Source organism: Pinus tabuliformis, chromosome 7, assembly GCF_031772625.1.
Source record: "Pinus tabuliformis cultivar Carrire ecotype Pingquan chromosome 7, CPIR1, whole genome shotgun sequence".
NCBI classification, from domain to species: domain Eukaryota; kingdom Viridiplantae; phylum Streptophyta; class Pinopsida; order Pinales; family Pinaceae; genus Pinus; species Pinus tabuliformis.
In genome coordinates, this window is record NC_142293.1 from 218,959,155 (window position 1) to 219,031,243 (window position 72,089).

Genomic DNA, 72,089 nt, shown 5'->3' on the forward strand with positions numbered 1-72,089 from the left:
AGTGTACTATCCATTGGATGATTTTTCCTATATAGGAAACTCATCCATGCAGAAGGAATTATCTCCTTTAGGATTGTGCAGTTATTTCAGAGGTCAGAGTAGTGTGTGAGGGATTATTTCACACAGGTGACAGCTTGAGGACCCAGGAGAAATTGCATAAGGAAATAGGAGGCTTGGAGGACTTAAGGAAGGCATATGTGTTGTCTATTTTGTCTATGAGCAGCAGTGAGGGATTGTACTGAGAGCTAGATAGATTATGAGCTAAAGCTTTGTGTAATCCTGAGATATTTCCACTTGTATGATAATACAGATAATGGGGTTTTTAGCTGAGGCTTTCCCCAGAGTATTCTTCTATGTTTCATGTGTACGATTTCTTCTTCTCTGTTATATGTGTTCTATTTTATCTTGCTCAAAATCGATTAAGCTTCCACAAGTTTGATTGAAGAAGTAGATTAAGTATTTTTCTTTAGTACATTGCATAATCAGTTTAATCTACAGTAAAATTTCTACAGGTCCCTTGTGAGTTGTTCTACAATCTCTGATGTGTCCAGTAATGGTGGGAAGCAGGGTCGAGGGTGATCCACATTGAAAAATTGGTGTAAGCCAAGGAATGAGGGAATGATGTGCTCCAAAGCATTGTTTCTCACAGCCTTGGTAATGGTGTAAAGACCATATCAGAGTGGTCTGAGCTTCTGATGGGCTCTTGTAAGGCATTCTTTCTACAGATGCAACTAGACTTTATCGCCCACTTGAAACTTGTGTGTCACCCGATGTTGATCATGTCGCTACTTGTACTTGTCATTTTCCATAATGGAGCAACGATATATCGGCCCATTGGGTAGAGGTGCTCCGAAAGTTAGATCGAACGAATTCTCGACCTGGCAATGCAACGATACCCCTGTGGGTGAGGAGAAGATGTTCATGTATTCTTTCATGACCATATCCACATGCTTCTCCCGCGTGGAGGAACCCTTCTCGTGGGCCATGGATGTGGCTACAATCTTCCCCTTACTATGAGAGCAAACCAAAAAGAAAATGAATTTCATAGCCTTGGAGATGATCTTGCTGCATTTCTTAGAAAAGATCAAAGAGGTGGCAGTAGGTGGGGCTACCTTCGGTATCATGTATAATGAATTACCCAAGGAAATAATAGTATCTTGAGGTCTAGACTCATATATAACATGTCGCTTCCATAAGTATGGTTGGCCTAATAATACATCACAAACATCAAGAGGTGCAACATCACACAATACCTCATCTGTCAAGGGCTTGATGCTTTAGGGAAGGCGGCACTGCTGGTGGACTCAGAGATCTCGTCCTTGGTCAAGCCACCCGATGTTTTACGGTTGCGGGTGTGGTATGGTCAGTAGGCCCAGTCACTTCACGACCTCTGCTGAAATGAGGTTCTTTTGGCTTCCACTGTCAACAATGAATTGCAGCGGAAAACCCTTCACCCACATTTGTGAGTGGAAAAGATGCCCCCGCTCCTCTGGATCTTCAAGCTCATTCTTCTAGATCCTGGCGGTGGCAACAGTGGCGTTGGGATACACATCAATGATCTGCTTCCCTTTGTCATTCCTCTTGTCAGGTTCTGACTCGGTCGAAACATGCATCTCATTCTGAAGCCTTCAACTCGACCACCAACAACTTCTTGGCTCAACACTCACTTTTGTTATGAATGGGGCACTTATGGAACTCACACCACTTTCCTGTGTCCTTCTTTGACTTTGTGGTGTTGTTCTTTTCTTGCGGCTTCGACGGGTTGTCTTGGGTCACACCGTCTTGGCTTTGTCCTTGGTTCTGTGTTCTGGGGAATCCTTTCCCTTGCTTAGGATTCATGGATCCAAAGTCTCGCTTCTTCTGTTTAAACTTATTCTCGATCTTGACAGTGTATTGGTTTGTCATGCCGAGCGAGGAGATGTCCAGGAACTATGTCCCGTCCTAGATGTACCTATGTAGGCAGTCATTATATTTGAGTACCAAATGCCACTCAAAATCCTTGATACCCAACTTTGTGTGAAAGGTATGAAAAATATTGGTAAACTCTGACACGTCTTGGTCCCTTCCCTGCTGCAACATGGTCCACTTTATGTATTTATCCTCATAGCTTCAGATAGGGTAGTACTACTCCTTAATGGCATCCCGGAATGAATTCCAAGTGGATGCGGTTGAAAACAATGAGGTCATACTTTCATCCTTCTGGTCGCAGTAGGTTTCCCACCAGTCCTTGACGTGGGGTGTGGCTTTGAGAAGAGCGAAAGTAATCTCTTCCCGGGTGGAAAATTCATGAATAGAAAATGACCCCTCTAGCAGATTTAACCATTTATCTATGACATTTGCATCTATCTAACCCTCGAATATGGGGATTTCAAAGTTAACTTGTACCTTAAAGGGTGTGGCATTTCCATAGTAGCTGTTGGAAGTAGATGTGTCACCCCTGGGTAGCCGTTGAAGGATCTGGGCAAAGTTTTCCATCATCGTGTTCCTTTGTCGCTCAAGGATTCTTCTAGCAAGATTTTGATAGGACCTCCTACCCCCTCGTCTTTCTTTTCATCCACCATGGGAGGTCGTCGAGGTTTGCGACGTTGATCTTGCAAAGGTTCAACCAGATCGATCCCTAACTCATTATATCCCAACCTCGTTGGGGACATGCAAATAAAAACAGAGAAAGAGAAGATCGCTCTGATACCACTAATCCAGATTTAAACAGGAACGCAAAAAATTACAGATATAACCATAAATACAGATATGTAGAAGAAATAATCCTTCATTTCATTAATGTAAAATACTGAAATATGCTTACAAACAAAAATGGAAATAAACTAGCTCAGGAAATGGTATCTTATCTCTGATAAGAGATGTGGTGGCTACATGCCTCTGAATTGTGTTACAATGAGGGTCAAAGGCCTATTTATTGTTGAGAAATAATGGAAAACCCTAAACATCCAAAAACCTAACCCTAGGAGATGAAGCGCCAAACTATGGGTCCCGTTTGGGTAAGTTGGTACATCAACTTCTCGGGGTCGTAACTTTGGCATACGATCTTCGTTTGACATGCACAATACCTCGTTAGAAATATCTATTCGAGGATTACAACTTTTTAATAACCAACATTGGTTCAAAACCCATTTTGACCTCTATTTTCCAAAAAAACATCATTTAGGGCCTCAAAACAGCTCCGGAAGTTCAAGACCCGAAAAACTGCAAAAAATAGTAAATTGTGCTACAATTAAGGAAACCGAAAGAGATAGTTGTGGAGGCCAAGTGGGATAGGCAAGTGGCCTCCAAGATCCACCTAGATCATGCCCATAGTGGAACCAACTTATGAGCAGGATGGTTGTGCAGTTTGTTGATTTAGTCATGGCTTAGGAGCAGACTGGGCCTAATGAAGGGAAGGAAGAAGCTACTGCAGTAGACGAAGATCCAAGTATTGGGCATGCAATGAACATGTTCCATTGTGTTCTCACAACCCAAAAGATTACTATTGATAAGCAGCCTGCGAGTGATGGTCTGGCCCAGAAGCAAAACAACCGATACAACCTAATAAGCTAAGGGACGACCATTGTAATTGAGTTTCCGAAGCAAAAATTAAAAGAAAATATGTTAAGTAAAATCAATCCACTGGCTAACTTAGCGCATAAAAATCAGAGCAAGTGTAGGAAAGTATTCTCAACGAAAAGTGTTTCTGATAGCAATAAGGACAGAACCATCCCTCTGGAAACTACAAACCAAGTTCCATCCTCGTGAACCTTGGTCAGTCTTCCCGTTGTGGATTATAACATTGTGTATGATATGAAGAAGGTTCGTGCAAACATCTCCATGTTCGAACTCACAAAGATCACGAGCCAACAAGACATCCTTATATGGGCACTTGGGAAAATCTCTATAGGTAATGCTACCTCTTCGAACAAGGGATCTGGTAAGTCTCCTAATACTCTCACATCTATACTTAATGCACTCACGATGGATGAAAATACATTATGCCCATCGTTCTTGTTAACGTTCAAAATTTTGAACTTCAACATACACAATTTCTTGGTTGATTCGGGTGCATCAATGAATGTCATGCCATTATCTGTTGTCAAGAAAATCAATGCTAAATGGCAAAAGACAGATGCATAGATTATTCAGTTGGACAAAACTCATGTCCAGGAAATTAGTGAACTTAGATATGTCATCATATGTTTATCATCTGACGGATGAGTACACCTATGTATTAACATAGTGATTGTGGACATTCTAGAAGCATACAGAGTGTTACTAAGTAGAGACTGGTTTAGCAAGATTCAAGGATACTTTTCCACAGACTGTTCACACCTATGGATTTCATATAGGGGCAGGAATAATCAGACCTAGGTAGAATAAGAGAGATACATGAAGCACACAGTTACTCCTTTGAACAGACACAACGAGCTAATGGCTTTCGCAGAACTATTATTTGGAAACTACTTTCTGGAAACACAGTTGGGGTGTTATCTTGTAGGGCCATCCCCAGTCCCACCAGACACACAATTGGATCTCCTTCCTTTTCCAACTAGCGATAATGAACTTTGTATGGTTAGTAGTAGTAGTACTACGACTAGTGAAGTTAGTAGTCCTGATACATATGATATGTGGACTATGTATTTCAATGGATCCAAAATGCAGGAGGGCTCTGGAGTTGGTTTCGTTTTAATAGACTTGACCTCTAGCCACTTGGGATTCGAGTGCACCAATAACACTACAAAGTACGAAGCACTCATCTTGGGCTTACAGAGGGCCATCGACCTCAATGTTTCCATTTTGAAGATGGTAGGTGAATCATAAATCATGGTGCATTAGGTATGTAACACCATACATTGTGTGTCATCTCATCTTAAATGTTATCAACAAGAGGTATGGCAACTCATCTCACATTTTCAAGATTTTAATATTATTTCCATTCCAAGAATGTGTAATGCAGTTGTGGATTCCTTGGCAAGCGTTCTTGCTAGGATTTCACCATTAAGGGACAGATTTTCTATTGAAATTTTGTATAAACCTTTCGTCCCAGATAATATCACTAATTTACACATTTTTTATGATGACCAACATATACTTTATTTTATGACGAACATTGATGTGTTCAAAGACACAACGATTGATGAGGACGAGCACGAAACAGAACTGTAGGATGTAGCCAATGCAAGTAAAGGGAACCTTGTCCCCAAGGGTGTGGTATCATTGGAGAAGTTGTATGATCTGCAAAACCCCTTCTAATGACCCGTTAATGCCAAGACCCACAGTTTCACTCTATCATATGAACAAATTAACTTGGGAACTGAGAAGGATTCGAACTATGTCAATCTCAGTACTTGTTTCACACCAAAAGAGCAGCAAGCCTTCATCCTCTTATTCAAGCAGTGCCGTGATGTCTTCGTGTGGAATTATGATGAAATTAAAACATATGACTCACGAATCATCCAAAATGTAATATCCATCAAGGAAGGGGCCAATCCGTTTTAATAGAAACTGAGCAAATTCCATCCAATGCTTGAGCCACTCATACAGAAGGAGTTGAGAAAATTGTTGGAGGCTCAGAGCATATACAAGGTGCGACATTCGACATGGGCATCAAACTTGGTTCCTCTAGGGAAGAAGTCCAGGGAGATCTATCTGTGTGTATATTTTTGGAATCTCAATTGCACCTCAGACAAGGATAACTACCCTGTGTCATCCATGGAGAAAATACTGCAAACAATATCGGGGTCCAAAATGTTTTCTTTGCTTGATGGATATTTAGGATATAATAAGGTTTTGGTGACAAGTCCCGACACACTAAAAACTACATTTAGAACGAAGTGGGGCACGTTTGTGTTTCGACGAATATCATTTGGGTTAATCAATGTTGGTGTAAAATTCCAATGTCTAATGGGCATCACCTTCCGTGGACTCATTGGCTAGAGAGTAGTGGTCTATCTCAATGATGAAACAATATTCTCCAAATAGAGGTTAGATCACCTGCACCATTTGAAGAAGATTTTTGAACAATGCCGCAAATACGGGATATCCTTGAATCCTAAGAAGAGTATCTTTGCATTTTCCAAGGGTAATCTCTTGGGACATATCATTGCTAAAGTGGGATCAAGGTAGACCTAGACAGGGTCATGACTATCACGCAGATTCCCTTCCCAGTGAATAAGAAAGCCATGTAGTCTTTCTTGGGGAAGATCAACTTCCTCCATAAGTTCATCTCCGACTATGCCCAGATTGTTAAACCAATATAGGATATGGTGAAGATGGATCCAATTTAAAAATGGGATAAAAGTGAAAAGGGTGTGTTTACCCGTATCAAACAAGCTATAGAAAGAGCAATCGTGTTTAACAACCTAGAATTTGGTAATTATTTCTTGCTCTATACTTTTGCTTTTGATACCTTTCTTGCTGTCATACTTACTCAGAAGGATGAGTTGAACAATGAAAAACCTATCTCCTTAATGATCGCAAGTCTACAAGGACTAGATCTTAATCACCCCATCGTGGAAAAACAGGCTTATAGAGTGTACAAGGCAGTAAATAACTTCAAACCCTCTCTGTTAAAGAACCATTGTGTTATCTTTGTTCCACACCGAGCAGACAGGTTATTGCTTGTTCAACAAGAGGTAGGTGAAAGGAGGGTTAACTCGATGACTGGGTTACAAGAATATGATCTAGACATCAAACTAATTCACACAATCAAGGGTCATGGTCTTTGCCAATTAGTGTTGGAAGCAGTAAATGTGAAAGAGGAAGAGGAAGAGCTCGTAGGATGGGAGTAAGATATTGAAATGTATAAAGTTGAGCGAGCCTCCCCCACTGTAGACATAAACTCTTGGTACACGAATGTGCGCCAATAACTCGAGAATGGCATAGTGCCCTCTCACTTTTCCACGTGGTAGAAGAGGGTACTCCAACTTAAAGCATTATCCTATCAGTTGGTGCATGGCGTATTGTTTAGAAAGCACCACAATGGAGTATTGCTCAGGTATTTGGAGGCGCAAGATTCATAAAATGTATTGCGTGATCTCCATGGCGGACAATCCAGAGGACAATTCATAGGAAATACTATAGCACATAATGTTATGTATACCCACTTTTACTGGCCTACATTATTCAAAGATGCTCATGCCTATACTCGCAAGTGCCCGGTCTATCAGAGGTGTGCCAGCAAAAATCAGAAGTTAGATGCCCCGCTGCAGCCTGTTGCAGTGGAAGAACCTTTTCAACAGTGGGGCTTGGATATCATTGGGGAAATTTTCCTGCATTCGTCAAAGCAACACCACTATGTTCTAACCGATATAGACTATTTCACGTGGTGGACAGAGGAAGTTCTGCTAAAGTAGGTGAACGATTAGGAAGTCATCAAATTTCTGCAGAAGAACATTATTTCCAAGTTTGGCGTTCCTATATCACTTGTTTTTTACAATGCAACATAAGTTTCATCGTTAAGGTTTTATGATTTTTCATTGGAAAATGATATTATATTGAAGTATTCAACTAATTATTATCCACGGGGGAATGGTTTTAGTGAATCTACGAACAAGAACCCTATCTGCACTATCAAAAATACCATACTCTCTTAACAGTGAAATTGGCACTTTATTTTAGTGAATTCCTTATGGGTTGACCGAGTCACACCCAAACCTTCTCTGAACACCTCCCCTTACTTCCTGGTGTACAGAAAAGAAGCCATCCTCCCACCAAACATCTACTTTCCTGCTCTCCAACTGTCACAAGAGTCCCAAGGCAAGCCTTGTCTTTTAGTTTAGTGTAGGATGGACACTTTACATAAGCTACAGGAAGAAAGTTTGAAAGCAAAAGGAAATTTTTTACTTCACCAGAGTCGTATCAAGAGGTGGTTTGATAGGAATTCTGTAGGGAAAAACAACTTTAGTGTGGGTGACTTAGTCTTAAAGTGGGATAAATCCCACGAGGACAAAGGAAAACACACTAAATTTTAGTCCCTGTGGATTGGACCATACACAGTACATGAGAAGCTTGGCCAACACACATATCGTCTTCAATCACTTGATGAGAATATTGACTCTCTCCTTATTAATGGCCAAGACTTAAAACAATATTTTCAATGAAGATCTGGGGTTGTGCCCCGCACTATGTACATAGTCTTTTGTTGTTTTCCATTTGTTTCTTTGCTTGAATTTTGTGTTGGTTTTTTCATGTGAATAAGTGTTGTGCTTGATTGCGTTGTGGCTTCTAAGTGTGTGTGTGGCTGAAGTCTAAAGAGTCTTGTGACACTGCAGCATTTGGCTAGCCTTTTGTTCGTCTTCCTTGTGTTGGTTACATATTTTGGCTGATGAAGTTCCGACGGAAAATATGATCCATCTGTTAGGAGAGTTTTGGTCCAAACATGAACCCATGGCTAGTCCAGAAACCTCATGCCTATACTCGGTTTTTCTGTTGGTGTTCTCAAGCTTATCCAATTAGTAGAAATGGAGAAGGGGAAAAATCTAAATGAGAAAACCTAAATCAGAGGTCTTTATATGCTTCTCTGAAGGAACAACCTCTTCTGCTCTCAATAAGTCGGGATCCCTCTTCTGCCCCAAAATAAATAAGTTTCGATGCACATTTCTCTTTAAATAAATAAATAAAGGCGAAAAAAGAGAAAGGCTGCATGCACAAAGAGGTGAAGCAAGAAAATCCGTCGAGGTATTGTCCAAGCTCGCTGGTAGCAAAGAAATATTTGTGTTCCTGCGTGACTCCGTCAAGGTATTGTCCAGGCCTACTAGTAGTGGAGCAACACCAGAGATGAAAAACTATACTCCGAAAATATTAAGCTCACAAGCTAAACAACCCTCATAAAATTCAACCAAGGCCCTACACATAAGAAACTAACCAAGACAGAGAAGTTGGAGTTCAACCAGTGTGTCACCAAGTGTTGTAGTTTCTACAACACCCTCCAAAATTTTGGCTTGCACTCAAATTTCAGAGCCTTCCTTGGTCTTTTCCTTGATTGTTACAAAGACTCAAGCTCATTCCATGAGATTTATTGAAGTTCTTTGGCCCCTTTTGTTTGTTGAATTAATTTTCGTCTTTTGGCATGTTTGAATGTTGTATAATGTTTTCGAGCCTTTTCCTGGTGGTTTCGAAGGTTGTTATTTGTGTATATGAGTTATTATGACCATGTAAACATTTTTCACATCCATACACAAAGTCTTGAGTGTTGTCGCAGAAGTGTTGTCACAGTCATCCCAATGTCTATCTTAAGTGTCACACTTGTCGCATCTTGTCATGAGGAAGTCACATAGAGGGGAATTCTTTGTTTTTTTGTTCTGGTGATATATGTTGTCATGTCATTAAAGTATGTTAAGTGTGTGATCACAGTTCAAGTTCATCACGAGTCCATCTCCCTTCCCACACTTAGCCATTTTCAGAAATTCCTCCCGACCGGGCAACTTAGCCTCACCGGGCCCTAACTGAGTTGGGCACTGCTAAGTCTCAACCCTCTTAGATGTGACCCTACTACCTGGAACTGCACAGTGTGCAACCACTATCCTCCAGGGTTGTTGTTATACACAATTCCAGAGTCTAATGGCCTCCCTTGACCTCCAGAATTGTGCAGTTGTGTCTCCCAATCTACCTTGAACTGCACACTTTTCACCTTCAACCCTCAAGATTTTCCCTTGCCTGCTGGAACTACTTAATGTTCAAATATCCTAGCCTCCCTTTGCCTCCAAAACTGCACAAATGCTTCCTTTAGTGCCCTTCCCTCAGCTGGATCTCATTGCCTTCATAAACTGCACAGATCTTCCCTTCAGGCCTCTCTGCTGCCTAGTCCCCCTTTCCTCTTGAAACTACACAGTTTTTCCTCCTAGGGCCTCATCCTGTAGCAACCACTACCTACTTGAACTGTGCAATTTTGTCCCTCAGTGGGCACTGTGGATTTTTCTCCTCAATGAGGACTGTGCAGAAAAGTTCCTCAATCAAGCTTGAGTTGCACACTGCGCAATCTCAGTGATCAAGCTCTCTACCTGTCTGTTGGAACTGAGCAATGTGCAATCACTAAGCCCTTTCTCCAAGTCTGTCACTTGTCTTAGGTTCAGTTCATGGATAATAATGCATCAACCTAGAGTAGGGAGTTTTTGGATTGATTTCATCCCATCATGAGTGAATTGCAGGAACGAGTACACTATCAAGTCATGGTGAGATGATGAAGAAGGAGAAGGAGGAGGGATGCATGCCTAAACACTCTCTTGCAGCTGAACTTAAAAGTGGATCTATCAAAAGGAAGTAAAGGGACACAAGTTTACAACTACCATCCAAGACTTAAGATCATTGAAGACCCTGCATCACCAAGCAATGTAGAGGAGAAGATAAATCATATCCAACAAGACATCTAACACTCAACAACAACAATGACTTGACATTGCCACATCATCAAGCTAGTCCCTGTCTGTAGTGTCATTTTAAGTCGTTTCATGAGTTTTCATATGCCACATCACCAGTGTAGACCATGTATATTGTAATCAAATGTATTATAAAGTGGAATTCCAAAGGACACACATGAATATGAAGATTCATGTAAGTTGAAAAGTCATAGGAAGTTGAATAGTCATGGGGATAGTCAAAGAGCCACAAGGGAGAAGCATCACCCCTTGGTTATATATACCCCTTCATTGTATGGGTAACATGACTTTTCACCTTGGATCCTCTCGCAAGGCATTAGAGAGATCAACTAGTCCTTTGAGGAGTAAGGAGTGGCTCCAATGTCCCACTACTAGGGCTAGTGATGTACATTGTAAACATGTGTCTTGGAAATTTTTCTTAGTAACAGAAGCCTTTTAAGGCCAGTACGTTCTTCATGCATGGACTATGTATGTTTGTAATACTATTATGTGAACATTTGTATTTCATGTTTTCTTTCACATGTACTAAGATAGTTGAACTATTTTGGTTATTTTAGTGCTTATCTTGGTTAGAATGTGTTGTAATGGTTGTTATCTTTGTCCCATATGTTATCACTGAGCTAATAGAGTTGGGTTGTGTCAACCTTCAACCCAGCATAACTATTTCAAACTACTTTGATTTGAATTTAGCCCTTCCAATCTAAGAGGGCTCTCTCTATATACTTATCAAGTTCAATTAAATCAACTCAAAACTATAGATGACTAACTCTGATTTTTTTTATGTGGTTTTACAGATGAAGGAAAATGTGATGACTGCCACCATTGGCCATGGAGTCAAATTAAAGATAATCATGGCAAACAACGGTTTTCATTGGAAGTTGAGGCATCTCTGGCTTTAAAACTGATATCAAATAAATATTCACAATAATACATAGTAAGTGAAGGAAATTGGAGCACTTGACAGGAATTCCAAGTAATCAAAATACTATGAATACTGATAGCAAAACAGAAAAAATGGTAAGAACACATGATGACATAACATGAATCTTAGGTACAAAAACAGAGTTGTTGCAATATAGATTTAACTAGATCTAAAAATTACATAAGGTTTGCTTCTCACATTATCGATCAACCCCTTCAGAGTCAAGAAACTACCAATATATAGAGTAAGACCACCATCATATCATTAATTACAAAAATCTTCCACTTGGGGCTAGATTTGATCAAACAATTTTGAGACCTTATCCTACTTGACACCTATTGAGAAATCTTAGGGATTTTTGTTTTGCATAATTTGAATACAAGTAGGACTCTTTCAACATTAATGAACTCAACTGAATTCTGTTGATAGAGCTTATCGAACCAAACTGATTTTCTGAATGTGTTGGAGCTGATGATGTGTCTCATGCCATGTGGATGTTGACCTGGTTGACTTGTTGACCTGTCTCCTTGAAAAGTAGGAGTTGATGTGGACACCTTTCATGACCTGTAATCCATCTAGATTCTTGGTTGTTTGATGTCCAAAAACTTCAAAAATGCAGAAAAAACATAGTTTTGACAGTTTCGTAGCAAAAAAATAGAGTCTTTAGCAGTTTCGTAGCAAATTTTCAGCTTCATTATGGGGAGTTGCTACGAAATTTGAAAATTCATATTTTTTTGAATTTTTATGGTTTCTAGTGCCTCCTTATTACTCCTAATACCTTATTCAACTATACATAAGGCTGAATTTAATGGTTAAGCATAGTAAAAAAAAATTTGAAAGTTCTACCATATTCAAGGAGTAGCATCTATTTCAGCAATAATCTTGAGATTTCTCTTTTTGAGCTCAACTTTGATCATTTCAATTTGAGTTTCTAATGCTATGACTTGTCCCTGTAACTTCTTCCTATTTTCTTATAGCTAGTTGTTCCTTCTGTACATGTGTTTCAACATCTTGTGCAAAGGCAAAGTCCTCTTTATCATCTTTTTGGATTTATCTGTAGTTTCATCATAGAAATCTATCTTCTTTGACACCTCTTTTTTCCACTCCTCAAACTCAAGTTTGGAATTAATAACTTCTTGTCTAGCCTCTCTTAATTGTTCCTGCAGAACCTCTATTTCACTTTTTTCTTGTACAACCTCCTTACCTCTCTTTTTCTTTGATGGCTCTGTTTTTTCTAAAGGCACTTCTAGCATCTTTTCAGCTTGTTGCATTGACCTTGTAACATGTTTCCTAGGCCTAACGATGAAACCATGTTCTTCTTCTGAGAAGTCTATCTTCTTAGCCCTCTTGCTCTAATTTTTAGTTTCAATCTTGGTCACTTCTATGGGATGCTCAATTGGGCTTTCTTCAATCTCAATAGCCTCTAGGATATCAGTTAGCTTACCCTTCCTTTTACTTTGTTCTTTACTTTGTCTTCTGGTCATCCTCCTCTTGGTGCTTGTGGAAGCCTCTACTATAGGTGGCTCCACCTCTAGTTGTTTCTCTGCCTCTAGTTGTTGCTCTTCTCTAGGGGTTATCGATTTAGACTTTGGAGTTCTCCTAGAGGGAGTGGGAGTATCTAACTCATAGCCACTCAAGAATAAGAAGGTAATTCAATATTTATTTAACCTAATTAACTCTTCTACAACCAATAGTTTAATGAGGCCATGGTGAAAAATAGAGGTGTCACTTGCATCAGGTTTGGCTTGGACCTTGTCTGCCATTTTAACCAAACTTCTAAATAGATAAAATGGAATGTCTAGAGGCTTCTTACCTATGAAATGAAGTAGCAATCTAAAATGACACTAATATACCATGTTGAATCTACCTTCACATGTGAAGTACTTCTGGATGACCATTAAGAGCTTGGAAAAATGTTCTTTAAGGAAAGTTCTAGGAATGCCTGCAGTCATATCAATACTTTTGTGTTCCTCTTTGAGAAATTCATCACATTTTTGCAGCTTGATCTTCTGGACTTTAAACCACACTTCTCCTTTCCAAGGGATCTCTGTAGCACAGGAAATTGTTTCAGGAGACACAACAAAGTTTAGAAGACCAACTTTCGTTTTTGTTCCAATGAATTTCACAGCAAAGTCTTTAGCAATTTTTGCATGGAACCCTGTAGCTTTTGACAAAAACATAGGAATCCAATGTTGGGAAATTCTTGAACAAAGGTAGGGTCTTCCTCTAGCAATTTCATGTCCACGAGATCATAACGCACCACTGAAACTCCTTTATATTGTTTTTTGTGTGCCATAGTTGCAACACGTAGGGTTCCTCCTTGTCACCTTCTTGCCACCTGCAAATCAACCTAGAGATAGCTAGATAGTAGTGGACTCTAACCTAGAGACAACAAGACCTGTGTGAGAGACAAAAAAATGACTTATATGACAGCATGAAGCTTATGGTAGCAAAGCTCAAAATAAAAGAATGATTTAGTAGCAAGGAGTTATGCAGTGTCAATATATAGGGAAAATGGACAAAAGACTGGTAAAGTGCATCCATGACCCACCATAAGACTGACCAATCACACTTTTTAAACCAAAAGAATTGTTACTTCACCGTTAAGCATAGTTGTGTACTTCATCGCAATTCCATAGCGGGACAGGTATTCGAAGAGGCAGATTCGCTACGAAAGTGTCAGGGACTTTCGTAGCAAAACCCTCGGTTTACATAACTGGAGTTGCTACGGATTTTTGTAAAATTGACAAAATTCCAATTATTAACAAATAAGATTGACACAATGTATAGAAGTTTGGAAATGAACCTTTATGATTGACCCCTTTTGAACTTATATGAACCCCACATCATGACATGATGACCAAAAACCCTATGATCATGAACTTTATTTTGAGAAAATTGAAAACCCTATTTAATTTGACCAACAAACTTCACAAACTCTTTATAGGTGTTATCATAGATAGCACCATCCTTGTGAACTATTCTACGGGATACTAGACAAATCTTTCCTTATTTGTTGGTTGTAATGAATGTCGCATCCGATATGGACTATTTCGCTGGATGTTAGACGATTCCTTTTGGTTCATGTGTGTCTCTTCCTAGGTGGTACTATTACCTCTCACTTAGAGGATCACTTTTCTCCCACATTTTACAGTAGAAGAACCTCGACACAGTGGCACTGCACACTCACCAGGCACACTCCCCTTGCTTTTCGAATACACCATTGCATCACTCGCTTGTGCTTACAGCTAGATCCAAGTTAAATCTTTAAGGATTTGGCAATCGGGCCTTTATACCGGATGGGACTCCTACACCAAACGGTGTGAGTTCTAATTGGGAATTCATACTAGGGAGATCCACTGAATGTTGGCGGGTCTAGCACCATCAACAACACTTTTTATCAGCTTTAAATTATGGTTTATATGATTCGTTACTTTTTCTAGTTCCTTTCTCAAGAAGACAATTTCTCCAACTTCACATCATTTCCTTTTTCTTTCAGTCGATTTGTTTGAATCTCCTTTACTCATTTTGTTTCTTCTAATTCAATTTTCAGGAGAATGATTGAATATTCGTCACATCCTTCAATCTTATATTTTGTAGTTGATTTTTTAACTGACTGACCTTTTTCCTTAGTCATCTAATTTCTTCCAGGGCACTAACAAGATCTCCCTCAAAATCCACTTCTCCTTCAATTTCCTCTTTAGCATTTTGATCGTTCATGGCTATGAATATAATTTCTTCTCTCTCATCATCAAACATGCACTCATCACTTTCATAATCAATATTTTCTTTGGCATACAAACTTTTCTTTTTCACATATCCTTTTCTTTTATGACAATGAAATTTGAATGTTTCTTTATTATCACTATCATTTAATTTTTCATAAGGACACTTAGATGCATAGTGACATATTCTACCACACTCAAAGAAATTGAATGAAATCTTACCTTTGAATTTTCCAGTTCCCATTTTCAACTTCCTCACAAATTAAGATTCTTCTTTATCTTATTCATGACTTGAGTCTTCATGGACCTTTTGTCCATTTTTTTCTTTTTTTGCTTTAAATGTTGCCTCCCTTAATCCTGTCTTCTCCTTCTCTATTCTCATTTCGTATGCAATGATAATTCCATGAAGATAACCCATCTTTAGATTTTGAATATATAACATTTCATCAATAGCTAAAACTTTTGGATTGAATCTTGAGGGAAGGGATCTCAGTTTTTTTTAAAAACCTTAGATTCCATCATTGTCTCACCACGACCTCTAATAGTGTTTATTGTCTCATCTATACAAAGAAAGAATGATGCAACAATTTCAAATTCATCCATTCTTAGACTTTCAAACTAACTTTTATGATTTTTGTAGCTTAACCTTCTTCACTTTGCCATCTCCTTCATAGTTGCTTTGAATCTTGTCCTAAATCTCCTTGGTTGCTTTGAATCTTGTCCCAAATGTCCTTGGAAGATTTGAAGTGCATCACTTTGACATATTTTGTGTCTGACAATCCACATAATATGACAATTTTTTCTTTGCATTATTTGAATAGATCACTTTTCCATCTAGATCAATTGGAGGAGTTGTTGGGACCTAATAACCATTTTCAACAAACAACCAAATATCAACGCCTAGAAACATAATTTAACTACTTATTCTTCCTTTCCGAAAGGCATACTTTGATCCATCAAATAGTGGAGCTTTTCTTGAGGAAGATCCCTGGTGATTGGCCATGATCCCTTATGGTCTACCTTTCAGTGGTTAGACTACTTCTTGAAGGAATCATGCTATGATACCAATTGTTGGAATTATGATTATATTGAGAGGGAGAAGGAAGGGGTGGGGGGAAGGGGAGAATCAATATATTGACCAATTTTAACTAGTCAAAACATTTCAATGCATGTACAAGATCAATCACAACAACATAGAATACATCATATACGTTTGAAACTTATTTTATTATAAATGATCTTTGTAGGTACCAACCTACTTTTACGTTGATTTACTGGAACCAAATAGGAGGAGAAATCAATCCCTTGAAATTATTTTACTAGAACCAACCAAAAGGAGACACTAATCCCCCAAAATGCATTATTAGCACCAACCAAAAGGACACCAATCCCATAAAATGCTTTACTAGCACCAACCAAGAGACATCAATCCCATGAAATGTTTTAATGGAACCAACCAGAAGGAGACGTGAATCCCCTTAAATGATTTACTGGCACCAACTAGTAGGAGACACCATTTCCCTTATTAAAAAACACCAATCTTCTCTACCTATCTCTCCCTACTGTATATTTCAGTTCTTCTTTGTCCATGATCCTTATATGTTGTTTTTTCTCTTTTCATAACACTTCTCTCTCTGTATCTATCAGTTTTGCATGTACTATCAATCTGTCTATTCAAACTTCATCCCCATACTCGAGCTAGATCACATGTCTTTCATAAACTTCATTCTCACATTTATTTTCATATTCAATGACATGAAACTTAGTTTAATTATTATTTTCTTTTTCACTCTTAAACACAAACAAAATTGTACAAAATGCCCGCAATCACAGAGTATTTTTTCAATGTAAGTATTTACACTACACCAAATCAACAAATCCTGGCAAGGTTGACTTTCCATGGAAGATATTCCATAAAACATGGATTATTATATTATTGTCACAGTTCAAAATCCAGTTTGGATGTCCAAGATATCTCTTATTTCAATGGCTCCTTGGCTCCTCGGGGGCTTAAATTTAGATCCATGAAACCTCACAATATAACCATCTTTAAGAATGTTCTAGAAAATATGGATTCAAGTCCACTTAAGTGTAACGAAGTAATGGACACTAAAATATTTCATTTACTTAGATTTATTTAAAATTAACTTCAGCTACAAAGGCTTCACTGACACCCCATATGATCAAGTTTGGGGACCATGACCTTAAATGGCTAGATCTAACTCGTGATCTAGATATACAGGTCTTGAAATACTTTGTGCACAACTACACCACCAAATTCTCAAATCCCTTTTAAACTTCATCACAGATCCTGGACTGGACCAAAACTTTGACCATCTCTTTGACTTCATGCACATTTGGATCCAGGCTTAAGCTAGTTTTTCATTCTTTCTTCAACCATGAAGGGGTAGATGCCCATATATTTTCTTCTCACGTAGAACCATGACCACACTAGAAACTTGAACAACTCTCTTAATCTGGGTCTAGGCTTAACAATGCATACTTGTTTGCTACAACCTCAGAAGGGTGGATACTTGGATAAACTACATAACCCCAAATGTAAGGGCCCACAGTGGTTCCTTCCTTCCTGAGCTACCATTTGGCACAAAAATATAGTTTATTAGCCACTTTGGGAAAATTGAAATACAAAGAAAAACTCTGCCAAACCAAACCCCTATTGTGAGTCTCGAGACTTTAGGATTTGCCACGTTGAAACTCTAAGAACCAATCAAAACCTACTATGTGGTCCTCTTTTCCATGTTATATATCAAGTCACCACACTATCACGTGTCACCTTCCATCCCTGCTACGACCATGCGTTCGGGTACCTGCCATATGTTATTTTCCATATGCCCAATTGACCACTCAAAGATGTCAAAAATGGGTGCCACACGTCATCACCTTTGCATGCCATGTTGACTTCCTCTACCACTTGGCACCAATTCCATTCTACCTATACCACCATGTCAGTTAGGGTCCACCTGCAAATATGGACGAAAATATAGGAATCCAACATTTTGTTTAATGTGTTCTTTGTTGCACCCCTGGATACCTGAATGCCTAAATTCCTTGGTGCATCATTGAATGGCCCAGGTTCTGAAACCTTAACCAAGTTGGAACCTTTCCTAAATTGTTTCACTTCAAACATATTTTTCCCCTCATTCCTTGGGAGTTAGGAAAAGTGCCATAAATACCATTTGAAGGGTCTCAAAACAAGCTATTCAATTATACATCTTTCATTCACATTTGGAATAGGGATCTGGGGAAGAAATTCCATCAAAGATATGTTACCCAAACTACAACTTTGATAACATGGCATTCATAATGCTTATTGACTATAGTATCAATGATGGCGCACATTCAACAATCTCTCGTGATGTTCGACTTTGACATCAATGAAAGCACACTCAACAATCTCATGTGTTGCTTGACTTTTACATCAATGACACTACATTTGACATCAATGACAACATATGTGCAACACCCACCAACTATTGGGATATCTATTGCTAGAGCGGAGGTTTGAGGGACCATTTAAAGTTACCGAGAGGATTGATGATGTCACCTACAAATTAGAGTTGTCTTTCCATTTGCGGGCTCATCATCTTGTCTTTCATATCAGTCAGCTAAAGGCAGGAAGGGTGAACTACGGGGATCCAAGTAAAGCAAAGCCACCACAAGCACCCACCCTAATTGTTGATCATTAAAATTTGGAGCTTGAAGAGATATTGGCTTACATGACCTCAAGAATTGGAAACAATCATAAGAGGGAGTATTTTGTATGGTGGAAGGATACCCCAAAAGAAGAGAATGGATGGATATATGCGAGCCACTGTGGAGATGGGAGAAGCAACTTAGTGAGTCTAAGAGGAAGAACCAGTTAGTGGGCCCAGGATTACTGAGGACGACAATGACTCATGATGGGGGAGGATGTAAGGCCCCTAGGTAAGCGAGTGTATCCACCTCTCAACCGGGTCCCTCAAGCGTGTGAGCATCTCACCTTTAGCCGAGATGACATGTCGAGTTGTGCATGGCAAGGAACACGCATGCCCAACTGAGATGGCCCAACTTGGTATGTCGGGTGCAATAAGATGTGCACACCCAAGACGAGTAGACCTATGACATCATATAAGCACGCTTAGATTGATATATATGGCATGCAATCGGCATGTGCCCCCTTTTAGCACATGACATGATGACAAACTCAAATCAATTGAAACGATTGCACCAAATGTGTGTGAGGATGAAATGACCAAGAGGTCAACTTGATCGAAGGGAGAGACCAACCGAAAGAGTGAGGGGTTGGCTCAAGTCATGAGATAAGTGGACATGTCGCACATGGGTTAGCTCAACATATGAAGGAGTGTGATATATGGAAAAAACCTAAGGAATAAGACCCTTGGGCACCCCTTGTCCCATATATACACAACTGAAGTGCAACACAAGTAGAGGAGAACCATAGGGTTGAACAAGAGACAAGGAACTGTAGGGCCAAGGTGAGACTTGGAGGAGGCATTTTTCCTTCCAACCATCCTAGTTGGAAGAATAAACTAGTGGATTGTTTGAACTTTCTAAATTGGGCTAATTTTTATGTGATATGGTGTATGAGTAGTCGTGACCCAAATTAAGCGTGTTTTTGTTGTATTTTGGTATATAGCTAAGTGGTTAAGGTGGAGACCCAAATTGAACCCTTTGTACGTGTAAAATATTGTTGTTTATATAAGGAATTTTGGGACAAGGTCGTAAGCCATCCCTTTCCTAAAATAGGTGTTTCTGCATGGTTCATTGTGATGAAAAAATGTTCATGTTTATGAAATGTTGTTGGTTTGCATGCTATTATAATTTATTGAAGATGATGTTGTTTAGTACAATGACACACTTGGTTTTAGCATAAGTTTGATATTCCGCTAATAACTTAATTAAAACAAAATAAGCAAGTGTTGATTTGTGAGGCATTTTCTAGGTTAAATATTGCTAAGGGGGTTAAGCCATTGGTGAGAGACATGCTGGTGCTGCACAACTAGAGATCATGGTGTGCCTAAAACTGTGAGAAGTCTAAAGGGGCATGACATTAGGAATGCAATATCTCTAGAGAATCTTGGAGAAGGATAGGGAAAATCCAAAAGAATTGTATTAACAATAATCTTATGCCCATGAGGGTAGCTCAATTGGCGATGGATGTATTATGAAGTATGTTGTAAACCAAGAGATTCAATGTTCAAATCCCCCATAGGTCAAGGTGGGGTCAAACCAGCAAAATAAAAATCTTAATAGTAAAAGCAATACATCCTATCTTATCCTGCTCATAGAAGAGAGTCTCTTTTCCATTGAGTGCACAGCGTCCAACGAATTTAATTTACTACAAGGAGGTGCTAACCCTACTTTAGAAGATCAAAAGGATCTTTCAATTCTCATTAGCACAAAGAAGAAAATCAACATTGCTAAACTATGAACCAACTCCCGCAAGTTACATAACAAAACTGGGCATTAGAAAATTCACAAAACACTATGAGATTTCAATTCTCATTAGCACAAAGAAGAAAATCAACATTGCTAAACTATGAACCAACTCCCGCAAGTTACATAACAAAACTGGGCATTAGACAATTCACAAAACACTATGAGATACAAGAATACGTCATCTTTGTGATAGCAAGAGCACTGAAGACAAAAGACACTTTCTCCTAAAATGTCCTCTATAAACCTAAATTAAAATTCCATTTTAAAATATTTATTACAATAATAACTTTCCTAACCTCTTAATTCATCGAAACATATTAAAACATTTCTCTCACTATTTAAAATATATATATATATATAGATAATTAATTAATAAATCAAATATAATTTGAATAAACATTAATAAATCAATTATAATTTCAGTAAACATTAGTCATCGTCGATAATTATAATATGTACATACCTATTAAAAAAATACCATGAAACATGTAAATCTTATATTTTTAAACATAATTTATTATTTTCACCAAATTGTCCCAATCAATATGATAGTATATTCATATAAATCATAAGCTCGTGAATTATGTATTGACAAGCCTAAAGCGGGATGCTCATTTAAACATCATCTTATCATAATTACCTCGAAAGGTAGTATATAGGAGGGTAAAGTTCATCCTATAAGAAGATGTTAAAATGCATAGCATGTAATTTGATATTATATTAAAATAAGTGAAATGTATTTTATATTTTTTAAATGAAAAAATAAAGAGATAAATGCATTTTAATTAATTAACAGTTAAAACGAATGGTACGTAATTTGATAGTATATTAAAAAAATGGAATAAATTTCATATTTTTTTAAATGTGAAATGTGTTTTTATTTTTTTAATGTATACTTATATTAAATTAGGGTTAAAAGGGTTAAATTGTTATATATATAGAGAGTAGTTATGATAAATTTTAGGATATTGAAAATAAATAAATAAATTATTAGATGGTGTTTCATTTAAATTTTAAATTTGATTTAATATATGAAATATTAAATAAATATTGAAATTAAAATAAAGGAGAAGAATAAACAATATATCATTCACATAATAAAACACACAGTTATTTAATTATTATATTTTTTAGAGTTTTTGGTGTGAAATATTTTTTGATGAAATCTTGATTTTCTGTTGTTTAAATGTGTTTTTAGTTGTATATATAGATTCAACACCCTAAAATATCCTAGAGTATCTTGATTGTGGAGAGTTTATAACTCAAATTTGTGATCCAAAGAATTCTTGCTGAATTATGAACAAATTCAACCAACAAATATGCCCAAAAAGACTCCAAAAAGTATAACGAGTCAACTACGCCTAAATATAATATTTATTTTTGGAAAATGGAATATGAAAAAAAACTTAATTGGAAAGAGATATTTACTATGGAGTTGTTATAGTCATTTTGGTCAATATAACTGTGATAATATCTTTTATTTTCTTTATTTGATATTAATATTCTATTCTCAATATTTGGTCTTCTAGAATCTTCTTGAAAATCTTAACCACTATCACACATAACAAACTAACTCCACATAGATGAATAACGTAAATCACTCACTAACATGATGGTCAACATGATAAAAAAATAAAAATGATGTTTACATAATTAACTCCACGAATTATTATTAAAACTTCAAATAAATCCATAAAGACTATAAATCCTAAATTACAAAAATAAACCCTAATTATAAAATAAACCTTATAAAACAATATCTCTATTTTTTTCATCAAATATCAAAATATATATCTCAATTATTAAATTTAAACTATTCATTTCAACTTATACATTATGCGATTAAAAATGTTAGGACTTGAAATTAACGTGAAATTAGGAACCTTATAAAATAATATCTCTATTTTTTTCATCAAATATCATGTGTTTCCTCTTAAGAGGTCACAGGTTCAAAACCAGAGGGGGTAGAGTATGTATGCCTTTGTAGACTTAGCAGTCAAATCGCTGCTGGGAGGTGTGAGGTGTGTCCCTTGTCCCACAAACAAGGGCGTCTCATACACCAATTTGGTGTCTAGCTTGGCTGTGACCTTAAAAATGGATAATGATGATGTTGTTGTTGTTGTTGTTGTTGTTTTTGGTGTCTAGCTTGACTGTGACCTTAAAAATGGATGTTGTTGTTGTTATCGTTATCATTATCATTATCATTATCATTATCATCAAAATATATATCTCAATTATTATATTTAAACTATTCATCTAAACTTATACATTATGCGATTAAAAATGTTAAGACTTGAAATTAACGTGAAATTAAGAGCTGTAAAATTTGAAAAGTAAAAATGTTAGGACTTGAAATTAACGTGAAATTAGAAGCTGTAAAATTTGAAAAGTACGGTTAAATGGGTATCTATCAAGTTCAATATGAGTTAAAATTCATAAGTTCACGATATACTGCGTGGTTGGGATGACACGTTATCAGCCTCCCCACCCGGGTTCGCCCACCCGCTACACGTTGCGACGGACACATTTATTGTATATATACTCAAAATGTAAATATGGACTCTTGGTTAAGATAAAGCTTCTTCCGAGGGATTAACCTCCCTCATTTTAATAATAAAAAAAAACAATATATACTAATTTATAATAATTTGGAAAAAATAAACCTTCCCTCATTTTAATAAAGAAAAAGAAAAACAATATATACTAATTTATAATAATTTGGAAAAAATAATAATTTTATAATATATTTCTTTTCATTTGGAAAAGTACGGTACGATAAAGTTGAAATGTATGTAAATGAAATTCCAAGATCTACATCTAAACTTTTAGATGATAGATAGGTACGTAAAATAGTGGGGCGAATTCTCAAAGTCAAAAAAGCAACAAATTAAAGATATATAAAATTATTTTTTCATTTTGGTAAGAATTTAAAAATATATATATTTTTATCATATGAATAGGATGATATACGTAAATGTGCGTAATTTTATATTTCTGATTTTTGAAGCTGGGTTAATTATTTTTGACAATATGCAGAAGGAAAAACAATATTAAATTATAAATCAGTAGCATAAACAAATTTATTGTATTTTGAGTTAGTTTAAAAGTAAAAATAGAATTTTGGAAAAAAAAAAAAATATATCGATATATAAAATTATATTTTATTTTGATAAGAATTTAAAAATATATATGATAAATATATATATTTTATCATATGATATACTTTTTTTTCAGAAAAAAAGCAAAATATATTATATTGAGGCAATATATATATCATATTCTGATGGATTTCATAAAAGAAAACCTCATTAGAGAGTCTATATGAAAAGACTATATAAGAAGACAAATAGCTGAGAGTACAATGTGCGTAATTTTATATTTCTGATTTTTGAACCTGGCTTAATTATTTTGATAATATGTAAAAGGAAAACAATATTAAATTATAAATAAATAATATAAGTAAATTTATAATTTTGTGAGTTATTTAAAAAAAAACACTGATATATAAAATTATATTTCATTTTGGTAAAAATTTATATATATATATATATATATATATATATTTTATCAAATGAAAAGGATGATATACTTAAAATGTGTGTAATTATTTCTGATATTTGAATATGGGTTAATTATTTTGACAATATGCGAAAGGAAAAATAATATTAAATTATAAATAAGTAACATAAATAAATTGATTTGTTTTTATTTTATGAGTTGTTTTTAGTGTGATTTTTTGGAAGTTTTTTTGGTGGATCTTTCGAGTTTAATTTCTCTAAAATCTTGCAGGAAATTATTGAAATCACAAGTTTGATGGGTAACCATGCACAATAGAAGTGTCCTAGGGGTTTCTAGGGCGTTGAATCTATATGTACAGTCAAAAAACTAGTTTAAATAACACAAATCAAGATTTCACGGCAAATTTTTCCCTTAGATTCCAGCACCAAAAATTCCAAAAAATCACACTAAAAACAACTCTTAAATAAATTTATAGTATTTTGAATTAGTTTAAAAAAAAATAGAATAAAAATTAAATACAAATATAATATTATCAAAATTATTAAATTATTTTGATGTAGAAAAATCAAATCATACTTTATTAGAATATAGGGTTTTATGATTTATGTTTTATACAAAGTTTCTTTCCAAGAATCACATAGTTTTTGGGTTGATACGTTTTTTTTTATGATGAACCAGATTATTAGCATAACAGATTATTAGCATATGGGGTTTTGTGATTTATGATTTATAAAGAGTTTCTTCCCAAAAAAATTACATATAGTTTTTGGGTTGATACATTTTTTTTTATGATGAACCAGAATGTAAGTGGTTAGATCGGCTTCTGTCTAAAAACTATAGGTGGTTAGATCAGCTTCTATCCAAAAACTATTATACGATTTCTCCAAAAAAAATTGTATCATAGCATACTTTTTAATATATTAATTTTTGAGTTAAGACTTCTGTGATCCATAATAATTTAAACATCTTTCAAAAAATATTTTTATTGGCTCGCTCAAAAGACATCCATGAAAATCTCTCTTCTGTAATTTTTCAGAAAAATATTGTTTACATTAATTTTTAATTACAAATAATCTAAATATAACTGTTTCTTTTCTTCACTAGATTCTGTTCATGTTTTTTTATATTTGGATTCAATTTTTAACTGAAACTTTTAAAAATAAAAACATATATCTATATTAATAAAACTCTATACATACCATTAAAAAATAATTGAATTGATCACTAAATGGTATCTCATGTGATTTTCGCCCAAAAATCTCTCACAAACTTAGATAGGGATCACAGAAACCTGAACTCTATAAACCATATCTCAATTAAAAATAATCCAGAGTATCACTAAACCACATCCCAATTGTCCATTTTGCTCTTGTTGCTGCTCAATTGTAGAAAGAAGATTAAATTTATCAACAAACCAGAGCCACATTCCAATTGACCATTTTGTTTATGGGTTACAAAGAATAAGAGGAAATTAAAACAGAAATATGGCTTTTATGTATATTGAAAGGGTGCACTTTATATACAGAAAAAGTGCAAAATGTAAAATGAGAAAAAGAAAGACCACTAGAATGAAGTAAAGGGAAACCGTGGCGACAGCGGGAGCAACGATCCAGGCGACGGAGGCAGCGGCAGAGCTCCGATACCGCCGGGAAACCCGAAATGCGCCGACGGAGAAAGCGGAAACAGAGCACCGGGCGAGAAAGGAGGTAACGAAAACTGGGACCCCGCAGACGGCAACGGCGGAGCCGACTGTTGCTGCAATGGGCGCGACGGCATCATCTGAGACGGAGCAATGGCACCGGACCACTGTGGCGGAACAGAGCTGGTGTACTGAGGATTGAATCCGGGCGGCAAGGGCTGAGCCATGGAGGGGCGAGGGCGCACGGGGCGCTGCAGAGACTCGGGCCAGACATTTCCCGGGGATCTGTAAAACGTCAGCGACGGAGCCGGAAAACGGTTGTTGCTGGGATTGGGAACATTGGCGGCAGGATTAGTAACACTAGAGGTAGGATTAGTAACTGTAGCGGTTTTAGCGGGGCTGACATATTGGTGAGGAGTGGGGAACGAAATGGTAGCCAGGGCCGCCAGATTTGGCACAAGTTTATCGAAAGAGAACACGGGCTGTAATGGCGGAGGCCTTATTTTCTGCAGGCGAGGATTCGGGCCCTTCGGGCTGGTGGGCTGAATGGGATTTGACGGAACCGCCGCCTGCTGTGGCGGCGGTGGCTGCGGCGGAGGAGCAGCAGGAGAGGCGGAGGCTGGGGAGCCCGTAAGCTTCTGCACGACGTTACGGAAATCATTCTTATCAATGGTATAAACAGGCGTATGCTGCTTCGGCGCCGCCGGAATTACGTTGCGCTTGACGACCTTGTTGATCTTGCTGGAATGGAACTTGTTGACGCCCAGATTGTGCCCGGCGCCCGTTCTGCCGCCTCTGCTATGATCGCTGCTGTTTCCCTCCGGTGACTCTGAACCTTCCATGACGCTAAGAAAAGCTAAAAAAAATCAATGCCCAGTAATTCTCTCAGTCTTCAGTCAAATTCTTGCCTCTTTCTACACCATTTGACGCCATTTGCCCTGCGTCATTTCACACAAATTGGCGCTAAATCTGCGCTACTGACCCGCAGGCTCTCTGCACTTCCGCTCCCCTCGCAGAGTCGATGAAATTATCTGGGCGAGGAGTGAGATAGATAGTGGGATGTCTTAGCGGATCGTACGTGGCATCATTCTGACCGTCCATGTAGCGGCGATCGTGACCGTCCGTCTGTTTTCGTTGACCGGATCTTTTCTTTGACCGCATTAAGTGGAAAAGGAACGTGGCCCCGGTCAAAGATTTCGATGTTTGACTGCATTATAAAAATGGTATTTCGGGCAATAAAAAATTGCATGCCTCGTGCGAGTTCCAATGGGCATTTATTGCTGTCTTTTTCTTAAATTTGTTCACGCATTTCAAAATAATAAAAACATACACAAGAAGTCAAGTATCATCCTAATGTTTCCATTCTTTGTAATTTTTTCAATAAATAAAATTAATAATTGACTAGGGTTTTTTTACCATAGCTACGCATTTTTCAAAAAGGACAAACGGTGATATTTTGGATATGTAGGACCATGGTAACTAGGAACTTCTTTTCAAACGAATTTCATGGCTCTAGCTCTGGCCAGTGCACCGTTCTTTTGAAGAACTATGTGGACACCCCTGATTGTTGGTTTGGATTATGAAATGCCTCATGAAGTCACATCTAAGATCTTTCTCGAAGAGTCATGTGGACTTAGTGTGATTTGTGGCTTGGCTTTCAGTCATGTGGACTTTGTGTGCTCTGTGGCTTGGCTTTCTATATGCAGATAAAAGTAACACATTACATATCTTTTTACCCTAACTACCTTGCAGTTAATCACCCACCAGTTATTAACTGCCCTCAATTAATCACCCACCACTGATTATTCACTCATTGTCCTATTTTTGCTTCTTAAGCTAAGCAATCTATATGCCCAACCAACTTATCTACATCATCATGAGGGTGTGTCCTAACAAAATAAAGGATGGAGAATTCATGGGATGGGGATATTGGTATATGGATTACCATTTAAGAATATAGTAAATTAATTTCATATTAAATAAGTTTTTGTGAAATCATAATATAATTTTATTTTAAATCATGGTAAATTAGTAAAGTAATTTGGACATAATCTAAAATCAAACTTCCTTGTTACTACTATAACATTAAGGGTATGTCCAATGACTCATAAGCTAGATATATTGGTAATTTATGACTTAGCAAGAGCCTAGGGTGGGGGAGCCTACTCCTTGAGCGTTATCACAAGGAGCCAAAGATGTCCCCATTTGGGATTTGAAATTGGGTGAGGGGGATAACATCCCATTTGTCCAACCACAATATTGATATGAAGCTAATACAAATCCTAAGGATCAACATAATGCTACTATAATTTAATATTTATATACGATGAAACAATGTTTTAAGGGTTTTGTCCAATCATGAATCAACCCAAATCAATCAAAATTTGGTTATAATCTAGTGTTTATAGGAATTCCCACTTTCTCTATATTACTAAATCCCAACAACTACAGAGAAGTTTGATATAATATTAGATAACTCTCTTAAGAGTACCATGCACTAAGAAACCAATGCTCGGAAGGATGCAAAGACCAATGCCTAGCTTTGAAGCATGTTTGCCAAGAAACTTATATGCTCAACTAGCAGACATGCATCACCATTTGCTTTACCCTAAGAACAATGTGGAGAATTCATTAGATGTCGATGTTAAGTAACATCTTGTAATAATAAATTTAGTGCAAACATGCATCAATGTGCATGGACCACATTAGCCTCCTCAATGGCGTGTGTTAACCCTTATGCCCCACGCATTAGTAATATTAATCAAGTTCAAGGGGTAGTGTCATAGGTAAGGCCCAAGAAGTAATGCCCCAAAACCTCTACAACATCTGGTACAAACCACATCGTGCATGTCCAGCTCTATCGATTACGTAACAAGTTTCTTGCATGGGGCTTCACCTTGCTGACCAATATCTTACCACATTAATTCATAAAGAGGGTTTTTAAATTGTGAAAAATAGAGTTAATATATATATAGGTATTGGGGAGGGTGATGTGGGGTAAGGAGCAATCATAGGTGTTAGATATAAAAAAGTATATCTATTAAAAATAGGAGTTTTTTAATAGAAAAATGTATTGGGAGGAGGTTCCAAAAAAAATTGGGAGGTTTTTATTAATATTTAGTGAAATAAGGGGTATTCTTTAGTATCCCATGAAGGCGGATGCTAAGACACATGTTGACTAAGTGGATACTTTGTGGTTTCTTACACTCATTTAGGCATTTGGTGTGAGTGTCTACAATCTAGAATATATACTCGTTGGTTTCTTGCACCTATTTAGGCATTTGGTGTGGATATCTACTATCTAGAATGTCATTGTTGCCCCATATTATTATGAAATGTCACTTGTCACTCAAAACCATCATAGTACATAATTATTCTTCAAAATCATAATGAAAAGTCAATCATTTTTATAAACAATTCTTTAACACATTTATATAATATCTTCAATGTTTTCTTTCAATAATTGTCAAATAAATAAGATTTTGCCTATAATTCTTCTCAAAACTTACATATAAAAAATTTTAATTTTTCATACTCTCTAATTGTATAAAATATTTTATTATAATTAATTAGATATTTTAATGCAATATCTTTATCTTAATTTTAAATATTTTATTACCAGTAAAATTATATATTTATGATTTTATTTTAACAATAAATCAATTAACATTTAAGTTCAATAATGACACATAATAACTTATTAAAATTATTATGCTCAACTATTTACCATTTCAACTATCAAATATGAGCATATAAATAAAACTAAATAAACCTACCAAATAATAAACAATAATATATCCATCAACAAATATATATTTACAATATGTTAATGCTAAATTACCCTTTAAAACAAACCACACATCAACATCACCTAGTTTCTTGTGCCAATGCTACTGCTCCTCTTGAATAGAACTAGTGTAGTCACACCTTATTACACCTAACACAATGATGAATATATTGGTAATTTGCTGAGGTTATAAATAAATATAACTTGTCAAGAACTTACATAGTTACATCACTTAACTTCTTTTGCATAGAGGAATCATTCGAAAGGCATACAACACATGGCTTGTAATTAAAATGAAATTTTTTGTGGGTAAGGGGTCAGATGAAAGAGACTTGAAAAGAAGACCAAATAAAGGAGATGCTATCTACCTTACAAATGTCACATAACGAGAAAAACAAAAAGAATCAAATATATTTAATATTTATTATTAAATGCTATGTACATCAGTATGTCTTCATTTTTTCTAACATTCATTTATTTTATTAAATTTTCATTCTTCTACAATGGCTATGTCATAGTAAAATTTTGCTAAGCCTTAAGAGCAAACTTAAGTGAGGTCGAATGAAATGTTTGCTTCATGTTCAAGTAAATCTTAAGAGAAGTGGGCAAAATAAATATTTTTAAGTGGATAATATATTAAAGTAAATCTTAACAGAATTAAGAGAGGTGACCAAAATAAATATTTTTAAGTGCATAATATATATTTAAATAATATTAAAATTTATGGGGGTGGTTTTTAATATATTTGGGTTTTATTTTTTATTTATTTTTTAAAAAGTATATATTATTGGAGAATTTTTAGTCTTTCCATTTTAATTTATTAAAAAAAAAATTAATATTTTTGTTATTGGTATTTTGAATTTTTTTTTTTTTAAATTATAAATAAGAAATATAAGCATATTATTTTAATTATGTTGATAGTGTTTATTTTAAAATAGGATTTCTAAAATTTTAATTTAATTATCATAATTATTAGGTGGATGGTAGGGATTGAACATCCATAGAATATTCTAAAGTAGTATACACAAATTAAAGTTTGAGATTTATCTCCAAAGTAGTTATGTTATTTTTTCCCTTTTAATTAAATTAATCAATTAAAAAAAATCTCATATGAGCAAGTGTTATATGAAGTGAGTTTTGGGTTTTTGTGCATGTGGTATTGATAAGCCATGATATTGGCCCATGGTATTGTAACAAAGGCATGGTAAAGTGGGCGTAATTCTCCATGGTTAAGAATCTTAGCAACATGAGATGTATCATGAAGTAAGTGTTTGATGTTTGTTATCTATGGATACCTATCGGCATTTACAAGCCATTTAATTTATATGGTTGCTCTAGTAATAAGCATATATTCTATTTTTAGAATTAATCTTAAGGATCTTGTCAATTATTCTTGTCATAATTCTAATAAAGAGAGGTATTCCCTATAAAGGGAAATCCTCCCATTTTAAACCTCTTCTCCTTCCAAAGACACAAATTGAGACTAATCAAGACTTACTATTTTGTTAAGAGCTAAGGATATGGAATGTATCCATAGCCATTGGGTTATGGTTTAGCAATTGGGACATGATGCCACCATGCAAAAAACCGAGGTTCAAACCTTCGTTGGTGTAGAGTCCCCGTGTGTGTGTGTGTGTGTGTGCTCCTCAAGTAGGTTTCCCTTCATTAACAAAAAGTTTAGTTGGCTAGATTTTATATTAAGCGACACGGTGAAGACATTAGGGATTTTGTATATGAGATTGAAATACAAGGACCAAAAGAAAAAGGGAGAAATAATTATTGAATGGATTAGTATTTTTCTTTGCCTCTACTGATCCCAACTCCAAGACTTCTTATGGGAAGCAATCCTATTTCATGTTGTGATCACTGCATAATTGGATTGAAGAGAAATTGTCACAAGCTCGATCAAACAATTTTAAAGTGCACTCAAACTTCAAGGGACAACCTTGATATTGTGTTTCATTGACTCATAGAACTTCAACATTATTATAGGTCTTTTATCCATACAAATATTCCAAGTGACTATTTCAAACTACTTTTTTTTTAGTGATGAATTGTTTTCTTTGTTTTCCTTCGAAAAATGAAGACCACTTATACTACTATTTGTAGAATTCATTTAATAAAATCCTATCAATCATGAACCATATAGTCAAATATACATATTTCTCTCTTTGAAAATGAAGTCACCCTTCGCTAAGAGGATTTCTTAAGCTTCTTTTGTAAATATTTATGGGGGCATGCCCAGTCAATATGTATATTGATCTAAATTGGATCATTATATTATTTTTCATCCATCTTGATGCATTTAAAGCAATGTTTTAAAACTCCGACTCTGGTTCAGAAACGGTTGATGGTCGGCTCCGACTCCGACTCCGACTTGATATCAACTTGGCTGGTTTGATTTCAATGACTCGGATGTTGTAAAAAATGCATTAAATATTTATTTTTTTATAAAAAACATAATTTTAAATATTTTCATTCATGTTTCCAAACACAATGCTTTAGAATATAGAGAGAAGACAACATATGATCAAAGTAGGCCCATGAATATATCCATTATATCAAAATGGCACTCAGTGCACTGTCCAATATATACGTGAATGATTATATAGAGATCAAAACAAAAACACATAACCAAGGAGGCTAGAAATGGCCTCTACAACAAAAGTAAACTATGATAGTGAAACATCACTAGTCACCACTAACCAGTACTACTGGCTACTAAGAGAGGAGCTAGCATCATCTGCCTCAACCTCTGAATCAGAGTCAGATAGGGAAACCCATGGCTCCTCCTCATCATCATCTCCAACTGCAACTGTAGAAGTGGTAGCACCAGTAGGCTATGCAGCAGCTGCATGCTGAGATAGACGAGATATGTGCTTCCATCATGGTTGAGCGGAGGAAGCGCTTGCAACTAGAGGACTTAGGGCTGGGCCTGAGGCTGGTACAAGTGGATTTGCATTCAACTGAACATTATGTTCGAGTGATGCCTCCACCTGTAAATCCAAATCAAGATCCTCATCAGCATCAAACTCTGTTGGATGACTCTCCACTACCCAATCTGATGTTGGATCAATATCTTCCAACACAATGGGATCTGAATCAGGTCTTTTGTTCAGAAATTGGTTGCGTCTAAGCGGGAGGTTGTATTGGACATAGACTAGATCATTCAATCGTTTTTTATCCAAACAATTTCTCTTCTTCATGTGAATCCTCTCAAAGACATACCAATTGCGCTCACACCCAGTAGCACTGCAAGTTTGACTCAAAATACGAATTGTAAACTTTTGAAATTGAGGACAATGGCTATCAAAAGCCTCCCACCATTATACTGCAAAAAACATAGTAGTGTAATGAGTTAGCTCAACAAATTATATCCAACTTTCAAATTATAAACCATTTAACAAAATAAGTATTAAGAATTTGAAAATTGAAATTTTTGTTTACCTGACTCATTTACTTCCCTTGCAATGTTTGTTGAAGGTTGTGACTTTTTGGTGTATCTCCAGTTGATCACACACCAATGGGATCATGCGATCAATGTAGTCAATCAATCCATCACTAACCTCCCCACCCAAAGCTCCTACCTCCAGATATTTCTAATGATATTGTGGGTTCAAAAAATACCCAACTGCATGTATAGGGCGATGGAGTTGATTGTTCCATCTTTCACAATGATTACCCAAATGGGCCCATAATTAGCCACTCTATCCTTGTATACCCTCTTATTTTCTCCTTTGTTTGATCCATAGCCTCATAAATGAAACCCATAGCCAATCTTTCCCCATCCACCAACCGCAACACCTTAACCAGTGGCTTAGCAATCTTCACAATCTCTACTGCCTTTTTCCAAAATATTTCTTCGTTAACTTTCCTTTTAAAATATTTTCCTTCCTATTTGAGACATCACTAGCTTTGATTCCAATCATTATTGGAAAACATCTTTTGCAAGTTTCAAAGTTGTTAAAGCACATATTGCAATGTCAAAAAATGAGTTGCAAATCTAGTAATGGCAGGCATAATGATATCTCTACCCCCTGTGTCTCCTCATCAAGCTCAAAATCCATGAATGATTATAGATAATATATATCTATATATATATATATATATATATATATATATGCTTTTGGCATGATCTACAGTGTTCTTGACCCAATCTAATTTGCCAATATCCTCAAGCATGAGGTCTATGCAATGTGCAACACATGGGGTCCAAAAGATGGTTTTGAGTTTTTCCTCTAATAGTTTACCAGCAAGAACATAGTTAGAGGCATTATCTATGATGACTTGAACAACATTAGCCACCCCCACCTCCTCAACAACCTCATCTAATAACTGAAACAACAATTGTCCATCTTTCACCCTATCAGATGAATCAACTGATTTTAGAAACATGGTTCCCTGTGGGCAAAAGATAAGAAAGATTATGATGGTATGGTTCCTTTGATCAGTCCATCCATCTGACATGATGGTACATCCTACTTTTACCCATGAGTTTTTGAAATCTTTGAAATACTCATTAATGGAGGAAATTTCTTTCTGAAAACAATACCCCCTTAACTCATGCATAGTAGGGCCTCTGAAGCCCTTTCCAGTAGAAAATATGGCATCAAACATAGGCTCATAATATGGTGAATGAGAAGCATTGAAGGGGATATCAGCATCATACCACCATCTAGATATGTAATCACAAGCAGTCTCCCTCAATTCTTTCTTCTAATGGTCATCTAAAGTGGGCTGCAAAGTTCTACTAGCTTCAAGACCATGTGCATCTGATGGAGAGGAGGGTGATGGAATGAGATTTTGGGGGTTAATCAAAATCCCTTTCCCTAAAGAAATCGATTCTGAGGCCTGTGGGTTATGGGCCCACTAAGCCTATCGGAAGTGTTTCTTAGGCCTTAAGCCTTTAACCGTGGACTTATACTTCATTGGAGCTATTACACTATCGGGTCTTTCCCCATCGGAGGCATTATACATAGGCGCTCAAGCCTTAACCCCACAACCATACAACCATCAGATTTACACAGGAATCATATAAAAACCCCACTCCTACCGGACTTCGAATCATATGCACCCGCTTTAATAACTATCGGCGGGTTCACAGCTTTATTCTATTGCAAGTTCGTAGCACCAACCCATCCTCTGATCTTCGATAGCGATTGCTCCAATCGCCGATCACCATAACCCCCAATTGCCGATTGGCCGATCGGCGATATCGCTTATCGGCTGTCGCAAGGGTCATATATTAGCACTATTCCCCGGTCCGATGCGATATCAATTATGTCGCTCCTCTGCGATTTCATCCGGGTCGTTGATCCATGTGATCAAACAGTCCCTGTGTATCAATTTTCAGCCTCCTCTTGGACTTGGGTTTGCTTGCCTTTGATGGATTTACGCCTTTCTCAGGCTTCTTCTTCCACACTCTGCCAACACACGACAATACAATACATATATAATAGTATTTCACTAATTCGCCATCGATCCTTCTCATGGTCGATGGTCGATCACATGCATACAACCAGGGTTTAAACCATTCACGCGCACATATGAAACAGAGTTGGAAAAACCATTAATGCATATATATATAAAACACAGACAGGCGCATAGTTCAACATAAACACACATATATTCTATTATATACAGAGCACGGTTACAATTCTAAGGCATTTCAGCCTTAGTACGGGTTCTCCCCTCAACTACATTGCAACACTCTGAATTCACACAACACATATAACTCTGTCTCTCCTCTCTCTACTACTTTGAACGCGCAGGTTCATATATATAAGAACATTGTTGGATCGGATCATGGAAGGATCCGATCACATCCCCACCTTGATTTGCTCCAACAAAATCCCTAAAGCTCTATAATGCATGCATATGTCTAACACATGGTAGATTACATTGATAACAATTCTTCGAGAGACTTTTATCCATCTTTTTCCACTTTAAATTTGTTTTAAAACATATTTTTCCTTGTTTTGCTCCCCTGGTCCACGTCTTCCTCTTCCGCTTCACTTTGGATTCCTCCCTTTGACTAAAGGTGCTAGATGATCCTGCATCAAACTCCCAAGGCACAAAAATTTATGACCTCCTGGTCATATGCTTCTCCTTGTCCTTAGCAATTTTACCCACTGCATTCTTCAGTGGAACTGCCTTCATGGTCTTCTGTGAGTTGCAACCAAGCCTCTGCAATAGCAAGTCCTCCTTGCTGCCACTTACCTCACTAAGCTCTCCTCTAGACTTGGTCTTTTGGTAAGCTCTATGGTTCTCTCCTCCAACCTCTTGTTGACTAACAATTCTACCCAACACTTCTTTTGCTGGAATTGTTATCTCTAAGACAACTCTACCCACAATTGCAACTGTGGAGCTGCCTCAACAACTTCTACCCAACCGTAGTTGGAAGTTGTTCTCAGCTTCTCTTGAGCACTCCTTGCTCTAGGTTTGCTGCAATCTTCTCACCTTCTTTTGTCGTTCTCTGTGCGACAATAAGACCACAAACTCTCCGACTTTAAACAACTGTACCTCCTGCTCCTTCTTCTTTCTCTATCTGGAATCCTTCTCCTTACAGGAAATGATGGCATGAGATTTTGGGGGTTAATCAAAATCCATTTCCCTAAAGAAATCGATTCTGAGGCCTGTGGGTTATTGGCCCACTAAGCCTATCGGAAGCGTTTCTTAGGCCTTAAGCCTTTAACCATGGACTTATACTTCATTGGAGCTATCACACTATCGGGTCTTTTCCCCATCGGAGGCATTATACATAGGCACTCAAGCCTTAACCCCGCAGCCACACAACCATCGGAAATACACGGGAATCATATAAAAACCTCGCTCCTGAAAACATACCAGACTTCAAATCATATGCACCCGCTTTAATAACTATTGGCGGGTCTGCAACTTTATTCTATCGCAAGTCTGCAGCGCCAACCCATCCTCCGATCTCCGATAGCGATTGCTCCGATCGCCAATCACCATAACCCCTGATCGCCGATTGGCCGATCGACAATATCACTTATCAGTCGTCGCAAGGGTCATATATCAGCACTATTCCGCGGTCCGATGCGATATCGGTTCTATCGCTCCTCTGCAATTTCATCCGGGCCGTTGATCCATGTGATCAAACGGTCCCTGTGTATCAATTTTCAGCCTCCTCTTGGAATTGGGTTTGCTTGCCTTTGATGGATTTATGCCTTTCTCAGGCTTCTTCTGCCACACTCTACCAACACACGACAGTACAATACATATATAACAATATTTCACTAAATCGCCATCGATCCTTCTCGTGGTCGATGGTCGATCACATGCATGCAACCGAGATTTAAACCATTCGCGCACACATATGAAACAAAGTTGGAAAAACCATTAATGCATATATATATAAAACACAGATAGGCGCACAATTCAACATAAACACATATATATTCTATTACATACAGATCACGGTTACAATTCTAAGTAATTTCAGCCTTAGTACGGGTTCTCCGCTCAACTACATTGCAACACTTTGAATTCACACAACACATATAACTCTGTCTCTCCTCTCCCTACTACTTCGAACACACAGGTTCATATATATAAGAACATTTTTGGATCGGATCACGGAAGGATCCCATCACATCCCACCTTGATTTTCTCCAACAAAAGCCCTGAAGCTCTATAATGCATGCATATGTCTAACACATGGTGGATTACATTGATAACAAGTCTTTGAGAGACTTTTATCCATCTTTTTCCACTTTAAATCTGCTTTAAAACAGATTTTTCCTTGTTTTGCTCCCCTGGTCCACGTCTTCCTCTTTCGCTTCACTTTGGATTCCTCCCTTTGACTAAGGGTGTTGTATGCTCCTGCATTAGAGGGTGTGACAGTGAAATAACTTTTGATATTCATATCACCCTGCTTTTTCATTTTACCCTTGCCCTTTTCTTGAATAGACTCCAAATAGGGAGGAACATAGCAGAAGGGGTTGGATGCATCAATACAATGGATAAAAGAAGAGCCCTCAAAATCAAAATGGGGGTTGGTAGCCATCATTTTTTGTATACTCCTCTTCCTCCCAATTTCAGGCTCTATTCCCTTTTGCTTAACTTTTTCTTCTTGAAACTCCTCAAAGCTATTTAACAACTCCTTCCTAATCTCCCCAATTTGTGGTGATTCACATGGAGTATTTTGGCCTCTAATCCCTGCCAAGTGTTGTTTCATCCTATGAATGCCCCCAAGACCCTCCTTAATTTTTCTATGACAACATTTGCAATGCATTTGATTGTCAACCATTTCGACGTATGCCTAAGCAACATCTTTCACTCTAAGAGCCATTTTTTACTTGGAAATGAAAGGAAAATTTATGAAAATGAAAACAAAAAAAATAGAATTGCTTCAATGTTTTTTTCTTTAAAAAAAAACACTCTTTTCAATTTCCAAATTTGCACAAAAAAATAAATAAGCAAAAATAGATTTTAGAAGTGAAAAAAAAAACCTCTAGGCACAAACTACCTCAAAGTTTCTCCAACAAACCAACTTCTCAATGCTAATTCAATGGTTGCCCAAGAAGCTCCTCACTCCTACTCCAATGCTTTCCCAAGACTCCTCACTGTTGCTCCAAAATTGAACTCCACAACTCTTCACAAACTCCTCACAAATTCTCACTCAAATGCAATGAGATATTTGTGAGGAAATGAGATGGGTTGGGTATCTTTTATACGGTATAGGAGAGGTAAATGGACCCCGAAGAACCCAAAGGTAGAATAGAATGGGGAGTGGGGTCCTGAATTCCCCCCCCAAAAAAAACGCAGCACTTTTCGGCCGCGACCACCAAGCCGACTGAGTTAGCTCGGGCTCGGCCGAGCTGGCTCGGTAACAGCCCAACCAGACAAACCGATTTGGCTACTGAGCCGACCCGACTAGGCTCTAGCTTGGTCTAGCTCGGTCATTTCAGTTTCGAACCATCCGTTTTTTAATACAGAGATTTAAAGTGGAAAAAGTGGAGGAATCAGTGCACAAGACCATTTTTATTGAAAATCCTAGTTTGGAAAATTTTAGGATCCATTTTGATGCCTTAAATGAACACTTTTGGTGGTCTCAGCCTTATGGTGGACCTAGATTCCATAATCTACACATCAATGCCTTTCTAATGGCGCAAGATTCACCTCAATTGTAGCTTGTATGAGAAAGTTATGCCCCTTGGAAGTTAACCTATCAAAATTTACCACCATAATTCAAGAGGATGTCATGTCAACCCCCATTATTAGTGAAAAAGGGGTTGGTCCTGTGATTATGATGAAGAAGAATCTAGAATATTCAATATTGTAACTCTATTTAAGGGTTGAAGAAGTCAAATCTAACTACTGGTATGCTATCAACTGTGTTATAACTAGACCACTAGGAGGAAAAGGGGTTTCATTCTTTCCAAGTGCATTTGTTCCATAAACAAGTACAATAGCCAAGATGGATAGGGAGAGAGCACACAAAAAGGATATATGCACTATATTAGCACATTAGCCACGTATCTTACTTCTTTGTACTTGTAGCCATTTTCTATTCGTAGAGAGAGATCAAAGTGACCTCATCTTCCAACTGGGTTTTCTCCTAATAGGGTTTCCCAAGTTATATCTTTTACCAATCATGGTTTGTGATTTTTTTATTTTGTTGTTATCTATTTTATGCATAATTATAATTTGCATGCATACGCAATAAATAGTAATTTACGGATCCAAAAATTTAAAGAGAAATAAACCCTCATATTGTAGAATTCGGTTTTTAGGTATAATTTTATTAGATTTGTTGTGGCAAACTATCCAATGGAATATCCACAATAATTTATGGATCATATATAAATATTCCTACAAAGAAATCCTAAATTTGTAAACACTAAAAGGGGCCTAGTGCCTCCAAAACATAGGTTATCATAATGGAATGGATTTTTAATCTGTGTGAACATCCCCTCTAAGAGCTAAAATTTCAAACTAGATAGAAAAGAGGATTACATACAACAAATATGAGACCATGAAGAATCTTTGGGTTTTCTAAAAATTAGCCAACTATTGAGAAATATCATTTGCTACCGCCCCTCCCCAACCAATGGTTAATCCCTTAATTACAACATAGTGCATAACATATAAGCCAACTATTGAGAAATATCATTTGCTACCGCCCCTCCCCAACCAATGGTTAATCCCTTAATTACAACATAGTGCATAACATATAAGACATACCTAGGAACTTTTGACATGCTTTCCTTGCTAATAATTCAAGCAAAAATCCATACAACTTCCTATTATGGCTCCATTAATTCGACAATGTCAATTTGGTGGGTCATGACATTATTAGTGGTTGGAAGCATAAACCATTCCTTATCATAAAAAACCCATCACCGTTTGCATTCATGAAGGCTTCTACAACCTTAACCTTGAAAAATTAGGTTGGTAGTGAGTATTAACACTTTTCTAAAGGTAGGGGGTAGCAAAGACACACATGACTTGTCAACTTTGCTCAATCTCATAATGTGATGCTTGGAATCAAAAGTTTTAGAATGTTAATGGATAACTTACTAGAAACCATGTACTTAAGGAACGTGACCAACCTTGTCCAAACCTAGCATCCATATTGTACAATTTCCCCACAAAGACTCCTCCATCTATGAATACACATTTGTAGGTTGTAGACTAATGAAATTCCTTATCCCACTAAGCTAAAATGTTCAATATATCTCCACAACAAGGTTCAAGGCTTATTCTAGGAGCCATCTCTAACCATTAACCTATCAACTGCAAAACCCTAGGCTAGAAGTACTTAATTAATAGTAATATCTCAAATTTTTAATGGAAAACCAAGGTCATTAAGGATGAAGTTGGTCTTATAATCCTATACTCAATCCAGATCATAACACATCATGAATAATTAAAAAATCATGAAAATAATGGTAATTCATATTCCTAGAAGATGAAGAGTCTATAATCAATTATGCTCTCCCCATCTTGAGGATTTAGAGGCTATAAAAACCCCTCTAATGTTGAATATAAAAATATCTCACATGGAAGCAACAATTCACTATATTTAGTGGAATGTAAGAGGTAAATGTAAATAAGCTAATTAATGATTCTCCTACGTGAAAGTGTTACATCTTATAATCCACATGTTTCATTTATTGTTGAAGCATAACCTTTAGGTTTTCCATGAATATGATGGGGTATTTTGAAACCCACCCATACTAGCTAAGAATGTGAATCACAATGAAATAAGAATTGAAAGTAGATTATGAGAAAAAGGAGATGTTTCTAGCAATGTTACCTCACTAATAGAAATAACTTAAGAGTAGGAGGAAGAGATCTAGAATAGTCAAATTTGGGGAAGAGAGTGAAAATCATTTTGAATCAAACATCATCATTAATAGAAACTCTTTTATACAATGAAATGACCCAAAAAGGGGTTTTTCAACGAAGATGGGAGAAAAGTATCATAAAATCTTTAAAAAGTAACTTTGGATATGCTCCGATATTTTTCTTACTTGCATAGAGATATAATATTTTTTAGTTCAAGTTAAAGAAAATCAAGATGATATTGATAAAGGTACATGGTTTGGGAAAAAACATTACTCTATATGGATCAAACTACCTTTCCTATAAATATTCTTTCTGGACCATTGAAAATGGATGGGATAGGTTCATCGCCATATAGGACAAAGTTAGACATATGGATTATTCTTCAACAACAATGCCAAACATTTGTGTGGAGTTGGATAGTCTCCTTAGTGGAACATACATTAAAGTTGGAATCATGTAATGTATGCATATCCTTAACTATATGAGCATCCCTTTGAATATGAAGTGTGCACGTACCATAGCCATTTAAAGCATGCTTACCCTAAGTGGGCATAAGAAGATAGGAAATAAATGATATGAATTTAATGCTCAGCAACTTTGGTGATGGTACATGTTCTTTAAAGGGATTTCGAGAGAAGACCCATCAACGTTCTATATAGCATATAATAAATGGCTTGCCTCTCTATGATATAGAAGATTCATTATTAAAGAATGATTTAATCACTTAAAATTTTAAATTATATTTTTGAAATTTTTATGATTCTAATTAGGGTTGGAATTTCAAAACATAGTTACCTGTTAAATATTTTGATTTTCACGTTTTTTTATCAGTTTTTACACTTCCAAGTATGATTCCAACTAGGGTTGGAATTTCAAAACATAGTCACCCATTAAATATACCGGTTTTCACGCTTTTTTGACTAGTTTTTACAATTCCAATCAAAAATCTTAACAATTTTATAAATATTTTAATTGTATTTGACAAACAAATCACCCTTTTTTTAACCAGTTTTTACACTTCCAAGTATGATTCCAACTAGGGTTGGAATTTCAAAACATAGTCACCCATTAAATATACCGGTTTTCACGCTTTTTGACTAGTTTTTACAATTCCAAGCAAAAATCTTGACAATTTTATAAATATTTTAATTGTATTTGACAAACGAATCACCCTTTTTTTTTTACCAGTTTTTACACTTCCAAGTATGATTCCAACTAGGGTTGGAATTTCAAAACATAGTCACCCATTAAATATACCGGTTTTCACGCTTTTTTGACTAGTTTTTACAATTCCAAGCAAAAATCTTAACAATTTTATAAATATTTTAATTGTATTTGACAAACAAATCACCCTTTTTTTTACCAGTTTTTACACTTCCAAGTATGATTCCAACTAGGGTTGGAATTTCAAAACATAGTCACCCATTAAATATATTGGTTTTCAGGCTTTTTTGACTAGTTTTTACAATTCCAAGCAAAAATCTTGACAATTTTATAAATATTTTAATTGTATTTGACAAACCAATCACCCTTTTTTTTACCAGTTTTTACACTTCCAAGTATGATTCCAACTAGGGTTGGAATTTCAAAACATAGTCACCCATTAAATATACCGGTTTTCACGCGTTTTTGACTAGTTTTTATAATTCCAAACAAAAATCTTTGATAATTTTATAAATATTTTAATTGTATGACAAACAAATCACCCTACGACAAGTAATTTGCTCATCAAATTCTATCCCTAATTCCAAAATCAACCTACGTATGGTATGATGATTTCAATGTATACTATGATTTCAATGTTGTGACATAATTAATTTCTTTTAAGAAGGTTTGCAAAATCATTTTGCCTTCTTAGCAGAGCCTTTGAGATAACGATGCCTTGGTTTAATATAATGTTGCCAAATTGTTGAGTTATAGTGGTTTAGTGTTCAACCATTTATTAAGGGTTTATTTTGACCATGTGCCCCACCTAAATGACATGACATTTAAAATAGAATAGTCTTTTAGAACTATTAAAAGATTTTATATGGTCAACTAAATTAATTTCTTTGAAGAATGTTTGCAACATCAAGTTGCATTGCCTTTTAAGCAAATTTACAGGTCAATGTCTTGGTTGAATGCCGTGTTTTCAAAGTGTTGAGTTATTTATTGGGCTTAACTAATTTTTAAGGTTTCATTTTTGATGATGAGTATATGTGATTTACATGTCATTTAAAATATAACAAAATTAATAAAAATATTAAAAGATTTCAGCTTGATAAATATCCCTCACTCTGACCATCTCAAGAATAGTATATAATTTTCACTAGTTTATTTTAATTTGCAAAGTTTTCTTTAAAATTATTGTGAAATCCTCAGTTTCTTGCCTCTTGTTTTAATGAGCAGTTTAATCTTTTCTATTTTAATACTGTTTCAATGAGCAGTTTAATCTTTTCTATTTTAATATTGTTTCAATGAGCAGTTTAATCTTTTCTATTTTAATACGGTTTTAAAGTAATTATTATTAAATAGAACATGTTTATTTTGTTTTATAATATATAATATATGTATGTAAATTATTTTTACTTGTAATGTAATATTTATATGCTATGAAGGAAATCCAACAATGGTTGCGTATCCATGGAACCCTAGCTTCTGAGCTCTGAGCTCTGCACCCTACTGCCAATGCGCAGTCCTGCGCCCCTGCACCATCAGACCTTCTCAGAACGTCATCATACTCAGAATAGCTTGCAGTAACGGTTCTGGAATATATAGGACATCGCGTCATGTCCTCTCGGAAGGGAGGGGCAGGATCTCAAGCCCCCCCTCCTTCAAATGAACAGCAACGGAATGGCGGCGCACCCGTGTTCTCCTCGCCTCCACCTGGTTCATTTCCAGAACAAGGCCAAAGTTCCGAACAGCCTGACATTTCAGTACAACACCCAGACACGGAAGGGGAAGAGACAAATACTCCAAGAGCGTCACAGTGAAAGGCAACATCGGCCACTTGCATACCCAAGGCAACAGAACGAATCAAAGTTGAGCTTCCCAGCCATAGAATCAATGGCGAAATCCAATACATGCAAGATCATGCACTCATTGGAAAATTTCTCGGGTTCTGGCCAACAGAAAAAGCTTTATATGGATGGATCGCCTCCAAATGGAAACCCAAAGGGCATGTATCGCTGCTACTAGGCCCTAAAGGCTTCTTCACTGCTATATTCACCTGCCTGGAGGACAAAATAAGAGTATTTGAAGGAGGCCCTTACTTCTTCAACTCCGTAGGTCTCTTCCTGCGAGATTGGAAACCGAGGTTCAATCCAGACACAGAAGATCTAAGTCACGCTCCAGTGTGGATTCGCATGTATGGTCTCCCCACGGAGTACTGGAGAGAAGAAACGCTGAAGGACATCGGCGATCGCATTGGCACCTTTATAAAAGTTGCTGAGGAAACCAAGAATAGAAGATTCACCTCATATGCCAGGCTCTGCATCCAAATGCATCTCAAGAAGACCCTTGCAGACTCGGTAAGTCTTTTTCACGATGACTATGAATGGACTCAACCTCTTGATTATGAACATATTCCATTTCGCTGTCGTAAATGTCATGAACATGGTCATCTGTTCTGAGACTGCCCTCTGACCTCCCAGCTCAAATCTTCTGTTAATGAACCCAGCAAAGACTCTGAGGGTTTCATTAAAGTGCCTTCTCGACGCAGACATACTAAAAAACAGGCTGCTACTCCCTCAAGCCCCAAAAAGCTAGCCTCCCAAAACAGATTTCAAGCCCTCGCTCCTCAAGATCCCTCAGTCTCACAGCCAAATGTATCCCCTGCCTCGCCTCTGCAGCCATCATCATCCAAGGATCTAAAAAACCCCTCGGATCCTTCCTCCTCTATAATGGCCAATGCTCCTCTTGACTCGAATGCCAAAATGCCAACCATAGAAGCTGATATACACCCCTCATCCATGGATCTTGATGCCGCACTAGCCCTCAGTTTGCATGAGGAGGCTACAGAAGACCCTCAGAACATCCCCATTATTATGGAGGAAGATCAAGAAATGGTAAGTATAGATGGTCTGGATATACTTAAACTTGAAGAGGCCTGCAAGCAAAAAGAATATAATTCAATCCCCCCATGGGAAATAGACAGACTTGCAGGAGTCCTTGCCAAAGCTCAGCACAACAAATGTCTTGGAGTACAAGCAGGCAGTCCATGGGACGGCAAGAAAATCCAAAAAGAAACCAAGAAAAGGGGACGCAAAACCGATTTGCAAAGAACCATCATTCTAGGAGAAATACTTATGGAATCTGGGAGATTTCCGAAGTTGACCACGTTTTACAAGCCCCACCCCCAAAGTTCCCCATGAAGCTTATCTCCTGGAACATGCGTGGGCTCAACAGTCCTTCGAAACACAGAATGTTGAAGAATATGATACAGTTGGAAAAACCAGCAGTGGTATTCCTTCAAGAAACAAAAAGTATTAGTACAGCGCTTGAAAAGATCCTTCGCAAAGCCTGGAGCGGAAGTAGATCAGTTTCCGTGGACGCAGTAGGGGCGTCGGGCGGGCTCTCCATTGCATGGAATCCGCAGATCCTGAAGCTACAAGACTTTCATGCAACCCACCATTTCATTCAAGCTAATTTTCATCTTATTGGAACGGACATTCATGGACTCCTCACCAATACATACTTCCCGCAAGATATGCACCACAAGCTAGATGTGCTGGAAGCATTAACAGATCTAAACTCAACCAGACAATTCCCATTGTGGATAAGTGGAGGCGACTTCAATCTTATCACTCATCTGGGAGAAAAAAAAGGCGGGCGCATGAAGCTAGAAGATGACAGCGCCGGTTTCAAAGACTTCATTCGAAGTAATCAGCTTATAGACATACAAACTTCCAATGGCACCTTCACATGGATGAACAAGCGCAGGGGAGTACACAATATTGCCTCGCGACTTGACCGCTTTCTCATCTCAGACAACGCTATCCACCTGGGTGGAGACTTTAACGCTTCCATCCTACCTCAGGGGGGATCGGACCATTGGCCAATCATGCTGCAATGGACGAGACCTGGTAAACACAGCAATCGACCATTTAAATATGAAGCCTTTTGGGCCAGTCATCCCAAATTCAAAGAGGTGGTCCAAGAGGCATGGAAATCATTCTCTCCTCCAGAAGGCGCAAAGATGTTCATATTTCAACAGAAACTCCGACATCTCAAGCAAGTATTGAAGGTGTGGAATAAAACTCAATTCGGGAACATCACGGAATCCAGGCAAAAACTGGAACAGGAAATGAGCACAATACAGCAAACAATCATCCTAGAATGCAGAACAGAGGAATTGGCAGACAAGGAGCAAGCCACATGGACAGCGTTAGAAGCTCGGAGATCTCAAGAGGAAATCCTCTGGCGCCAAAAATCCAGAATAAAATGGTTAAAAGAAGGTGAGAAAAATACAAAATTCTTTCATCGATCTACCATTCAACGGCGAATGCACAATAACATTACCTTCATCAACAATAACCAAGGGGAGAAATTAGAAACGCATGAAGATATGGAAAAAGAGCTAAGGGATTACTTTCAGGAAGCACTCAAGGAACAAACCAGAAGCAGAACAACAGCAATACAAGAGGTCACTAGGCACATCCCCAAGCTCATCACAGAAGAACACAACAAAAATTTGCTGCAACCAGTCACAAAGCAAGAGGTAGAGGAAGCAATGGCGCAGTTAAAAGATGGTAAGGCTCCTGGACCTGATGGCTTTACTGCAAATTTTTTTCATGATTTCTGGGAACTAATACACGCAGAGGTCTGGGAACTAGTGGAAGAATCTCGCTCCATGCACTGGCTCCTCCCCTCTCTCAACTCCACGTTCATTGCTCTGGTTCCCAAGGGGGAAGAAGCCAATACGCCTGACAAATTCAGGCCCATAGCCCTCTGTAATGTTATTTATAAACTCATCTCCAAGGTAGTAGCCAATCGGCTCAAACCCCTCCTGCCGCTTCTTGTCCTTCCGGAACAAACGGGTTATGTCGAAGGTCGCCAAATCATGGATGGCATCATCCTTTCTAATGAGGTGCTCCACTCCCTAAAAATCCTAAAGAAACCTGGTATGATTATGAAGCTTGATCTATCTAAAGCCTTTGACAAGCTTAGTTGGGAGTATATTCAGAAGATGCTGCTAGCCTTTGGCTTTAATGCAACATGGACTAGATGGATCATGAGCCTTATCTCATCTCCCTGTTTCTCAGTTCTTCTCAATGGCTCCCCATCTTTGCCTTTCCGCTCCTCACGAGGCATCCGGCAAGGGGACCCCCTCTCGCCTTTCATTTTCGTTCTGATGGCGGAAGGGCTCAGCCGCCTTATACACCATGCTATCTCCTCTCAAGCAATCAGAGGCATAACGCTTCATGGCCTCTCCCCCTTATCTCATCAACAGTTTGTCGACGATACCATGCTCTTTGGCCATCCTTCTTCTTCTGAAGCTAAATCCTTCAAAGCCTTGCTCGAGCTGTTCTCTGAAGCCTCAGGGACCTCCATCAATGCTTCTAAATCTCAGCTCTTCTTTTTCAATACCCCTGTCTCCATTCAAAGGAATATAGCGCGCATCCTTGGCTTCACCATTGCAGTGCTCCCGTCCAAATACTTGGGTGCTCCTCTTATGGTCTCTGCTCTCAAGCATGCATCCTGGCGCACGCTCCTGGACAAGCTGGAAGCCAGACTCTCATCCTGGACATACCGATCGCTAAACACAGCCAGTCGACTTGTAATGATCAAGTCCGTGCTCCAGGCTATGCCTCTTTACCTCTTTTCCATATTAGCTGCTCCCAAGTGGGTACTCAAAGCCATTCGAAATCTTCAGCGGAACTTTCTATGGGGATCCACAGGTCTCAACAGGAAATGGGCCCTTGTTAAATGGTCAGAAGTATGCCAACTTAAATCAAAAGGAGGATTAGGCCTGCGGGATCCAATGCAAAGTAATCATACCATGGGCGCGAAAGTTTGGTGGAACTGGCTGGTCAAACCTCTAATTCCATGGGCAAAACTCTGGCAAGCCAAGTATGCACCTGGCAGTCAATGGGAGGATCTCATCAGAATAAGTCCAAGCATCTCTGGCTCCATGATCTGGAATGCGGCTAAGCTACATAGTGCATTCATACAGGAGTACAGTTTCTGGGAAGTTCATTCCGGTAACTCAGCGCGTTTCTGGGAAGATTCGTGGCAAAAACTTCCAAAGCTTGCCACGATTTTCCACAAACCACTTTGGCAGACTTACATGCAAAGCCACAGTTTGGTTCGCATCTCCCAATTCTGGCAACAACAGGCAAACAGCGATTACCAACAATGGAAGCCAGCTTGCTCATGGCAACCGGGATGGCAAGAAGAGACCCACGCAGATATTGAGGAAGAATTAAACCATAGGAAAATCAAGCAGTCAAATAAGCAGGATAAGCTGAGATGGGGGAACACAACAAAGGGAACCTTCACCACGAAAGAGGCTTATATACTGCGATATGCTCCAAGTCAAAACAACAGAGATCCGCTATGGAATAATATATGGCAGCCCAAACTTTGGCCCAAAGTTTCAACCTTCCTATGGTTGTTGAGCAAAAAACGCATCCTTACTTGGGACAACTTGCAGAGAAGAGGATTCATTGGGCCATCAATATGTCCAAATTGCGCTCTCCAGTCGGAAACCATACTGCACCTCATGGAGACATGCCCCCTCGCAGCCCATCTCTGGAATCAAATAGAACGATGCAATCAACGAAGAGTACACCGTCAGGGAGATATCGCAAACCTGCTGAGAACCTGGCACAAATCGCCGTATAAAAGTCCGCTGTTAAACTCTTTGTGGGCTCTCATCCCAGGATTCCTCTATTGGTCCCTATGGAAGGAACGGAATAACAGAGTATTCAACAATAAAAAGCGCCCTCCTGACATCCTTTGGCTACTATTCAAACAAAGTATCCAAGAAACTTTGGCGATAAGAACATGGCAAGAAACAGACTGGCCCTCTTCTCCACAAGAGCTACAGGTCTGGAAATTATGGGATCTCCACATTGCTTGCCCACCTTCTGCCCCCTCTTCATCCCCTCCCAAGATTGGCTCCCCTGTTCATTGGACACCCCCAGTATCATCAGTCTTCAAACTTAATTTCGACGGTGCAGCAAAAGGAAATCCAGGACCAGCTGGATACGGAAGTGTCATTCGAAACGATCAAGGTATCATTCAGCACATTATCTTTGGCTCCATAGGCAATGACACCAACAATGTTGCAGAACTGGAAGGCCTATGGAAAGGCATATGTATAGCTGATCAACAAGGATACTATCCGCTGGTAGCTGAAGGCGACTCATTGATCCTCATCAACGCAGCCATTCGAATTCAGGCAGGATCACCTGCTGCCAAAGTAGCTTCCAGTTGGAGATTGCTCAGCAGACTTGAAGCACTGGAGGACAGGCTCAGGAGCCCCAATAGCATTATCTTCCAACATGTTAAGAGATCCGCCAACAAGGTAGCAGATCGCCTGGCCAACCAAGGAGTTAATCTGAATAGCTCACCCTTCTCAGGTCATCTCAATGAATCAAAGGACACTCAACTTCAACAGGATTGCCTTTCTCTGGCAAATCAGGACCTTCTACCCCCGGCTGCGGAGGCCTCGGGTGCGGCTGCGGGAGCAACGGCTGGAACAAGCGAGCCTGCACGCAATGAACCTCCCCACACGGATTCGAGCGCCTCTGATCCCTACGCCTGCCGAGTGGTGGAGGAACAACCGTCCACCTCCATGGATGAGTAAGTCCTCTGCTTGGCTGCGCTTTCAGTTCCAGAATGGCGGCTTCATGGTTTTTGCACGATACTTATCATCGTATGTAATGTCGGTCAAGTGTCTTGGGACGGGTATGAATGGTAGCTCTGAGTCTGTAATGGGAGCGGGTAGCATAGCTCAATGTCTGTTACGTGTCTTGTCTTTGGATCGTTGGGAAGTTCCGTGTCGTTTTGGCAGGGACAGAAAGCAATCTGCGTGTAACTAGTTTGTCATGTGTCCGGGTCTAGAGTCAGTGGACAGCTCCTTAGCTCCACAGTTTTCAGGTTTATGTTCAGTCATAGCGCGCTCAAATGTTCAGTGGCGGCCATCTTAGCATGGCGGATGTACTCTTTTGTAACAATTTTTGTATAATATAATAGCAGTAGTCAAATTTACAAAAAAAAAAAAATATATTTATATGCTATAAAGGATGCGTTTGAAAATATTTTGAGGTATGAGACATTTTTATTTTTGTATTTTGAAAAGAAAAATGTATTATATTATTATAAATAGATAAGACGTGATGTGCCAGTATATATATATGTATAAAATCAAAATAAATATTAATTATTAATTAAAACAAAATAAATATCCATTATTAATTAATGGTTGATAATTTGTGTGTGTTTTCACATTTTATAAATGACAATAAAGGTCGGTGTGTTTTTTCACATTTTATAAATGACAATAAAGGTAAATGTTATCGAAATATAATATGTATTTCTAATCCATAGATGCTCCATTAGAGTTGTACCCATGACATTTTAGTGATTTTTAGTTTAAAATTAGTTAATTAAAGCTAATGGAGTGGTTATATTTCTAACCCATAGAGACTCCACCAAAGTTGTACCCATGATATCTTAGTGATGTTTACCTTAAAATTGGTCAATTAAAGCTAATTGAGTTTACACATTGGGTGTGTGTGTGTCCCATTGGGTTAGCTCAATTGGTTCACATAAATAGCTTTAAGGTCAAGTTCAAACTAACGTCTCTAGTTTTAGTCAAGTTGTGTCTTGTGAAGTACCATCCGCTATTGTGAAAAGTAGTTGAGCCACCCTAAGATTAGACATTTAGGGAAGAGGGGGAAATTGATGAAGAATATTTTGTGTGTCTGTGTGTTTCCTTTTTTCCCAAGGATAACCTTGCAAAGAAACCCCTAAGCACTTCCTTGCATTTCATAATGGTACCTAGAGTAAATCCATAGGTGTTGATTACAATGCTTAAGTTGATAGGGACATTGAGTGAGGCTTTTAATAGAGGAAAAAGGACTGGGTGATTGACCCCAAGATCTCCTCCATGAAGCTCAAAGCACTCAACAACTCAAGCTACACACACATATTTTTTCCTTGAAGAAACATATTTATATTTCATATGAGGAATATATGTGTTTTAGTCCTCGAGTGACTCTCAAACAATAAGGCTCAAAGCCATTACAAGGATATACTCATTATGAGCTCAACATGTCACATGTAAGAATCGAACTGTGATGGGGAGGATAACAATATTTATCTCAACCACCTGAGCTACATTCAATTAACTCACACACCCACACCCACATATAGCATGTGTGTGTATAACAAATGTATTTATCTTTGTATGCCAAATGGGTCTAGCTCAAGTGGTAGATAGAATAAATGATTTATCTCCCAACTCAAGTCAAATCCCTCTTGTGACATGTTTACTCTTCAAATTTTGACTAAAGATCAGGGCCTTCATGTGCTAATTTCTATTAAGGTTAGCAAGGTACTAATAATCTCATTCTCACTTACATTTCTATATGTTGAAGGTTGGGAGTAGTGTGTGTGTGTGTGTGTGTGTGTGTGTGTTCATAAAATAACACATGGAAAAATATTTATTTTATAAACTCAAGCTAGTTTATATGTATGTATGTATGTATTAAATGGATCTATCTCTAGTGGTAGAGAGAAGAAGGGGTTATCCTCCCCACTCAAGTCAAATCCCACTCGTGACATGTTCCCTCTTCATGAATCAATTATCAATTGGGGCTCTTCATGAGTTAATTATTGGTTGGGATTGACAAGGTACTACAAATCTCATTCTTCCCTACAAGTTGGAGAGTGGGACTTTGGCCATATGTATACATACATACATACATGTATGTATGTTAGTTTGAAAAATAGCACATGGAAAAATATTATTTTTTATAATTTTTAAAAAGTATTTATTTTATTAAATGTAAGTTGTAGGCACAATGTACATTGATTTAACATAATTCAAACATAGAGAGTTTGATATCAAAGATTTTAAATTCCCTAAAATAATACAGATCCCACATAATACAGATCCCACCTATAATTTGTATTATTCTTACTTTTTTCTCTGCAAAACTAAAGAAATTATAGTCGTAAATTCTGAAATATTGGCATAGTAAAAATGTTGATTGAAAATAGATAAAAACCTAATTTTTTTAATGGAAATCATGTCCACTATGGGATTATTGCTTAACATCTACATTGGACTCTAGAGCCACCTCATCAAATTCCATCTTATGATGGATCTAATGGAGTGTATATTCTTCCTGACCACTACCTTGATAAACACAACTAAAACTTTTGGAGTAGAAGTCAGCTGAGCTCCTAGCTAGTCCCAAGAGAAATTGAAATTGCATGTTATGATATGTAATAAGCTTCTCAATTTGTTTGGCATGGATGGCCACTTTTTCTTTTAATTCTTAATTCCTAACAAGATGAGCTTCTAGCTAATAAATCACTTTATTGTTGATGTGTGATACAGTTATATGAAGTTCCTTAAACTAACGCTTAACCCTTCTTAGAACCCGAGGAATGTCTACAAATTTTCATGGAATGCAATGGCTATTGTCATGATGTCCATCCATAGTGAAATAGGTCAAGCTCACCACTATAGAGACATATAGAGAGCCAAAAGAGGAACACCTTATATACTAAGGATAATCATAGCCAATAACCACAACATCAAAAGTAGACGTAAATTCCCAAATTCACATGGCTCAACAAGACTACATGATAGAATGGGTGGAATAAATACCAATAAGAATTAATTTGACCAAAAACAAATCATATAATCAGACCATTGCTAGATAAATCCATCTTGTAACCCTTAATTGAACTCCCATGTCCAAGCTTGAAGGTATCAATGAAGAATAATTGGGTGGCAAAAGTTTTAACCTGTGTCATGTGAAACGTTGAGTCATGCCACTTATATATTAGTTTGAACCACATGTCATTTCTAAATGTCTAGTTGGTTGAATTCATGGGAGATAATCTATGAAGGGAACAACCCCCCCCCCCCCCCCCAATTATATTTAACAAACTTTAATTTGATAAAATCCCATGTTCACCATGGAGTCTAGCTAACTATTGAGATAACGAAGGACCTAGAAAAACTAAATGGATTCAAAACACTTTATATTCCCTTGTATTTATTAAAATCAATCTAGAGAGGCATGAAGTCTACGAACAAGTCAAAACTCACATTTGATGAAACATAATCGAAGAGTCTTCAATAACTATGAGTTTTTGAAACTCCATTGTTTTAAACAAATTTAACCCTTGATATAAAGTTAGGGCTTCCACTTTGTTTTTATAGGTTTCCCCAAATCCCTAAGTGTAGTTCAATTCACATTTTCCATCAAGATTATAAAAACTTTCCCCTATACCTACTAGCCTAGGATTATCTTTTGAAGCTCCATCAAATATATGGATGCATGTATGTATCACTTCTACTAATCTTGTCATTTTTTAAATTTATCATTTTCCATTCTAATTTTCCAAGATGGTTCTATTTGAGATATGCTAAATATGGGATTGGATTGAATGGTTTCCCCGATTATAAGGTATCTCAACCACAATTTATCTTCTACTTCTAAAACTACAACAAAACTTCCTTTAACTCCTTTAGAAACAATAGTTTTTGAGAGAATGCATTGGACCTAATTTGAAACTTCCGAGGGGAAGACTCTCTCTTGATTGAAAATGCCCTTATTTGTTACAAACCATAATTCTAACATAGGAACTTGGGAAAGACCATCTAGGCATGCTCAATTATAGCTTTATTTTAGAAGCATATTTAGTTTTTAAATCAAAGCTAAAAATTGTATATTATCAAAGTTTGTAGTTGTGGTTGATAACGAGATGAAAACAATTGCTAGCCTTAGATTTCAATCCATATTACAAGATCCTTATTTTTTGAATACTTAGAATACCTATCTCTATATGAATTACATTTTTGTATTTCTCACATGAGGAAATTCTAACAAATTTCTTACATAACAAAACACAGTAGTACATGACTAAACTGGATTATGTGCTCAATTTCTTATTACCATTAGTTAAGCTACTAAAGGTTTTATTTTTTCTTCTTTACTACTATTTTCCAAGCTTCTATTTCTTTTGTTGAACTTTGTGATGTTCCCTCCAATCCCAATTTGTCTTGATCTAGAGTTTCTAGTTGTTCTAAAATCTCCTCTCCTTCATCTTGATTTACCCACTCCCCTTAATCTAAGTACTAAGTGAGATTTATACTTCCTATTCTATATCTAAAAGAATATAAAATTATTTATCCACCATACCCTGTGGTGCCAAATCTTGTTGAAATGTGAGGTATTCTTTTGATGATGTATCACCAATTTCCTCTAGATCTATTTTTATCTCATCCATGGTTAGATCCAAGTTAGTTGGTTCATCCTTGCTAATAAATTAATGTTTTCCTTGGCACCAACACACCAAGTTTATTTTCACTAGTGCTTCCTAACTTTCCTTAGCCCTTTTGGGCAATGTACTACTAAATGCCTTATGTCAAAACAAACTCTTGAGTGAAAAGATACATTTTCATAATCCAAATTTTGTGTCTATGACAAGTTTTCACTCGTCAAATTTATTTCTACCATAAACCCTTTGTTGAATTCCATTTCCACACATATTTGGGAATATTTTGTAATGTTACGGTTCTTTGTTTCAGTGTTTCTGAAATGTAAAATTATAAGGGATTTACTAATGGCTAGAAGAGAGGGTAATCCTTAAAAATGCAAAGGAAAATCTAGAAATCTAACCCACATAAAAGATGGGTATAGAGTAGTTGTAATAAAATTGAAATATGAGGTCCATGGTTTCATATTTCCCTTGGAACCAAGGTCCTCAATTTAAGATCAAATCCATATCTTTTGCAGGATCAAACACAAGAATAAAGAACCCCTTTGCATAGGGGTAACTAAAATCTTCTTCTTTTCTATCAAATTTCCAAAAGTATAAAATCTAGTCATGTAAATCAACTAAACATGCCCAAACACTATCAAAGCAACATACAATACAATTTGTACTATAAAAGGTTGTATGAGTTGTTGAAAATGTAGCGAGTGACGATCTTCTAGATTGTGCCTTAGCTAGTAAAGACTTCAATTTGTCTTTCTCTCAACATGAGCACGAGTTCAAGAGATAGACTTTAGTTATAGTGAGTTTATTTCCATCTTACTGGAATAGTCATCAAGTTTGCATGTGTAAAAATGAAGCTTCAGTTACATGGAGTCTCCTTCAGTTTCACTACATAACAAAGTGGAAGTTACAAGTTTAATTAAAACGAGTTAGTCTTCAATCTTGATTTAAGGGAGAACAAGTTAAGATTCCAAGTGTTGATTAGAGAGAGAACAAGTTGAACTCTTAGTTAACTTGCAATTACATCTTGAGCTTCTAAATTAATCTAGGCCTACTTGCATGCTCAAATTGGGTCTATAAATAGGAGAAAGAAGGCACAAGATCATCACATTATTGTGAGATCATTCTTTGTGTGTGTACACGTAAAATTTAAGAGCTTGTGCGCTAAGATTTAGGAGCACAGGTGCGCTAGAAAATAGGGCTCAAGTGTGCTAGGAAATAGGAGGCCTAGTGCACTAGGAAATAGAGGCCTGATGTGCGCAAGGATTTTGGAGCATGGGACCAGGGATTCTCAGGGAAATTCAAGGTTATTCATTAGGAGAATAAGTGTGTTCTCAAAGATAGATTGTTGGTTGTAGTAAGAAGTGTGAATTGTAATAGATCCAATTGCTCAAGATCAATTAATAAAATACCACAAAAAAGAAAGCATGTTTTCCTGTTTGGGTTTCCTGGGTAAATAAGTGTGTCAACTTGTGTGAATGTTTTTTTATATCTCAATTATTTTCTGCTACTTATAAATTGTTAAGAAACTCTGTATCTTGGTGAAAGTAAATTTGGTTTCAGTTTTCAGATCCCTTGTTTTTAGTAATTCATCTAAATAGTTGCAGAGTTTCAAGAAAATTTAACATGGTATCTTAGTTGAGTTCAGCATAAAGACTAGCACCAAATTGATCAGTCAGTGAAGAAAACAATCCTCTATGCACTTCCTACAGATCCTTCAGCAAATAGCCATAGGACTACCATAGGGCGTATTTGACCAACATGATGTGTGCAAGGGTTGCACACTTGACAAGTATGCTAATTCATATTTTCAAAGCCAATACAATAAAGTCAAAGGGGTTTTGGAGCTAGTACATTCAGACATAGGTGGTCTCTTCTCTTCTCCATCTCTCATGAGACACATTTACTATGTCACTTTCATATATTATTATTCTCGGAAAACACGGATCTTCTTTATGAAGAAGACATAGGAGGTCTTCTCCAAGTTCTTGGAGTTTAAGGCCTTGGTAGAAAACCATACTGGGGAGGAGATCAATGAATTAAGGAGTGTCAATGGCAAGGAATATGTCTCCAATGCATTTAGGGATGTGTGTGCAAAGGAGGACATTAGGAGATAGCTTACAACACCCCATAACCCTCAGTAGAATGGGGTGGCTAACAGGAAGAACCACAACATATTTGTAGCATCCAAGGTCATGTTGCATGACCAAGGATTACCTATGTTATTGTAGGTAGAAGCATGTGACAATGTAGTATTTCTGCAGAATAGGTGTCCACACAAGGTGCTTGGATGAGTTACACTGGAGGAGGCTTTCACAGGAAAGAAGCTTGATGTTTCTCACTTTCGTATCTTTGGGACACATTTTTACTATCATGTTTCCAAAGTGAGCAGTGAGAAACCGGAGCCCACAGCTAAAAAGGAAATTTCCGTGGGTTACCGTGAAACATATTAGGTGTACAAGGTGTATATACTATCAGTCAATAAGACAATTATAAATCAAGACGTGAGGTTTGAGGAGAGAAAAGCTCTAAGGGATTCCTTGGAGAAAGAGAAGGTTGGTGTTATCTAGGCAATCCATTCTACAGATAGAAGCAATCCCTCTAGCCTAATGTGTGGGTCTAGTAACAACCGTGACAAAACAAGAAAACTTCCCTAACCTAGATCAAAATGAAAAATGAGAAAGGGAGATGGCCCATCTCTCTCCTATGTGCTCAACCTTTGATGATGATCCTGATCCCTTAGCTCCCAGGCTTGCTCCTCACTATTCCTTGCATCTGAATACCTGCAAGAGAGATCAAAAGACAAAAACAAGAGAGATCATAGCATATGCATTCCAATGTAAGTTATACAATAGATCAAGGAGTATTGTACTAAGAAAAATATCATAAACAAGCTTATGGGAAGTAAAACATGCTTTGTATTAATGATTAAATCAAAGAGGAAAGCATACAACTGGTGCCTTGATGTTGAAGGCCTCCTTCATGATGGTTCCAAGTCCAAGCCAAACTTAACAATCTCTCCTTTCCTCTCTCACCAAAATGGAAACATCTAAGCACAATTGAGCAGAAGAATGGCAACCAACAATGACCAACCCATTGAGGAAAGTGAAGAATGGATTTATAGTGATGGAGAGGAGGTTAGAGATCCACCAAAGGGGGAAAAAGGTCCTTATCCCAAAGGTAAGATACCTAAAGGTAGGATCAAAGGCTCTAAATGGGAGTACTCAACCATATATTCATCCTACAATTACCAACTCATTGTTCTCGAGGCTTCTAGTAAGAGAAGCTTTTGCTCCATTTTTGGAGAAACTGCCTGAAGAGGATCAACGTGGATTTTCCTATCAAAATTTGTGCTGCCAACGCTAGTCACTAGTTAGACAAAAGGTTACCATCACAGATTGTCCTACTAAAAGTAGTGTTGGTCTTGCAAATTATGGTTTTTCAATTTTTTTTCCAAAATTACTTCAAGACATTAGTTCTCCATCTCTTCAGGAATGTGTTCAGCATATAATTCATGGTGAATGAGTTTACACAACTTTTGTCGCTTTACAACATTTGTGATGGTAGTGGCACAAAGGACGAGACTTTAGGTATAGAGTTTGGAATGTGACAAAATATTGTGTAACAGATGCCCCCTAAAGCATGAAAGCAGAATAGGAAGTGATGGTTGAAGTGCTTTATTAGTGAAGGCAAGGAACTTGGAAGATCACCATCAAGAGACCTGCAAATCAAACATGATACAATATATGACATCTCTGATATATACATATGCCCGATAATACATCTAAATAGGCATCAAAATATAATACATGAATCCACGGTATGGATGCAACCATATGTATGAAAAGGATCATGTATACAATCATGAATACTCAATAACTCCTCACAACCTAGATTTTAACAGATGATATCCATGGTCTTCATCTCTATCTTGATCGAAGTATGAATCTAACCATGTGAATAGATGTGATGATGATGAACATGGTAGAAACCACCTGATTACCAATCAATAATGTAATTTAACTGTTAACAAGAGCGAGAGAAACCATCAATAATGACAATGTCCCGTAAGGTACACCAGTACAATCTACAAGTGTGAATATGTGAGTTGAAGTCAAACACTTGTTGAATCATTCGATCAAAGGCCAATGATGTAAGCCTATCATCGAACATAAAGAAATTTCCATTGAGGCATGCAAACTCCAAGGTACTGAAAGGGAATTTCTAAATCAACTTCTTGGATAATGAGTTGAAGTCGACAAGAAGTGATCCATCGAAGGAGGGCCATAATGTTTCCCACATCATCGACACGAAACATAAGATATCTCAAAATTATAGGAGTGATTCAGGATTGTTGTAGAGAGGGTCAAATAAGTATAAGAAGTTTTACTTTGTGGATAGGACTTCTCTTGAACATATCAATGACACAACTCCAGAGTTTGGCAGCAATTGACTCAAAATGGGATCAAAGGTCATGGTGAAAACATGGGTGATCGAATCAAAGGCAAACAGATTTCCCAAACTTATGAAGGCAAGTGGAAAAGAGAGGATATCCCAAACCTAACACAAGATACAGATGAATGTCATGTTCAGTAGCGACATGTTGCCTTTACACAAAATACAAGACATGTTTACTTCCATTTTTCCCCACTATCCTTAGCGAGTACCTCTTTATTTTTAATCAAAATCTTGAAGAGGATACCATATTCTTGTCGTATAAGTTCATCCTTCAGATGAATCCATCCTAGTAAGTTTAATGATCCCTAGGAAGGATTAACTCAGTCTCATTATGGTGACAAGTCCTACATTGTTTAAGTTTTACGAGTCCGACGTAGGGGTAACTCGACGTCTTTTTCATGTTAAGAGAGTTTGAAAAAGAGGCGAAAAATAAAACTCCAGAGGTCCCTTTTTGTAAATAGTCTCTCGAATCTAAAAAGGTAGAAAACAATATCCAAGAGAACCTCTCAACCACGTGTGACCAAGGTATTCGTTTTTCGTACATTAACCTATCTCAGTCCAGAAAAGGGTTAAAATTATACTGAGTAGACATATTTTCATTTACTTTTATAAGTTTGAAAATACAAGTGCTTGACAATCTTTTCATATTTTTGAAGTCTAAAAAGAGCTGAAAGAGGACTCCTCCTGGAGGAACGAGTGGTATAAAAGAATAGCAACTGGTTCCAGTCATGATGGAATTGCTCAAAACATGTAAAGGTCAAGAGGTTGGCTAATAAGACCCTCATTGCGGATTTTCCCTAGGCAAGGGTAAAACAACCAAGTGAAAGCGTATGATCAGCCAAAGATATGGTGATGATGGAATAAAAAAACCAAGGCTCATCCAGCAAAATAAGCTGATAAAGATGGAAATCATGAGAGGTAACGTGGGAATGGTTTCATTTTTACAGAAGCTTGAAACATGGGAAACTATTCTTGAGTATACTTGAAGATGGTTTCATTTTTTCACAAGCTTGAAACATGAGAGAAAACTATGCTTGGATTTGGTTTCATTTTTACACAAGCTTGAAATGGAAACAAACTGTGCTTGAGAATGGTTTCACTTTTACAAAAGCTTGAAACAAAGATAATCTATGCTTGAGATGTGTTTGCATGCCCTCAACATAATTACTCAATTCGAGGGACATGACCCCCAAGCTTCATTCACCTAAGTAGGCTAATGGATACTAACAGGTGGATGGAATGAAGGTTTTCTTACGAGATCAAGTGAAAGATTTCACTAGGAATTTATGAGATCTAACAAAAGACTCGAATTGGAAGGGGATCTATTTCATTTTTTAACGAGCTTGACATAGTAAAAGAACCATGCTCATGACACCTTGTTTCATTTTTTTACCAAGCTTGACACAAGTAAAGAAACTCTACTCATAGGGACCTATTTCATTTTTTAATGAGGTTGACATAGTAAAAGAAGTAACCTCATGACACCTATTTCATTTTTTAACGAGGTTGACATGGTAAAAGAACTATCCTCATGGGGGCCTATTTCATTTTTTAACGAGGTTGACATAGTAAAATAACTATACTCATGGGGGACTATTTCATTTTTTAACGAGGTTGACATAGTAAAAGAACTATCCTCATGGGGACCTATTTCATTTTTTAATGAGGTTGACATATAAAAGAACTATCCTCATGATGCCTATTTCATTTTTTAATGAGGTTGACATAGTAAAAGAATTATCCTCATGGGAACCTATTTCATTTTTTAATGACATTGACCTAGTAAAAGAACTATCCTCATGGGAACCTATTTCATTTTTTAATGAGTTTGACATAGTAAAAGAACTATCCTCATGGGAACCTATTTATTTTTTTAATTAGGTTGACATAGTAAAAGAATTATCCTCATGGGAACCTATTTCAGTTTTTAATGAGGTTGATATAGTAAAATAATTATCCTCATGAGACCTTAATCACAACCTATAAGAGGTCATAACTTCCAAGAGGTTCTCATTATATACAAGAAAAATTCTTTGGAAGGGATACATGTCAAGGGAATATAATGGAAAGATTAGGTTCCAATGCCCCTAGTACATCACGCACTATATCACTGACTAGATCATCAGTAGAGGTGGGCACAGAACTGGTGGCCACATAATTAACCTCTGGCGGGGGTTATACCACTTGCATACAAGGACCATTTAGGGAATATGGTTGATCGAGTGTAAAATTAGGACCAATGAATGAAAGCTGATCAATGGCCACAATTCTTCCTTCATGCAGAAAACATATGACATGAAAGAGATAAGAGACAAGTGCTCCTATGACATAAACACAGTCATGACAAAGGAGTAAATTAAAATCCAAAGGGCCTTCGACAACCATCATGTCAAGATAGACGAATTTTCCTCCCAAAGTAATAGGCAACTTCGGAAGGATCCCTAAGGGTTGACTGGTTCCTCTGTTAAAAGCTAACAGTTTCTGGGTAACGGGCACAAGCTGCGAAGAACCTAAATCTTGCCAAGTAGTTGAGGAAAGAATACTGAGAGATGCACCTTCATTTATGATAGTTCTAGGTATGTTTATATTATAAGCATGTACCGTGATTTGAAAGGGCACATAGGAAGGAAGACGATATCCTTCCAGTCGAATCTAATCCACATTTTAACCATTAGATTCTGGATTTTTGTTGCTACAGTTTCTCTTCTTTCTTGGCTCTTTCTTCCCATCTTCATTGGAGGTATTTTTCCTATTGCTTCATATGATTCGTGATTCCTTTTTGAATAATGTTTTCTCGAATTTCTTCCATTTGATTCTCAAGATCTTTTTAGCCCTTGATAATATTCCTAAAGATTTCTTTGTTCCATTGTTTGATTCTATTTTTGATGTGCTTTAGTTTCTTTTTAAATCTAAAAATTTGGGATCCTCTTTGGGGGAGAGTCTTTGTAACAACCTCGGGTTAAAAGTTCATGTAATAAAGTTAATAAAATTAAAATAAGAGCAAGGTCATGGGACACGTATTCCAAGATTAATTTTGGGAAAAGCATCCTAGTGGGCATCACTTGTTGTTTATTATGGCTAAGGGGGAATTGGAAAAAACATTGGCAAAGGCTTTGAAAAGGAAAACAGGCATTATTGGGATTTTATTTATGAAAATTATGAAAAATAGGAGAAAATGAAGGTGAAAGGTCAGAGGTTGCATGTGAGGAGGAAATTGAAGGAAAATAGAGGAAAATGAAGAAATTATAGGCTTCAATAATAAAAAGGCTTTTGAGGATCAGTTCACATCTTTTGGTTGCCTCTTATCAGTTCAGTTTTTGAATTAGTCTTAGAGAGGAGAAGAGAACCAAGAGAAGGAAAGAAAGTAAGCAAAGGAAGGACAAGGAAAGAAAAAGAAATCAATGGAAAGCAAGGATCAAGAAAGGAAAGGTTGGATCAAGTGAATTTAATGTGAATACTTGCAGGTAATAGGTTGCATGTATGATTTCCTCGCTAGTTTTGGCATGCATGGTATATCCATGTGTGTATTTGGTTCATTTGTTGTCTTTGGCATGGGTTTTCTTGGGTTTCGATAATGGTTTTAGTCTTACCTTTCCATTTCCAGATAACCATGGTGTGATGGGATTCATTCTTGGTTGAGTTTTGGATTGCCGAAATGTTTTGGATCTGGGTGAGGTGGTCTCAAGAAAATCCCAAGGGTTGGGGTTGGAGATGGTTTTCTCTAGGAAGCCCTCAACGGGTGGGTGGAGAAAGGAAAATTCCTCTAGGGATAGTGAAGGAATTATGAGACATATGTTGAGTCAAATTATAGGCTTATAATTTGTCAACATAAATCATCAACCCAGGGCAGGGAAGCTTGTGATATGCTGCGCAAAATATATGCAGGCTTAATACCTTGAGTGCTTACTAATCTAACTAGTCAACCATACACAAAACTAATGCCTCTTTTCTGCATCAACATTTAGTGGCAAAATGCTATGGAGTGGATTGAAACATCCTTTTATAGCTCTTATTATTGTTGATGTTGATGAGAAAAGAAAAGAAATCAAACTTACAACAATTAAAGAAATCACTCAACAAAGTAAATCAAATCTTGATCAAATGAAATCAACATATTAACATGAAACTTAATCATTCAATCATTTGCTGCTGATATATCAGAAAGAGTACATTAGTTGTGTAAACAAGTTATTACTGCATAACATAATTAAAATACACACACACTACACTAAGGGAGTTGTGAGCAAAGGGGGCCCTCCCTCACTCACAACCCCTTCAAAATTAGAAGAGCTTGCTCAGTAAGATAGACAGAACATATAATATTATATTAATCTGAAAATATTACAGTCAAGTACAATCTGATATATACTATCAGTGAAGCCAACCCAACAACAACCCCTTACAATATAAATAGAGTTGAATTTATACAAGTGCAAAAGACCATATGTGGCTCGAAATAAGGAAAACTACTAATCTGAGCCATTAGCTAACAGTACTGGTACAAAGTGTCAAAATTATCTATACTGAGTCTAATCCATGACTGAAATCATGGATTAGACAAAATTCGTTACATAGTTGGAGTTTTCCTTCATACAACCAACAAGAAGAGGTCTGCAAATCTGGGCAGTTTCGTTGGTGGATTTGAAACAACCAATAGGACAACATCCATGTATGACGAATTCCCCACAAAACCCATGTTATCGTTTGATTTGGAAATAAGTGGAACATAGCTAACCACCGATTTTTTTGTAGGAAATCTGGGCGGTTGCAAGAAATCTGTGTCTGCAAGAATTTCGGATTGTCTGCAGGAAATTATGGGACTATTTCGAACAAAAACAAATCTGCATAGGAACTTTAGATTAGTTGGCATTAATATTCAATAAGGAGACAACTATCTTAGGGAATGCTTAAGATTAAGGTAAAAGACACTTTTTATGTTAATTTGCATACCTCAAGCATATATCACCCTTTTGGCCAAAACCTAGATGTTATAACCGAAATAAGCATAATAGGGGTCAAGGATAGTTAAAAATGGGAAAGGTAAAGTCTAGAAAAGGTGTCAAAATTGGGCAAAACTGAGCCTCAACATCTCCCCCACACCTAGCTTCTTGCATGTCCCTTATGCAAGCAAAAATGTTGCACCTTCCAAAAAAAAAGGAAATCATTCCTTGTCCTGGGTTGCAGCTACTGCAACCAACTGATCTGCTACCTTTGCCAACTGGTCCAATTGGTTACCACTAGATTCTACAGGAATATGACCCTTGTATAATTCATTTTTCTTCTTCAGATGATCAATTCGAGCCTACTTCTTCTTCATGATTCGGGCCACCTTCTAAACCCATTCCTCATGTTCTTTCTACATGCGCAGGCTATTTTCTTTCAGGGTCTCGTTATCCTTTCTCAAAGCTCGTTCCAAAACGGTGAGCTCAGTGATAATCTCCTCCAATTCTTGTAGAGACCGCTTTTCTGGGGAGTTACTTCCCCTTCATGATGTCCTTGGAGGGATTGGGGTGAACCAAGGCCCTCCTTTTCTTGTTGTTCTCCTACTGTGTCATTTCCAATTCCATGCAGTGGGGACTCCTGGAATTCCTCTCATGGTTTACTAAGCACGAGGAGGAACAGATTGAGCTCATTGTATCAGCAGGAAATCAGGAAGAGATAGTGGAAGGAATGACTCCTCTCACCAACTCCAGCTCTCTTTTCTTCATAATTTCTTCCACAAATTCCTCCTTAGATTGGGGTTTTTGATATATCTTGAGTCTGTGCCCATTCACCAAGAATGTAACATTCCCATCGTCAGTGGTTTTAACCTGAACAGATCCATTATAAAAAACTTTCTCAATTTTATAGGGGCCTAGCCAATGTGTGTTAAATTTCCCTTTAAAGTTCTTAAATTTTGAATCATACAACAATGCCCAGTCCCCCTCTTTGAACTGCTTCTTTTTAATGTATCTATCGTGCCATTTAGCCTGTTGTTGTTGAATCAAGTCAGTATGCTAAAAAGCATCTCACCTAATCTCATCCAACTCATTGAGTTGTAAGATTCTCTACTGCTGAGCTTCATCAAGGTCTATACCCAAATCTGTTGCCATCTTGAAAGTTCTGATATGAAATTCAATGGGCAATAAAACTTTCTTTCCATACACCAATTCATACGGAGAGAAGCCAGTGGTATTTCTCCATGTGATCCTGTAAGCCCACAATGCTTCAGGAAGTCAGTCAGACCAATCCTTCTTATGTAATTGCACTGTCTTGGTAAGGATTGTCTCCAACACCTTATTTGTTGATTCCACCTGCCCATTGGCTTGTGGATGATAAGGGGTGGACTTCCGATGAGTAATATGATATTTCTACACAATTCCCTGCATAAGATTTGACACAAACTGAGTACCTTGATTAGTAACTATCTCCCTAGGTACCCCAAATCTTACAAAAATATCAGAGAAAATAAAATCTACCACTGCTTTCTCCATTGCTCTAGGTAGTTCTCTTGCCTCCACCCACTTCATAACATAATCAGTACAAACTAAAATATACTTCTTACCTTTGGACATAAGATGGATGGGACCTACAAAATCAAGATCCCACCTCTCAAAAGGTTCTATGAGAACCTGTGGCTGCAAAGGCATCTCGTCTGATTGTATAGGTCGCCCATTCTCTAGCAGCTATCACACTTCTGGATATACTCTTTTGCATATTTAAAAAGACTTGGCCAATAATAACCTGAGCGGAGGATCTTGTAAGTTGTCTGCTTTTCTGCAAAATTTCCTCCACAAGGTTCATCGTGACATGCTCTCAAGATATCATAGATATCATCTTCCCTGACACAATTGTGAATAATCAAATCAGTTCCAGTGAAAAAGATATCTCCCCTAATCCAAGAGTAATCAACATTTTTCCTAATAATCCTTTTTTTCTAATTAGATGAAAAGTAAGGGGGCAACTTTCCTGTAGCAAGGTAGTTGGCCATGTCCACAAACCAAGGTGTTTTGACAGAAATAACAAACAAATTTTCATCAAGAAAGTTATCATTAACAGGAACATCCTCACCTGCATGGTTGAGCCTAGATAAGAAATCAGCTACTTGATTTTCTTTTCCTGGTCTATCCAATATCGTGATGTCAAATTCCTGCAACAACAAAATCCACCTAGTAATCCTGCCATTAGTGACTAGATATGGAATGCATAATGATTAGTGTGTACAAGAAATTCATAGCGCGTGATGTAATTTCTAAACTTATTAATAGTGTAAATCACAACAAGGAATTCTTTTTCAGTTACTATGTAATTCAGTTCTGTAGGAGTTAAATTTTTACTAACATAATAAATAACATGGGTTACAGGATCCTCTTTTTGACCCAATACTGCTCCTAAGGCTGAATCAGAGGCATCAGTGGAAATATGAAAGCACAAATTCCAATCTGGACCTCTCAAGACAGGTGCTGAAGAAAGCGTTTCCTTGAGTGTATCAAATGTAGCTTGACACTCATCATTCCAATGAAATTCAGATTCTTTAGTCAATAATTTAAACAATGGAGAGGCTACCTTTGTAAAATTTTCAACAAACCTCCTGTAGTAGCCTACATGTCCAAGGAAACTTCAAACTCCCTTTTGATTAGTTGGTGGAGGTAGATTTGCAATAACTTCAATCTTTGTCGGATCAACCTTAATTCCTGCAGCAGAAACATGATGACCCAAAACAATACCTTCAGTCATAATCATAAAACATTTTTCATTACTTAACGAAAGATTAGTTTCTCTACATCTCTACAAAAATTTCTCAAGATTATGTAAATCCTCTTCAAAAGTATCACCCATAACTATAAAATCATCCATATAGACCTCTACGCAATCATGCAAAAGGTCAGAGAAAATACCAAGAACCGCCCGCTGGAAGGTGGCTGGTGCGTTGCATAGACCAAATGGAAATACCCTATATGCATAGGTACCCCAGGGACATGTGAATTTTTTCTTTTCCTGGTCCTCTAGAGCTATCCTAATCTGATTGTAACCATTGAACCCATCTAGGAAGGAAAAATACTTTTTCCCTGCTAAAGTGTCCAACACTTGATCTATAAAAGGCAAGGGAAAGTGATCTTTTAAGGTAGCCTTGTTTAGTTCCCTATAACCCACACAAAATCATGATTTACCATTTTTCTTAGGGGCAATAACCAGTGGAGATACCCAATGGCTATCTGAAATAGGATAGATGAACCCTACATTTAACAATTTATGTAATTCATCTTTCACAATTTCCCTTAAGGCGGGGTTCATCCTCCTTTGTGGCTGTCTCACAAGCCTAGCATTTTCTTCTATATAAATATGATGAATGCATGTGTTTGGGTGAATTCCTCTCATATCTGTATATTCCCAAGCAAATGTGTCTAAAAAATTTTGCAATGCTTGAATTAATTGTTTTTCCTGTTCAGGGGTTAAGGCAGAATTAATATTTAAAGGTTTTTCAGGAAAAATTTCAACTACCTTACTCCCCCATTCAATCATGGAATATGTAGGAAATGCAGATAATAGGGTTGAATGTAGTTCAGTTGTTGTACTATGTTCATGAAAATCCTATAGATTAGTAATGATATCTAAATTATGACTAGACTGCCCTTCTTCTTGCTGCGAAAAATCAGGATTAGAAATACAACAATTTATCAAATTTTCTTCTGAATTTTCTTTAAGGCTCATAGCTTGGGCTATTGTCAAAACTGGTCGGGTACATTATGAATCATGCTCTTTTTTTTCAACCCAATGTGTATTTTCAGATCTTAAGAGCAGTTGAGCAGGGGGATATAAATTAATGTGCTTTGTTTCAACTCCATGAGTGATGGTCATGTTCCCAGACCAACACCCTATGTAGGCATCTGTCATGGTTAACCACGGTCTCCCTAAGATCAAAGGATGTCCTCCTAATTCATTTTTGGGTTGAAGAACATAAAAGTCTGTAGGGTACTCCCAAGAATCTAGTGAGATGACAATGCCCTCTAACACCCCCTCTGGCTTTACCTTAGACCTATTTGCTAGTTCTAACATAGTAGGAGTAGGTAATAAGTCAAGGGATCCTATATGAGATAAAGTCTCCATAGTCATCACATTAATGGCTGCACCTAAATCAATTAAAGTGTTCTTTATGGGATGTGTTACACTAAAATTTGTCACCATGACTATTTGCAGTCAGTATGGCTCCATCAATAACCATACTGTCCTCCTTGGCAAGTCTTATACCTCTGCTCCTCATGTCAAACTCCAAAAAAGAGAGAAAGCCTTTAAAAACTCAATATAACTCTGGTTCCGCACTTTCTCTTACTCTTACCTGCGTGCATGCACCTCAAGTACATAATACCTGCGTACTTGTACGCTCCGTCTGTAAAGGGGTGGGTGCGTACCCCTGTAAAAGTCAAAAGGCGCAAGTTTTACTTCAAAAAACTTACTTGCGGTCGATTCTAGAGCATTCTAGAAGATGGTTTGACGTGGATTGAGCGCCTCCAGATGGTTCATGCATCCCAATGAAAGAGGCACTTATCCCATGAAGAGGGGAACTATCCCTTTGGAAGAGGGGCTTATCCCATTGATGGTGGACCTGTTTAACTTCCTCCAAAGCATTATAAATACAGACATTGGGCCAGAGGCAAAGGAGGTTGAAAGCTGAACATTCCTAAGGGTAGATGCTGCTGAAATTAGGACTCCCTTATAGAGCTTGAGAGGAGAGATCCCATTCCTTTCTTAGCTTCATTTGGAAGTGGGTGAGCTGATCAAAGTAGAGGAGAACTCTTGCTGGACCCTGGGAGGGACCTGCACAACACCAAGGCACTGGTTGTAAGGTTTCTTTTGTTTCCAATTAATACAATTAAGTTCATTTTTCTCAACAAGTTGTTATATATAATTTGTTTCATAAACTCCTTGGTCTTTATGATGAATATGTTTTATTATATGAGTTATTCAGGTGCTATGTAATCGTTTGCTTGTTAGTGTATGCAGACTTCAAGGAGAAGGAGTTCATCTGGATCGGAGAGGCTTGGTTGCTACAAACAGCGTTGGACTAAAGGTAAGCCTTAAACACCTGGTTGATTTTATTTTAAATGCATATTTAGGGAAAGATAGTGCTTGATTGTTTTCTTTGTCGCTAGAAAAGCCTTGTTTTCTAGGGAGGTCAGTTTTGTCCGCAAAATTGACTCTTTCCACATGACAAAATGGTGACTCCACTGGGGATAGTTCCTTTTCCTGTGCCAACCTCGTTAAAAAATGAAACAGGTGTTCACGAGGAAAGTTTTTTCCTGTATCAACCTCGTTAAAAAATGAAACAGGCTGCCATGAGGACAGTTCTTTTCCTGTGTCAACCTCGTTAAAAAATGAATCAGTTATTTCGAGGAAAGTTCCTTTTACTGTGTCAACCTCGTTAAAAAAAAAATGAATCATTTGGCCAGAGGATAGTTCCTGTTACTGAGTCAACCTCGTTAAAAAATGAATCAAGTTAGAGGATAGTTCCTGTTACTGAGTCAACCTCGTTAAAAAATGAATCAGGTTCAAGGATAGCTCCTTGTCTTGTGTCAACCTCGTTAAAAAATGAAACAAGGATAGGTTATATAGGTAGATTGTAGAGAGTAGTCATGAGCATAGTTCCTTGTCTTGTGTCAAGCTCATTAAAAAATGAAACAAGGATTTTAGAGCATAGTTCCTTGTCTTGTGTCAAGCTCGTTAAAAAAAGAAACAAGGAGTCATGAGCATAGTTCCTTGTCCTGTATCAAGCTCGTTAAAAAATGAATCAAGGTTATTAGAGTAGAGTTCCTTGTTAGGTAGATTGTAGAAAGTAGTTATGAGCATAGTTCCTTATCTTGTGTCAAGCTCGTTTAAAAAATGAAACAACGGTTTTGAGGATAGTTCTTTTCCTGTGTCAACCTCACTAAAAAATGAAACAACTCCCACGAGTCTTTCCAAGATTTCGAAAGTAAACCTTCATTTCATCCACCTGTTTGAATGCAATGAAGCTTGGGGGGCATGTACCTCGATTTGCGTCATTATGCTGGGGCCATGCGAACTTATAACAAGCATATTTTTTCGTTTCAAGCTTGCGTAAACATGAAACTGAATCCGAGCATAGTTCTTTTCCTGTGTCAAGCTCGTTAAAAAATGAAACAAATCCTCCTCTACTTGAGTCGAGAGTTTGAATAGATCTCATAAATGTTAAGTTGTATATTTAGTTTAGTTATTTCAGTGTTTTGCATAATTTTCTTACAGTTTTAGGTCGATTCTTTCAAATGATCTTGTACATGAACCTTCATTCCATCCAGCTTGTACTTAGTTGAATGAAATGAAGCTGGGGGGCATGCGCTCTAGCAGTTATGCTTAGGGGGCATCAAGCACAGTTTTCTCTCTGTTTCAAGCTTGTGTAAAAATGAAACTACTTTGAAGCATAGTTTTTCTCTATTTCAAGCTTTTGTAAAAATGAAACCTATCTCGAGTCAATTTCAATTATTTTCAAGACTCGTTAAACTCATGAAAATCCCGAGATTATTTTGCTATCTTTCATTCTCGTAAAACAAATGAAAATGCCGAGTTCTTTTCGTCTTTTCCCGCTCGTAAATTAAATTGAAAGTCGGCCATATGAGTACATTTTCTATCATTTTCTCGAACTCATTAAAACTTACGGAAAAATGAAAACCATGAGTACATTTTTATCATTTTTTCGAACTCGTTAAAACTTACGAAAAAAGTGAAACCTTAGAGTCATCTTTTAAGCCCTTTTCTGACTCCTAAAACATGAAAAGATTGCCGAGCGTTTCTTTTTAGCTCGTTAAAACATAATTAAAAAGACGGTCCTCTTACAACCCTTTTCTGACCGTGAAAACATGAAAAGATTGCCGGATTTTTGTCGTTTCAAATTCGATATTGGAAATAAAACGACGTGTCCTTGATCGCTTTCTACTTTTTAGATTAGAGACACTAATCATGAAAGTACTCCTTGGTCGTAAAGATCAAGCGGTTCTCTCAAGTATTATTTTATACTTTTTCGGGCTTGGGAGACACAAATTTACGAAAAAGGTCAACCCTGGAGTCTTCTTAAGTTTTTCAGACTCTCTGAAATTGAAAAACGCTGAGTTTCTCCTATACTGGACTCGTTAAAATTTCACAGTAAAGGACCTGTTCGATTACAAACAGGAACGGACCACTCCTTCTTAGGGTTCGAATCTAAACTAAGTTGGACTCATCCGAAGGATGAGCTTATAATCAAGAAAATGTTATCCTCCTCAAGCTTGTAAAAAATAAAGAGGTACTTGCCAGAAATGGTGGGGGAAAAGAGAGGAAAATGAGCCTATTTGTTATACTTTGTCTCGAAAAAACCTTATCACCACTCTTGAACACGACACTTTTATTCACATGGGTTGGGAAATCCTTTGCCTAACAGTTGATCAAACCACATTGAAAGTCTTCAGCCAGTTTCCGGGTATTAACTTTGGGACAATTGTCACCAAACCATCTGTAGTGTCGTTATGTGTTCAAGAGGAGTCTTGCAAATAAACCATTCATCTGCAAAATATCTGTCATCCATCTTGACCATCCTTGAGTCAGTCCTTACAGCTACATTTCTTCAACTTGATCTATGATTTCGTGTTGTGGGCTTGCCTGCAACGGGTCGCTTTCTATCGACATCAGCACATTATCTAGAAAGATGATCTAGGAATCATCAGTACCTTGAAATCTGCATGCCTCAATGGCAGGTTTCTCGCCTTTGACGACAGGTTACATCAATGACCTTCGATCAAGAGATTCTGTGACATGTTCGACATCAACACATTCATTCAAATCTCATGGATTGTACTGAGTACTTTGAGAGCCATTGACATCACTGGTGGTTTCTCTCACACTTGTTAACAGTTTACATCATTGACTGGTAATCAAGTGGTTTCTACCATGTTCGACATCAACTCATTTATTCGCATGGATAGAATCGTACTATTTCGGGAAGCAGAAATGAAGACCCTGGATCTAGTTTCCGCCATCCAGGCTGCGAGGAGTTTTGTATTCATTATACAGTAGACTAATTATAAACAGATGGCTGCGTCCATACTGTGTCTACATATGTCTATGGTTATGATGTATTGCGAAATCATTCCTATATCAGAGCAGTAGTTAGTTTGTTAATTAAGTTTTTGATTTGAGTATGGGAATGCCTACCTCAGCGAATATATGATCTCATACATGTATTTTGTGTTGAATATTTGCAGGTTCCGACTGGGCTCTCCACAAGATAATCCTCGAAATGTTAAAGTGCTTCACCCTTCCTAGATGATATAAAACCCTAATCTAATACAGACCTCGCACTTTAGGGGGCAATCTGTTACACTAAAATTTGTCAACATGACTATTTGCAGTCAGTATGGCTCCATCAATAACCATACTGTCCTCCTTGGCAAGTCTTATACCTCTGCTCCTCATGTCAAACTCCAAAAAA

General features: G+C 37.3%; 1 protein-coding gene across 1 annotated transcript; it reads right to left on the reverse strand.

The window, feature by feature from the left end:
- Positions 1 to 25,389: 25,389 nt before the first annotated feature.
- LOC149246643 (uncharacterized) lies at positions 25,390 to 26,661 on the reverse strand. The gene has a single exon (XM_089455729.1). It carries the CDS (start codon positions 26,466 to 26,468, stop codon positions 25,551 to 25,553), a length of 918 nt encoding a protein of 305 aa, XP_089311855.1. The 5' UTR covers positions 26,469 to 26,661; the 3' UTR covers positions 25,390 to 25,550.
- Positions 26,662 to 72,089: the final 45,428 nt, after the last annotated feature.

Excerpts from the sequence above, each read along its gene's own strand:
- LOC149246643 (XM_089455729.1), bottom strand. The coding sequence starts at position 26,468 with ATGGAAGGTTCAGAGTCACCGGAGGGAAACAGCAGCGATCATAGCAGA.